Source organism: Malus domestica, chromosome 05 (assembly GCF_042453785.1).
Source record: "Malus domestica chromosome 05, GDT2T_hap1".
Taxonomy (NCBI): domain Eukaryota; kingdom Viridiplantae; phylum Streptophyta; class Magnoliopsida; order Rosales; family Rosaceae; genus Malus; species Malus domestica.
The window spans coordinates 36,047,851-36,115,973 of NC_091665.1; the positions used below are offsets into that span (position 1 = coordinate 36,047,851).

Below are 68,123 nucleotides of genomic sequence, written 5' to 3' on the forward strand. Positions count from 1 at the left end.
CTTGTTTGGCATGGTAGAGCCATTCCCAAGCATGCTTTCATGACTTGCTTGGTAATTAAGGATTTATTAACCACCACAGATTAACTTGCTACATAGGATGTCCGAGAAAACACCGAGTCATGTTTTCCGTCACCACACTATGGAAGGGATCATCCCTACAAAGATTGGAGTCTTACCAGAGGGGTTTCATGTCAGCTGCTGCATGATTCCTTCTGCACTAGTTCAATGTTGATAGGCAAGTGGAAGAGACCGGCAGACTGAGCTTTATCGGCTGATCAACAAACTGAAGTTAAACCTTTCATCTACCATGTTTGAATTGGAAGAATAAATTCATCCTGAGGTCAGAACTGAGAAAGCAAATACATGTCATTGTAATCCTCAAGTTAGTAACTTGCCGAAAACTTACAGCCTTCAATAATATCTGTCATATTGAGATAAATACACCCAAAGCTTGTGCAAGGGGTTATTCGAGTCACAGTACAGGGGATAAATCACATAACCATAAAATATCAGAAGATAGTATCCTGTAGTGCTTTTTCTCTTTCAAACTCTGATATGCCCTTTGCACTTAAGCCGATGCTAATTTCTAAACTTCACTTTTTCTTCAACATAAATGCATCAGATTCTTTTGAGTGAGGCTTTCAGATGTGGTTGAAGACTGGTGAGATTTGTGGCCATCTGAACCTCATAAGACAATTCTTCATCTACCAACTTAAAAACTCGGGTTATCTCTCTCACCTATGCCCAAAACAGAAAAGCATCATAATTTATTCAAATTTCATTTTTAAGGACAGATAAATCATTTTTGTTATTGAAACCATCAAGATTGGTTTATAATTCATAGAACAAAATATCTAAAATCAGACATCTTAGAAACTAACTCATATTTCTTTTCAACTTGTGGTCGCCTCCACGGATAAGATACTAGATTTCATAAATCTCTAAACCAAAAGAATAACTAGTATACTAAAAAAACATCAAGGGAAAGGACTCCAAGCGAATCTAGATATGATATTCTGTCACCTATTCTGTAGATATACTTCGGTTTTGTCTTTCCCTATTTTAAGGCCCTGACCTCATCCGATTCTTATACTTTCTATTTTGCTTTTGTTCATACTAAACCCCCACCCATTTTGCAAATTTTCGACACATTGCACCAGGCAAATTCATATTGAACAGATCTTGAAAGGTTCGAAAGAAAAAAAGTTGTAAAATGTTCATCTCTCTTTGTAATATCTCAAGATCCTTGTGGCACCTCATCGGCCATGATTCTAGCAGCAAAATCATCATACTTGTCAAAGAAGCTCTCAACTGTGCCAATATAGCTTATATGTTATACCTATAAACTCTACAGCACCAATATCCTGCCAGCACAATCTTACTGCCAACTGTAGTACTCAATATATATATATATCAATTTATTTCTTCTACAGAAGATTACTTGTAGCAGGAAAATAAACAGCATGCATTTTTTGAGCCAGTTCTATGGAACTTCGACATGAATAATGGTAATTATTGTATCCAAAGATCAGCTTAAATTACCTTAGAAGCATTGCCCACAAGCTCGCTCTGAAGCTTTATTACTTTCTCTTCTGCATCATACGTCCCTTTCTAAAGGAATTATATGAACAAAAAATTCAGCAGATCAAATAAAGCACCAAGTAGGAGACATGAAAACTTGTTGAAAAAATTTCATACAATTGTTTTCAGAGTCATGCAGATAGAAGCCATAATTATCAGCTAAACTTGCATTCACTTTTTACAAAAGTAAGCATTCCAAAATTAGGAACTGTAAATTCCATATCAAGTAAATTTCTTTTGCAAATGGGGAAACCAAATCAAATCAAATCAACTCCTTGGTAGCAAATACCTAAAGAAATCTCAAATATACCTGATTTCCAGAAGAGACAACAAAAATTAGAAGCTCTGAAGAAAGAAAAAGAATAACCCCACTATTTTCAATAGGGTAGTGCTAACCACACACCCATTTTTACTTCCCACACACCCCTCTCAATGTTTGGCCGTCGAAGCGAATGAATTGGAGAAGATAAATAGTAAAAAATTAACAACGGTGTGTGAGAGAGGTAAAAATAGATGTGTGAATAGCACTTCTCTTTTCAATACACCTTGAATATAGTAAGTTATCCATTCCAATCCAATCCTACGAAACCGAAAGTTGCATTGGAAATGGCCCACATGGGTATGTACATTAGTGAATCTGGGTCATCAAAAGACTCGATCTTTATTTGAATGGAGTTGTTTGTAAATGCTAAAGCATGTAAATTTTCAATTCCTTTCAAAAATAACAGAAGAAATGAGAAGAAAAAACAAAAGGGCAGCGACATATTGGTCAAAATTAACAAAAGAAAGTTTGAGAGGGGCAATTCAATAGAGTTAGAGGAAGCAGTCACCTGAACTTCGACAAGGCCGGTGCTTTGAGAAATGACAACTTCAATGGAACCATCTGGTTTGGGCCTCCAAAACCCACTCTCAGCGTGCATTGGCTCCCCAGAATTCAATTTCCATGTCTTCTGAGTGTAAGCTATGAAGGGCTGCGATGAAATTGTAACCAGATCGTCAGAGGCAAGCAAAGAAGATAAGATAATCAGAGAGCGAGTTTACTGTTTACTCGCTGACCGAGTCAACTCGCTGACTCAGTTGCTGAAAAGAGAAAGTGGGAGGGCCGGGCGTACGTACCTTGCCGGAATGAGAGAAATTGAGGTGCTCGACGTAAGAGAAGGAGTTGATGGTGGGAAACCCACCTTCTCCTTGTCCTTTCCATGTACCCAGCAGATACGAGATTGGTGCTATTGCTGGGTGCATGGGTATGTCCGGTGATGCTGTAGCAGTGACACCCTCCATCTTCTTATCTCCGGCAGCAGGCTGAGGCTAACAGTAAAAAATGGCTTTGCTATTCTCGTCTTCTTTTGCCTCTGCTCTGCCGCGCGTGCCTAGTGCTCGTCCAATTACCAAAGTTTTAATCTTCATCGTCGGCTAAGTCCTTTATTAATTTATTTCTTAATTTACCAAAAAACAATGAGAGAAATGTTTAGATTATGCGCCAAGTCTAAAACGTTATTAGGTTCGGTTTTGCGCAAAATTTTTAACACTCTATATCTTTTTATAATCTCTTTCAAAATTTTATTAGATCTTCATTTACCATTTTAACCCTGAATATCTGTCTCATAAACTTATTTTCCAAACAAACATGAATTAAGAGACAAAAATAAATGATTTAGACTCATTGACAAGATGTGGCTCCGACAATAAAATATTGTATCTTTATATCATAGAAATTAAGAATTAGACTGCTTACGAAAGTAATTGTTCTGGGTCTATTTTTTTCATCATTTTTTTTATTTGGAAAGTGATCATTGGATTTCTTCCACAAAATTCACCTAATCAAGGGATTCGAGACTTTAAAATTTGATCCAACAGTTAAAAATTAGGACTCCTTTACAAAGTTATAATAACTTTAGTTGTTGGATTAAATTTTAAGGATCTGAATCTCCATAGATTTGATGGAAATGATCCCTTTCCTTTTTTCCTCTAATTTTACCGATTGCAAATTAGTAAACATGCAAGGTATTTTGGCTCCCCATATCTAACAAAGAGCTCATGATCACGAGAGATTTTTTAGTGTGACCGATACACAGGATGATACATTACGTATCATTATGCAAATGGTAGGATATGTATGCTAAAAAGTTAATAACTTAAAAAATAAAATTTCACACCACTGCTATTAAAACACGTCACAACTAAAAATTGGTCGATGATCACAATTAACTTGGAAAATTTTGTATCCGACGTGTCCACCAGCCACTGGAGTATGAGAGGCCAGCTCACAGAAGGCAGTCCGACCACTATTTCACAGAGGATTAAACGGCGAACCATCCATCCCCATAGCCATGACCGTTTCCCTCCCTCCCTCTCTTTGCTGAAGTTAACTAAAACACAATCCCAAAATTCCCAAAATCTTTGATTTCTCTCACATTTATATAATGGAAAATGGAAAATTGGGGTTTCCTAATTCTAGTTTGGTTCTGTTCCACAAATTTCTCTCCCATTTCTCCTCACACCTCCTCCTCCTCCTGATTCCGGGCTTGTGTGGTGGTCCACTCAAGAGTCAAGAACCAGCGCATTCCCCTTCTCAATTCCCACCAATTCCCATTCCCTTTCCAACCCATGATTCCTTCTTTCGTTTTCTCCCCACTTTTCAAGAAAGATTTCGTCTTCCTTTGACAATTGCTTGGGAAACAAACAATCACTGCTTCAAAGGGGAAAAGATTGCAGCTTTGTTGGTTTTCATTGCCGCATTGAATTTCTGGTGGGTTCTGCATTCCCTGCAATCTTTTGTTTCAGCTGGGTTTCTTTTATTTCAGATGGGTTTCTTTTATTTTAGCTGGGTTTACATTGTATTTCTGGTTGGTCCAGCATTCTCTGCAATCTTTTATTTTGCTGGGTTTCTTTTCTTGCAGACGGGTTTCTTTTTTGTTTTTGCGTTTGCATTTGATTTCTTTGCTTAGTTTATCTGTGTAGATTTGACTAGTTCTAATTTGATTTATTTCATGCAGTATTATTTTCTGTACGTTGACTTTGGTTTTTGTGTCTCTGTCTCATACGTGCCAGCCGCATACTGTTTTTATTTGTATATGCATACAAAGGGTATGTTATTTGACTATAAATAAGTATGTTATATTGTTGCTTGTAGCAGAGGAATGTTATTTTTTAATGGTGATTGTTACAAATATATGTATATAAAACATGATAAAAAATGAGGAGTTTGGGCTCCTTTCTTCTCCTGATGATATTAGTTTAAAGGGTTTTGTAATTGGCTGGTAGAGGATGTTTTGATGAGTATAGTATACTTTTGCGTGCTAAAGACCTCCGATTATCTTCTTGTGTGAGTACAGGTTAAATCGACATTATCTTGTGCTAGAAGTAATGGATTTTTGTGATGATATGATCAGGAATTACCTTTGAGGGGTGTTGTGTCATTGTTACCCCAATTTCATGTCTTCAAATCCAGCCAATTTTTCTGACTCTTCTGAGGTAAGCGCTCCATATCAATTCTTGGTTATGCATTTTTGTTCTGTAAAGGTGTTAATCTAGCAATTTTTATGTCTTGGAATATTTTCTTGCTCTAATGCAGATGAGTTATAGCTCGTCAGAAGAAACAAAATACGGAACCAAGATCAAATCTCAGGTCAAGAGTGGTGCCAATTCATCGAATGATAAGGTTTACGACCCAAAAAACGTAGATAGAACAGGTAAATCTAATGCCAGGTCAACCAATAATCCATCAGGTGGACCTCAGCAAGTGGATCAAGTTTCCAAAGGAACAGAACTCAGTACTAAGGCTACAGCTGAGACAATCACCAACAATCGTCCATCTCCAAGCCCAATGGCACCTGCAAATTCTGAACTTCTAACCAATTCAACAGGAATGGCTACAGGAGGTATGAAAAGTAACAATTCTGTCACCAAACTTACCCAAATGAGCGGCACTAGCTCCCGCTCTGACAGCTTAGAGAGCTCCTCCAGTGCACCCCTCAGGCCTCATACTGGTGGCGACGTGCGGTGGGATGCCATTAACATGGTCTCTAAAGGTTCCCCACTTAATCTTAGCCATTTTCGGCTTCTCAAGCGCCTAGGATATGGAGATATTGGCAGTGTGTATCTTGTTGAACTCAGAGGAACAAACACATTTTTTGCCATGAAAGTCATGGACAAGGCGTCTCTTGCTAGTAGAAACAAGCTGTTGCGAGCACAGACAGAAAGAGAGATACTTGGACTTCTTGACCACCCATTCTTGCCCACTCTCTATTCTTACTTTGAAACTGATAAGTTCTATTGCTTGGTCATGGAGTACTGTAGTGGAGGTAATCTACATTCTCTTCGGCAGAAGCAACCAAACAAGCATTTTACAGAGGAAGCTTCACGGTTAGTACCTTTCCAGTTCTTCTGATTGCATAATTTTTAGTTAATTGTTGATTGCGATTAATTTTTAATATATTTGATCTATGATCCGTACTATTAAATTTCCTTACAAGCATAATCAATGAGGTTTGTCTTGGAAATACTAGTTTGACGCTTCAATTCACTGCTTGAAGTTGCACAGTTAAAGTACCTTTCTTGCATTGTAAGGGATGTAGATGTCATGAAATTACGTTTATAGATGCAAGAGTTACTTCGTTGATAGTTGGATACATAATGTAGATTATAGGTCTCTATCCTTGCCGTGTTTATGGACAGTGGCACGGGAAGAATGGTTCTTGCCAGCTGCAGAGCTGCATATGTTATATGCTGACTGATAGAATTCTTTTATTAAAGCTTGATGAAAGTTTAGACGTTTAGATTGCTGTTCTTACTTTGTATCTTTTGGCAGGTTTTATGCATCACAGATTTTGTTAGCACTTGAGTATCTGCACATGCTAGGAATTGTGTACAGGGATTTAAAACCAGAAAATGTTCTAGTAAGAGACGAGGGTCATATCATGCTCTCAGACTTTGATCTCTCACTCCGTTGTTCTGTCAATCCTACGCTAGTCAAGTCTTCATCTGCCCATGTAAGCAATGGTGGTGCTGCCGGTGGTGGTGGTGGGGGCATTGTAGACGATGACCTTGCTGTGCAGGGTTGTATGCAGCCATCCCATTTCTTTCCACGCATTTTACCTACCAAGAAAAACAGGAAATCCAAATCAGATTTTGGCCTTTCTGCTAATGGTTCCCTCCCTGAACTGATGGCAGAGCCTACAAATGTGCGTTCCATGTCATTTGTTGGAACACATGAATACCTAGCCCCAGAGATTATTCGTGGAGAGGGCCATGGTAGTGCAGTGGACTGGTGGACATTTGGTATCTTCTTATACGAGCTCTTACATGGGACAACCCCCTTCAAGGGTCATGGAAATCGTGCCACACTCTTCAACGTTGTAGGCCAGTCTTTGAAATTCCCAGAAACACCACAAGTGAGCGTTGTGGCGCGTAATCTCATACGAGGACTCTTGGTGAAAGAACCACATAAGCGAATTGCATACAAAAGGGGTGCCACAGAAATAAAGCAACACCCATTTTTCGAGGGAGTGAACTGGGCTCTGGTGAGATGTGCCATGCCTCCCCACATTCCTGAACCGGTAGACTTTTCACAATATGCCAGCAAGGAGGTGAACTCTGCAGACAAAAAGATGACAGACGTGGGAGTTGATAAGAAGAACGGTAGCAATGATTCATCTTATGTAGAGTTTGAGTACTTCTAGCACTCCTTTCGGATGATATGTTACATCTCGGGAGGAAAACTACACTGTACAAAGAGCAAAACGTTGCAACCCAATGAGATAAATACTAATAGCATTACATGTTGAGGGTTTCACAGGGAAAACTTTTGTTGACAGAATATTATTGATTTCTTTCTAGGCAAGGGGAAATAAAAACTCATATATAGGGATGGAAATTGCATCCGAAGTTTTGCATGTCATTCTTTCATGTGTGTATATACGTAGATTTGTGTGTTAAGGATTTGTCGATATGTACTACATTGTATGATTTGTATTTGGTCTGGTGTAACATACTCTCAAATGATTCAGTAGGACTAATATTTGTTCCATTGATTCTGAATTTCGTGTTTGATTACACAACTCCTCCTGGATATTGTGTCTCTAACCCTTGACTTGTTTAGGCATCTCCTTCTTGCACTTGGTAAAGATGCCTACTCAAGCAGGCCTTTGGGACTGCAAAAAAAGGGCATATGCCGAAAACCAAAGTGAATATTCAAAAGACTGAATACAAGGAATGTTTGAGAAAAGGGGTTGGGATGAAAACTATAAGGCGGCTGTTTGGTCCTGTTCAAGCCTTCAAGTGTGATTAATAAATACCAAACTCTTATAACTAAAACGCTAACCATGAAGTTGAAGTTCAATAAAAAAACTAATTGGCGAAATTTCTAGCATTCGTCCATTCACATGAGGTTTCAAGCTCAATTTTTCCTCTCCTATATCACATGAATGAAAAAAAACATGTACAACTCCAATACAACATAAGAAATTGGGGTCTCATCCTAAAAACACTTTACATTGATAAGGTACAAAAAAAAAAAAAAAAAAAAAAAAAAAACTAATGAAAAAAATTTGATTTTTTAATGTAAAAATATGGTTTTTTTTATTAAAATGAACAGTAACGAGAGCTTTTCGTTAAAGTTTCAAAAAAAAAAAAGCTAAAACAAACGTGCAATCATCGTGGATACAAAAATAAATGCTGAAAAGATCAACCATGTATGATTACTTGTGGCACAACTCAAATGTAAACAAATATCAACTAGTTATTTCTCTTCTAAATATTAAGAAACGTCTCGGGTTCAAATACTCGCATTACGTTATACAAAAACAATGCAAACCATGAATTTGGGTGGATTTTGATGAAATAATAAAAATAGTTGGACAAGAAATCCAAATATTCGAAAAGGAATGCACGTGGAATAAATGGGAAATTAGTTTGAGTCAAACAGGGAAGAAAGATGGCAGAGTTTCTCCTCGTAAATACAATCCAACCGAGCAATTATCAACACGGCGCGGACTTGCACTTTCAATCTGATCGAGAAATACAACGTTTTTGTCATCACTCAACTCTCATTTCTCAATTCCCAATTCGTCCACCGACCTTTCAATTTCCATAACTAACAACAAATTTACACACTTTTCAGTTTTGACTGCTTCTGATTTCTCTCTCGCCAAAGACCAAAGCTTGCGAGGCAAAAAGCACGAAACTTTCACCTCTTTTGGTGTCGGGGGAGAAATGGAGGCCTTCGATAAGATCAAGGTGACCAACCCAATCGTCGAAATGGACGGTATGAGATTCTCTGATTTCTACTTTCCGCCATTGTTTTGCTGTGAACTCTTGTTTAAGCTGCTCAAAAACGGCATGTTTCTCTGCTTTTTTGAATGCTTGAATTAATCTGGAAAATATGGATTTGATTGGCATAATACAAATTATCAAAGTAAAGTTGTGTTTTTGGATTGATCCCATTGATCAGAGCATGCCCTTCAATACAGGTTTGAAGGACAACCCAATTAATATGTTCCATAAAAGTAGATGATCATCGTAGAATTACAAGATTTGGTGAATTTTTTAGGGCTACTATGATGTTTCTGAGCTGAGATTTTTTCAAATAGACTTAAATGATCAATGTTCTATTTTGTTGATTTAAGCCGAATTGCGTGCAAACTACCTTATTAAAATCATAGGACATAGATGCAATGCTACATCTGAATTGAGACGTATAAGTATTTTCCGGAGGCTCGGAGCTGTACGAGAAAGATTTATTCAGCATCTTGTTAGCTGTGTTTAGTTATGATGTCTAATTTCCGTGATGCAGGAGATGAAATGACTCGGGTGTTCTGGAAATGGATTAAAGACAAGGTAATTTTGTTATCATGGCGTTCCCGTTGATTTCATGTTCTTGATGAATCTGTAACTTGTTTTTCGTGTTCCACAGCTTATCTTTCCCTTTCTGGAGTTGGATATCAAGTACTTTGATCTCGGGATCCTTAATCGTGATGCCACCAGTGATAGAGTCACAATTGAAAGTGCAGAAGCTACTCTTAAGTATGTCCAATTATTCTTCCTTTACTGCTCTTTTGCTATACTGGAGTACCCTTGAAGAACATTACTACTTTTATCTTCATTTTATCTTTATTACTATTTTTAAATATTACTGGAACGAGTTTGACATGTTTAAATGGGCTCACACAATCTAGTTTTTGTCATAATTTGAATGGAATGACGATTCAAATGGTTCGTACTAGGCATGATTTTCCGTATTCTGTTGGTACCATTATCATATTTGTTAAACCTATTTCTTTTTCATGAAGACAACTTTATCACATATTGATGCTTCTTTACTTTCTTTTTGTAATTTACCGTTTCTGTTCTTGTCATTGTAGGTACAATGTTGCAATAAAGTGTGCAACCATAACTCCTGGTATATAGATGGACTACTTGGCTTTTTTGATGGACATAATTTGGATAATGTACTATTGTGATGATCTGAATCATTTATTTGGATATAATAGATGAAACTCGTGTGAAGGAGTTCAACTTGAAACAGATGTGGAGGAGTCCAAACGGGACAATACGGAACATTTTAAATGGTCAGTTGAATAATCCCTCGATATTTAGTATTTACCATTGTATATTCTGTGTTTGATCGATTGTAAGCAGCCAATGCATTTCCGTGTTCTGCAGGTACTGTTTTTAGAGAACCTATTATCTGCAGAAATGTTCCCCGTCTTGTTCCAGGTTGGCTATTATTATGTCATCTAAATTTGTCCTCGTATCAACATCAAAAGAGCTATAAGTTAGTGTTCATTTCAGGTTGGACAATGCCAATATGTATCGGGAGACATGCTTTTGGTGATCAGTACCGAGCAACTGATGCAATCATAGAAGGACCTGGAAAACTTAAAATGGTTTTTGGTAAATTGCTTGTAGAGAAGTTGAAATCTAGTGCGCTTGTGTAAATTGCTTATCTGCACACACACATCATAAAGGTACATTTTTACCTTATCTATTGCTTTGCAGTACCTGATGGGTCCAATGAGAAGACAGAGTGGGAGGTTTACAAATTTACTGGCGCAGGAGGCATAGCTTTGTCCATGTATAACACAGATGAGGTTCAAATTTCGTTTGAGCAAAATATTAAAAATTCTGGTAACATTGTTACCAATGTAAATGAGCTGCTAACAGCTATTTTTATTATGTTTAAATGTGAGAGCAGTCTATCCGAGCTTTTGCTGAGGCTTCCATGAACACTGCCTACCAGAAAAAGTGGCCACTTTATCTTAGCACTAAAAATACTATTCTGAAGAAATATGATGGAAGGTTTGCTGTTATTCTTTTGCCTTTCATCTTTGTCCGTTTAATCTTTTCTTTTCTTTTCTAAGTATTCGTTATTGGGGAAAAAATTAAACCATTAAATTCCCTCATAAACCTTAGAGCGTGAGTGTATCTGTGCGTGCTCATGCAAAAGAGTGAGAGACAGAGAAAGGTATGGGACGCTCTGTGCTCATAATTACCCATGTTACATTATCGGTTGGTATGTCTAGATGTAACGTTTCACTATTGGATATTTATTGCCATTTTCTTACTCTTGAATTTGATGAAGATTCAAGGACATCTTCCAGGAAGTTTATGAAGCTCATTGGAGATCAAGATATGAGGCTGCAGGGATTTGGTGAGATACCTTGTCAAGCACACAGATTAGTTTGCGTAGCTTCGGTGATTTTCAACTAATTAATACTCTGATTTGAAGGTATGAACACCGTCTTATTGACGATATGGTTGCCTATGCTCTCAAAAGTGAGGGAGGTTATGTTTGGGCATGCAAAAACTATGATGGGGATGTGCAAAGTGACTTCTTGGCCCAAGGTCTGTATTTACTTTTGTTAAAGCCTGTGAGTTAGTATTCAACTATTTGTCCATTTTAACGTTTGGTGCTGCTTTTGTTGGAAGCAAATGGAAATGTACTATTTCGTTGATGGTTCCGGCAAATGTGTTTGCTAATGTTTTGTTACCTTTCAATAAACTTCGATACAGGTTTTGGATCTCTGGGGCTGATGACATCTATACTGGTATTCGTTTCTGTCTTGTATTTCCGTTCTGCTTGTGGGGGTACGTTTATGACTTTGGATGTATGAAAACTTGGATTTGGTTCCAGGTGTGCCCAGATGGAAAGACCATTGAAGCTGAAGCAGCCCATGGTACAGTAACCCGCCATTACCGGGTCCACCAGAAGGGAGGCGAAACAAGCACAAACAGCATAGCTTCGATCTTTGCATGGTCACGAGGTCTTGCACACAGGTATTAGCCAGCATGGTCCGGTGGTTGAAAGTATTTGGATTTTGTGTCTGTTCAGAAATTGTTTGAAATATGAGATAAAGAGTTTGAATAAACCTGTGTTATCGTATCAGGGCAAAGTTAGATGGCAATGCCAGACTCTTGGATTTTACAGAGAAACTTGAAGCATCTTGCGTAGGAACTGTCGAATCTGGGAAGATGACCAAGGATCTTGCACTCCTCATCCATGGGCCTAAGTAAGTGCTGTCAAGAGTCGTATTTTGTTGGTTACTTTCAACTGCGTTTTCTGCTCCTGTATGATAAAAAGTTTCATGTTTTGTGCAGGGTCACTAGGTCTCAGTATCTGAATACCGAAGAATTTATAGACGCCGTGGCTGATGAGTTGAGAGTTAGATTGTCTAGCAGAGCAAAGTTGTAATCTCGGCATTAGCTTCAAAATAAATAGGTGGAGCATACTCGTTGGTAAAGCTTTGAAATCTCTCTTTACAAATCAACACTTGCGCAAATAAGTTTTTCTCCGATGTGGGTGGGACTCTTGATAAATTTTATAGTTGTATTGGGAAATCAATTTTCCTTGAGAATTTGTACGGTTTGCAGTTACAATGATCATGTCACACTTGATTGAAGAAGATTGCTCCTTCCTCCGATTTTTACCTCTTCTCTCTAAAAAAGGGGCTGTAGGGTGAGGAGTTCGGCCAAGCAGCACGCCGAGGCTAGGTATTTTTCGTCTGCGAAAGCCCATGGGAATTCCAGTTGATTCCAAATGCGTGTTTATTTGTTTGCTACCCCTCATTGTGGGTGGAGTGTCCTCCTAACCCGAGTAACTTAAGACGTGCTTAAAGTGACCTCACAACACCGTATAGTAGTGAATAGATTTCAATCACCATGATTCACTTAACCTAAGCTCCATTATTCATCAATCGCTTTAATGCCTGCTTAGTTACAAGCCTACGCTACTAGGTTCGGCAATACCTAAATTTAGTGCGCTTCCTTGTAAATAATTACCCGATGTGGGACTCAAAAGTTGTTTTTCATCTAGTTTCAATTGTGTGTATTGTTTCTGTACTATAAAGTGTCATGTTTGGTCTCAGAATCTTTTCGTTAATTGGAAGCTAAAATTTGCACCCCTACTCACTCGTGGTATATAAAACAAAAGGCAAATAAAGATTCCTCAACTTCTTTCAGGTCATGATTTTTCAGTCACAGTAGCCACTCTCTCCACTGTTTCGGCACTTAATGTATCCCATGACTTGCGTATAGCTTATGCAGAAACTGACCTGCAAACAAGTATACCTCAAAGCTCAGATTTATTTCGATTATTCTTTCTTGACAACAACAATAACAAAGCCTTCTCCCAATAAGTGGGGGATTATTCTTTCTTGACGTTTTAAAAAATAGATAAAGAGACCAGAAACAGTGAGTTAGGCATTGCAATGGACATAAAACAAAAGGCAAATCCCGATAAGGATCACAGAAAATATCTATGATTCATTATATAGTGAGTATATGCTGAGAGAACAGGACGGAAATAACTTCAAGCCCATAAAGAGGTTTACTGAACTTTGTTAAAATGGTTCTGGCGGTAGAGCACTTACCGCCACACTCATGACTAGTGTTCAACTCTCGCGTTCCCCTTCTAAATATTTAAAATGAAAAAGGGGAAAGCAGAATTGTAGTCATGCAATCAAGTGCTTTTGATGGATAAGATGAAGGCAGAAGACAAGCTAGCATATATAATGACAGGAAAGATTCTCTTGTGTTGATACCGAAGACATTATAGAAACAAATATGCAATATTTATGTATGAAACTAGACATGTATATATGACTACTTTGCAACTCTCAAACGATGTAGTTTGATCATACGCAAATATGTATTATACCTATACACAAGGTTGACCTCCAGCTGACTGACCAACAAAGCTTTCTTCTCCTCTAGCTGACTTCGAGTGCACAGGGCTCCTACCAATGGGGCCTGGGATGCCTAGATGTATGCATATCCCTATTTCCACGACTTAAGTCACTTCGAGCACCGCATATCACCCATCATAATGAAACAACAAAGCTGTTCAGTATGCAATATCAAAAGTTGGAAGGGTGACACGAATAATAGAAACAAATATGACAGTTAAAGTACAAGTATCTTATATGCTGTAAATTAATCATATGCAAAGCTATAGTGTTACCTAGGCATAATCGACTTCCAGGTCGCCTACAAACAAAGTTTTCTTCTTGGTTGCCGCTGTGGGATCTGCGGAGGGCTAAATGTATACATATCCTTGTTGCCGTGACCGCCAAGTCATTTTGGGCAAGCCATATCGTTTTTCCAGGACACCACTCCAGCTGCAGAATAATTGCCATCCATCAAAATAGAACAACAAAAAGCTGTGCATTATGCATATCAATACAAATTATCCACATTATTTAATAGAAAACTTACCATGCTATGCCGTTGGGGCTTCATTGATTCACAGATCATGGGTCTATCCAGGCACAGATAATCAACAAAAGTTCCTACTTCCGATACTGCACTTTCGTGGCTTTTAGGATTCCACGTTGTAGAATTCAGAGTATACGGGCATTTGGCAGCATTCCCTTAGAGGACATCTCATTAGCGAGTGTTACAGCCCTATCCACATCTCCCCTCCTACAACAGCCAGCCAGAAGAGCTGTGTATGTCACTATATCAGGCTCTAGTCCTCTGTTCATCATTTCATCAAAAAGTGCAATAGCATCCTGAAAGTTGTCTGTTTTACACTGCCTGTCTATCAAAACAGTATAACTAATTACATCGGGTCTTATTTCCATTTCCTTCATCTCAGTCCAAACAGTACATGCATCAAAAGTTTCATCCTTATCTCCACTTGCATCTCGAGAGGAATTAACCCTTCTTACATTTTGTTTGGGAAAACCTTCGAGCAAAACTGTGTAAGTGATGACATCAGGTTGAATCCCTCTCATTTTCATATCATGGAAGAGATCATGGGCTTCTTGCAAACAATTCACCTTGCAGTAGCTATTCATCATCATTGTGTAGGTAATGACATCAGGAGTTAACCCTCTCTCAACCAAAGAATTAAAAACCCAACGGGCCTTTTTCACCTCTCCAGCCTGGCAGAGAGAAGCTATGACTTTGTTGTACATAATTCTTTTAGGATCCACATTTAACGCCAACATTGCCTCAAGCAACAAAATAGCTCTGTCATTATCACCTTCTATACAAAGTTTACTGAGTACTTTAAAGCAAGCCCTTGTTTAACTAAAGTTCCTTGCTTTGCTAATCTAATAAGAAGTTCATAGGCCTCTTTTGTATGGTTGGCTTCACAGTACCCGTTGACCATGGCAGAATAGGTATCCGCATTCTTATATTCCAAACTGTATAGAAACGCTTCAGCTTCCTTGACTTTTCCTCCTACACATAAATTTTCAATTATCATGTTGTGTGTAACAGAGTCTGGTTTAAAACCATGTGCCCCCATATAATCCAAAAGGTCAAGTACATTGTACGTAGTGATGTCTGGCTTCAGACCCTTTTCCTTCATTTCCTTCAAAAAACTTGCAGCCTCGACAACATGCCCTTGGAGAAAGTAGCCTTTGATCAATGTCGTGTAATGCATAATATCTAAAACCATATGCTTACACTTCATCTCTTCAAGCAATTCTAAGGCTTGTTCCATTTTCCCCAGCTTGCAAAAGGCATCTACCGCGATATTGTAGGAAACCTCATCAAGATAGATTCCCAAGCTCTTATATTCTCTAAACTGATCCACCGCTTCAGAAGGCATGCCCATGTTACACATGCATTGAAGAATCAAACTAACAATCACACAATTTGTTTTTATACCCTTTGACTCCATGTCATTATGAAGAGCCAAAGCTTTCAACAACTTGGAACTCTTGCAGTAGCCACAGATCATCACACTGTAGGTATATGAATCAGGGACCAGCCCTCGCTTTTCCATGTCAAGAAGGATGCTTTCAGCTTCATCAAACTTCATCTCGTTGCAGAACCCACGAATGACAGCGTTATAAGCATACACATCGATAAGAACATTTTCCCCATGGCATGCTTGGAGCACTTGGTACCCTAAATCCGGCCTGTGATTGGTGCAAAGCCCTTCAATATACGCTGTGTAAGCAAAGGCGCTAGGGGTTACCCCGGCTTCCTGCATCTCCTGAAACACTTCCACAGCCTCTTCCAAGCTACCTTTCTTGCAGAGTCCCTTGATGACAATTGCGTAAGTGTAATCATTAGGGTTCATACCAATCCGCTTCAACTGCTTGTATATAGCCACAGCCATATCCACTTTACTATGCTCAACCAAGCGGTTCATTAGAAAATTACTCGTAAAGATATGGGGCACAAACCCACGTCTTTTTGTCTGGAATAAAACATCAATAGCCTCATCGAACATGTTCAAACTGACAAAAGACTTGAGCAATGCATCATAGGCTCGGATCATCGATGGGGAAACCTCAATTCCCTCCTCAATCGCTTCCATCAAATCCGAAATCTCGAATTCAAGGTCTTCACAGCAATTAATAAGGTTCACAAAGAGAGAATCCAACTTCCTATCCAGACCCCAACAGCACAAAATTCTAATAAGCGCGGAATACGTGTAGACATTGTGTCGAAAGCCATCTCCCTTCACCCGGTGAAAGAACGAAATCGCCAAATTGGGTTCGTTTCTTAGACAGTTGAGCTTGCTAACAACCCCAGAAGTATCTAATTCGGAGAAGCAATGGGTTCTATTGGCGCCATTGGTAGCGACGTTTGTGGTACAAACAGTGACAGAATTATCATCAGATGATTCATCAGAGTGGGAGGAACTGGAGTTCCAGAGGGCAAGTGCCGCCTGGGAAGATGCCCACTTGAAAGAACCGCCGCCACTGCCGCCATGGGCGAAGATCAAACGGTTGTGATTGTTTTGGGTGGGGTGAATGCATTTTCTGGGAAAACCCAGTCTAATGGACGAAAGCCACATATACATGGAGGATTTTCAGACTCATTGCAGCAACGACGCCTTCATGGATTTCCAATTGCAGAAGAACCAAAAGGGGAAGAGAGAGAGAGAGAGAGAGAGAGAACTTACTTGGGATTCACCGTTGAAGCTTCTCCAAGTTTTGTTTTTGCTCATGGAGGCTGAGTCACCGATTCACCAATAAAAAATGGAGACTGAGTCACTGACTCGGAGGTTTGGACGATTTCTAATTTTCAAGTGAGCAGATTAAACCTGGTTTGGTACTGAGATGATTCTGAAAAAAAACAAGCTGCTATAAAAAAAAGCTGACAGCTTTTTTATGTTTAGCAAACATTCAGCTTCAACTTTTTTTCACAGTTTTAGGTGAAAAAAAAACTAAAACCAGGAAGCTGCAAAACCCAGCTTTGAAAAACCGATTTTTTTCACATCTGTTTTACATAAAAGTTTATTACACTTTTTTTCAAAAGCACTTTTACAAAAAAATTTACTAAACACTCTACTGCTTTATTTCACATATGCTTATTCTCACAACACAAAAAAAACAGTTTTTTTTCAAAGCACATTAATACCAAACCATTCCTAAAGGCCTCGTTTGGCAGCTCGGACTGTACTGACTATTTCTGTCGGATAGGATAAATAGCCACCGGATAGTACTGACTAAATTAGTCGGACGTTTGGTGCAGGATCGGACTAATGACCGTATTATTTATACTGTGTTTGGTATTGAACCGTATAGGACAAGGGAAAAAAAAATTGACAAATCTTTGTTTGTTTGTTGAACTTTTCTCATATTTATACCTATTGAAAACCACACAAATCTTCAAATAACAAAAAAATAAAATAAAAAAGTAAATTCCATACATCAAATTCAAAATATTTTCCAGGAACATAAAAGATACACAAAAAACAACTACAATCTTTGACAATTCTAAAGCAATCTCAAGTTTTGGATCCACTCCTTCCCAAAAGCAGCTTGTAAAACTTCACCCAACTTATCAACTGATTCAGAAAGCATTTCTTTAAATGTCACAGCAAGATCATTGTCATTAGCAGCTCTCTTCATTGAAAACTTTGGTGAAATGATAACTAGGAAACTCAGCGGACAGAAGAAAACCACACCAGCTAATTAAAAATTGCACCAACAGCAAGAAAAAACAGTAGCAGGAAGGATAAGAACAAGCAAAGAAACACAGTCAAACGAGTCAGGATAACATCTTCACTTGACGAAACCAGAACAATTCTATTCAACACCCAATCAACAGAGCAATACTTCAACATCCAATCAACAATTCTATTCAGTAAACCACAACTGCTAACGAAATCAAAACAAAGCAGTACTTCAACACCCAACCAACAGAATGCCAGACAAAAGGAAATCATAACAAAGCAATACTTCAACACATAATCAAATAGGCACAGGAAGCACACTCCCACTCCCACTCTACCCAATCACAAGCAAGATATGCATTCCTCATTCTTCAAGTTCAATTAAAAATTAACACGAAATACTATCAAATTTCATACCTCTGAGCTACTAAGACAGAACAAATAGGCACAGGAAGTACTTCACCTAAAAGCACTTAAATCGTAAGAAAGTTGGAGAAAAAACAGATTAACCGCACAACCCAGTTAGCTAAACCCAGCAAAAATTAAAAAAAACGCATGCAGCCACACAAGTCCAACTATTGAAATATCAAAACATCACTGACAACCCATTTCTCTAAAAGCATCAGAAATCGATTCCCAATTCACAAAACCCACCAAAATTTGATCCCAGTAGGTGCAAAATTAGAGAGAAAATAATAGCGAAGAGAAATTGGCTTACCGTCCGTATGGTTGCGTTGTAGCTGCGAGACAACAAGTGAAACGAGAACTGCGCCAGAGACAACCAATAACAAATCCTAAATTCGACCCCAATAGCAAACCCTAAAATTAAAAAAATTTAATTAAAACACAAAATTACATAATCAATTGCATAATTAGAGAGAATAATAACTAGCTTCAATCAATTGAAAGAAAATTGCAAGAAAAATAGGAGGGGGAAAAATAGAGGGAGGGGTGGAATCCCATAAGAAGAAAACTGAAAAGACGAACTGTGATTCAAACGAAGAAGAAGAATTTGAGAAGACAAACCTGGGATGAGAGCAAGAGTGCGTCTGGAGAGGAAGAGAGAGCGCCTGGAGTGGAAGAGTGCGTCTGGAGAGGAAGCGAGAGCGCCTGGAGAGGAAGCGAGAGCGAGAGCGAACGGAGAGGAAGCGAGAGCGAGCGGAGAGGAAACGAGAGCGAGAGCGACAGCGAGAGCCAGAGAGAGCGGAGAGGAATCGAGACGAGGCCGACTAAGTTATACCGTGAATATGGACGGTATAAGCAAGCGGGTGAACGCCGTGTAAAAAAGGTGGGCCCGGATTATTTAATCCGGTGCCTATTTAATCCAAACGACCACCAAACATCGTACATCGTATTATTAGTACTATCCGGTGCCTTATACGGTGTGCCAAACAGGGCCAAAGGTTGTTATGCTAAAACCTAAAACCCTACGCCAACGGACCAAGTTACCAACTTCCAGTTCCGCTTCCGGTTAAACCCCGCCCCCATAATCCGGGTCGGTTCAAAGGGGCCCGTTAACCTGCTTTTTCCAATTCGGATTTTTACAAATTTGGTTTTGTGGAACCTTGTTTCTGAGAGCAATTCCTATGACCTGGATATATAATTATTCCGGCGTCTCGTGTTAAACATATAATGTCAAAAAAACTTATATGTAATTTTATGATTAATACAAGATGCCACAGTAATGATGTACTAGGTAAAAGATCGACAAAAAACGCCACAATTAAAAGATCTAATTTCACCTGCTGAACTCAAATTAAGCACTCATTAAGCTCTCATGTGGAGAGTTTTGTGTGCAGAACCCGGCACAGGGATATGTGAGAGGGGGCGGGCTATGGGGTGTTGTTTGTCTCTTCATCAGTAGGAAACAACACCGGGTTCCGGACCACAAAATGTCTCCATGTAAGGTAACCGCACCCTCAACAGTTGAGTAGCAAAGTGCACAGACAAAAAGTAGTGCAAAAGGTGCGTCAGCTTTCAGGACTCATTCCCTCAGCTTGTTTTGGGTCATGAGATTCAATTCAGTAATCCAATGTGCATACAAAAAGTAGTGCAAAGTTGCTAAATTTCTCCACGTGGTGGCACGTAACGAGGAGAGATAGGGAAAAGCCGTCTGACATGTGACATGTAAGTTGCTCTCTTCGACCTACCTACAATTCAATTGAGAAAACTGTAATCTTGCCCTGACGATGCATTTTCTCAGTAGTTCATAAAGATGGCTTGTCCTAGGTATACATTTATCACATACATGCCGATTCAGCAAGCAATTGTCCTGAGCATGCTTCAGTATTCCTCTGTTTTCTTTACTTGATGAGCTTCAGCCTTCACGAATTATGAAACCGAATCTTACAAGGATTGTCAACAAAACATGGAACCTACAACAGAAATAGAAGATCAAAGTTGAGATTAACCTTCAACAAATCATTAATCCACTGTTCAACCTCTAATCTGACGATAATAACAGAACCTTCTACCAAGATACCGAAACAAATGATTCTTGAGTCTTGACCACACAAAGCATGTCGAAAAAAAGTGCAAAACTTACTCGCCCTTGTAGCTTGGTTCGCAGCTGGGCTTCTTCTGGCAAAACTAACACCCTCCTATCTACAAAAGTTCACTGCTAACAGACTTCCTGCCAAGTTTCTTGGTGTCCTGCACATCCATGATAACTTGCTAGAATTGCTGGAATAGCTGTCGTTTGCCAACATTTTCCCTGTGGCAAAAAATCAATCCTTGTCCGGAAACTCTCCTGGGTGAAGACATCTTCCTTAGCATGACGCTGCCGTTGAAATAAGACTTAGTGACTGCTGCTTTGTTGTTCTTCACCATTCATTTATCCAATATAGCAAGGGGCTGCTCTTGTGTGATCCTGTCAAAATTGGTAGTGGGCAAAATACTTTTAAGGAGAAAAGATGCTTTTCACGGCATGACAAAGGAAAACTCGATTTGAACTCTGGGAAGTTGCAGCTTATAATCAACCTTCCAACCTAGGCAATAAAAGAACCCCAAGTAGAAACTTGGGTGCAAAAAGAGAGATTCGAAAGAGAAGCATGCCAGCGAGGAGCAAACCTGAGATAAGCAATAGATATAAAGAAAATTAGTAGAAAACTGTCCATGGAAATAAATGAGAAAAGAATATTTAATTACACATCAATACGTCCATTTAATTACAATTAAATTGCACCTACAATGGTTACAGAAACTCAAAGATGCTTTAACAAGTCTCTTTAACACACTAAACATACTGCTGCTGCACCACTTAGGACAATTAGTGTAGCAAGGCAATGCATTCTGTCCAACCCGAGAACATAACTGAAAAATGAGAAATTCCATACCAGAAGCAGTGCATATCCATAAGTTGACAATCAATGCAATGTAGAAAGCAATGGTTTGCCAAAAAATTATGCTTCCATAAGCTCAGAACAAGAGGGATGTAATTGAAATTCATAGGTTCCAGAAAAGTCATACTTGAACTAAATAAACTCCATACTACATACCCAGATATATCAAGTCACTTGGCAAGTCAATCGTAGAGAACCACTGAGAACAAGTCAAGTTACCATGCATAATTCTAGTCTAAAAATGAGAAACTGAAAACCCGGCAATACTCTTGTTGATGGCATGACTATCAGCAAATAAACTTGCTCCTTGGTTTATCTGGAAAACAAAAAATAACACAAGTTCCTGAGAAATCATAGAATGATCAGGTGAAATGTTTCCTTGGCTTTTTCGGACTGCTGAAACAAAAATCACCAATCATATCAGGGAAGTAACTTGAAAAATGCCAAAGAGAAACTATGTCTAAGCAGACAGAAAGAAGGGAAAACCAAAACGATCAAATTTCTGTTGACTTCCTTGTTAAGCAGAACAATTATGCCTATGTAAACATATAGATGGGATCAACACAATATCATGCTCACCATGTTGCAAAAAGAATAAAAATAAAACAGAGCAACATATACTAAAGGTCGTGCCCAGTGCACAAGGCTCCCGCTTTACGCAGGGTCTGGGAGAGGTGAATGTCGGCTAGCCTTACCCCCATTTATGGAGAGGCTGCTCAGGCCTTCTCAGCCTGCTACCTTTCACACCAAGTCCACAGGATTGTGACAACTCAGGTTAAACAAGTGGAACACACAGTCCTCCCATAACACAGACATATCTGCAAACACATAACTACACACATACATACAAGTATGCTTAGGTTAATTAAATAGACTAAAACAGCATGAAGAAAGAGAAAAAAAAAAAAGCCTTTATTCATGAATAGGGCGCTTGGTGAAAGCTTAAGTATTTAAAAGTATACGCATTAAACAATTGTGCCGGTCTCTCAAGTAATTATCTATTTGCCACATCAAATAATGATCAATAAATTCAATATAGCACTTGAAACGATACATAAGGTGTTACATCTGTAGACATAAGCGAAAGGAATATATCAATAACACGAAAAATGCTGCTTGTTTATTTGTTTTTATATTTGTAGTTTACCCTTTTCTCCACAGACGGGAGCTACAATTGAACAACTCCAGAAGCTTGAAAAGATACATGTGGTACATCTGCAGACATAAGGGAAAGGAAGAAATATCAACAACATGATAATTACTGGTTACTTATTTGTTTTTGTATTTGTATTTTGTAGTTTATCCTTTTCTTCGAAGATAAGAACTACAATGAAACAAATCCACAAGCTAATTGAAACCAAAAATTAAAAGGCACAGTTCCAATGTTTTCCTTATAAGCAACAATAATTCACATATACCCAGTAACAAATACAAAAACAAGGATAAGAAGTCCAATGTAGTTAAAAATTCAGCTCTTCTAGCAGAATCTAGAAACATAAACGCTAGAATTTCATGATAAGTAGAAAACTGTCAACGCTAGAAGTTCTTATACATATAGAACAAATACTACATTGCCAGCTTGCAAAACCAATGCTAATCATTATCATAACAAAGAAACAACACCACAACATGTAAAACAAAGACCGGACAGACAAATTAAAATTGAGTGAAAAGGAGAAAAGAGATGTTACCTTGTCAGTAAAAATCAAACCCATAAGCAATTGCAGGCTCAGGACCAAAGTAGCTCCTCAGTGCTAGACATCAGCAAAAATTATCCGAGAGACAGTTTCCATTTCTTTTTAGTTCCCGTGACATTGTAGAAGAAATTTTGTAGTTTGCTGAAGATAAGAATCGAGATCATATCCTAAAGATCTCATCCTGCTAACGAGGTCAAGGGCATGATCCTTTTTGTCTTGGGAACGAAGAAGACATTTGAGCAGCGTGTTGCATATTTCTGGCATTAACATAAAACCCTTCTCCAGAGTATAAATGAAAACACCTATTGCCAGGTCCAAATTCCCTTCTTTGCAGAGACCACTGATCAAGTGCACACAACTTGGTGGAGTGACAGTGACTTTGTACTCATCAAGAACAGAAAATATTCTCAAAGCTTCATGTACTCTTCTCACCTGACACATACCAATAAGCAAAATGGTGCATGGTGCTAAATTAAACTCTTTGAACTTTATATCCATTTCAAGCAAGCCTCTGATTGCCTTCTCAATTTTTCCTTCCTTAAAGTTCTCCTCTATTTCTTTAATTTCTTCCTCTTCTCTGCTAGGAAGGTTTCTCAGATACTTCAACCAAAGACTAAAAGCCAAAGAAACCTTCTGTTTTCTGCAAGACCAAGTCATCAGTGCTTTGTAAACTGCAGAGCTAGGCATGCACCCATTCTTCACCATTTGGTCAAAGACCACGAAGGCATCCTCTTCTCTGTCAACCCTTTGAAGTCCATCTATAAGCGTTCCATATGTAACAGAATCTGGGGAGAGCCCTTTCAGTTGCATATCCTTGAAGAGCTTAAAAGCACCATTTATGTTACCATCCTTGCAAAACCCATTGATTAGAATGTTGTAAGTGATGATGTCAGGCGTAACCCCACTATTAGCTAGCTTCATTAGAAGTTTGTAGGCCTGAAGAATCAATCCTGACTCACACAATTGCTCAACTTTTGTTTGAAGACTGGTACTATCGGTAACCCGATCAACTCCTTGAGAAAGACGAAGAAATAATGAAGGGTTTCGTCCTATCTCCATCTTGTAGAATAGTAAGTGTGCTTCGTCAAGCAGAGAAGCCTTACAAAGTCCATCAATAAGAGCATTGAAGGTTGCAACAGTAGGAACACATCCAAGCTTCTCCATCTCATTGAATATTTGTTGCGCCTCCCCTACCAGCCCGTTCTTGCACATACCACAAATGAGAATGGTGTATGTGCAGGCATTAGGGAAGCAATCTTGCTTTGAGACCTCAAGATGGAGAGACCGAGCTTCGTCCAAAAGACCCAAATCACAGAACCCCTTAATGACAGCATTATAACAGTAGGCATCTGGAACCAAACCTTTCTCGCTCATCTCACTCAAGAAACTCAAAGCATCATTAACTCTGCCAGCATCTGATAATCCCTGAATTATTATGGTACACAAGACGTTATCAAGCTCAATGCCCTCCTTGATCATTTTTCTATACCACCCATGTGCTTCATCAAATCTCCTAGCTTTAAATAAACCTTGAATCAAACAAGTATATCCATTGAGTCCAAGAACATAACCATCCCTCTCAAATGACCTGAGGAGTGCATAAGCATCACCAATTCTACCTGTCTTACAATAACCATCAAGTAAAGCATGGTAAGTAATCAAATCTGGAGAGCACCCACTTCCCTTCATCATATTAACCAACCTATGAGCCTCATCGGTCCTCTTTGCCTGGCACAAGCCAGAAACAACAATAGTATAAGTTACGGTATTGGGTGCCATGCCTCTCTGGGTCATTTCGTCAAACATTCGGAGCGCGTCCTGGGTTTGCATTGTCTTGCAAAACCCATCAATCAAAATTGCATATGTATTTCTAGTAGGCCTATTATTCGACTTCAACATCTGGTTATATACAGCTAAAGCTAACAAAAACACTTCTTTTCGCACCAAAACATGCAGTATCGAATTGTAAGTAGAGACATTAGGCTTACAATCGAAATCTTTCATCCGGGCGAACGTCTCCACAGCCTTTTCGACCCTGTCCAGTTTGTCATAGCCATTGATCAGCACAGCAAAGGCATCAGAACCAATCGGAAACCCGTATTCTCGTATCTGCTCCAGCGTTCTCCAATAGAGTTCAAAGGCATCGTCCCTGACAAGCATGTCAATCACCGAATTCTGAGACATTCGGCTGCAAAGCTTCATTCTATTGGTTGCCCAGATGAAGAAACGAAAAGCCAGTTGTGGGTTCACCCGTTCTCGAATCACAGATCTCACTACGTCACTGGAGAGCTTGGGGGCCAAGGGTTCCAGGGCGTCCTCAATACCGTTGGCTGTTTCAAGGATTGTGAAGAGCTCATTAGCAGTGACGGAGGCCTCCGAGCAGGTGCTAAAATGGCGCCGCCACGGGGGCTTGAGAGTGAAGTAGCAGATGGGTCGAAGTATAGGAGGTAAGAGATTCATTCTCTCATTGTGTTTTAATCTCTGCAAGTAAATTCTCAAGCTTTTCGTTTCTGGGTTTTGCGCTTTGCAATCTAGTCGGGATTATTCGCTGTAAAACCCTCAATCCGTTTCGGATCGATGAGAAAATTTGAACTTTGAAAACCAATCAGGGAGGAGTTTCAGTTCAACATTTTGATTCTGCAAGGGAGCCAATTGCAGCTTATGCATGGAGCTTTTCGAAATGGAGGAGACGGGGTTGGAGGCTTTGAAAAATGTGGAGGCTGAGTGGGATGAGAGGCTTAGAAGATGTGGGTTTTTGAAATCTATTGCACCAATTGGGAGTATTTTGCTGTATCAGGAGATTTGTTAGGGTTTTAAGGATTTAATCATTTAGACCAAAGGGAAAATTCAGAAGAATTATAAATAAAAAAAACAAGGATTTAGGGTTTTACTTCCAGAAAAAAAAAATAAAAAAATAAAAAAATAAAAAAAAGAAGAAGATGAGTATTTAGGGTTTTATTTGAGAAAAAAAAAGATTTAGTATTTGGGGTATTTATTTTTTTCAGGTCAATATTCATTTATTTGAGATAAAATACAAAAATTGATATTCACACATGTATTTATATTTTATATATTCTAATTAATTTTTTTAATTTATTCAATTTAATTGTGAAAAATTTAGACGAACATTACAAATATTCATGGTTGCCAAAGGCAATATAAATAGAATATAAAGTATGATAAAAATACCTGTAAAAAAACTTAGTATGCATTGTTCAAAATAAAAAAAACTTCGTAAGTAGAGATAAAAAAGTTACTTAATACGTACAAAGACTTAGTAAGTAGGGATGAAAAAGTTACTTAATACTACTTTGTACCCCTAGTTTTGCTTCTTCTGTACTTTTATTAGATAGTTCTGAATACGGTTGTATTTATGGATTTTTTATTTAATGAATAGCTCTTTATTAAAAAATTAAAAAGAAAATAACAAAATGTCCAAAAAAAAACTTTAATTTTAATGAAAAATGACAAATAAATGTGTAATAAATAATATAAAATAAAAGTAAAAATGTAATTTTTCTTTAAAATTAAACAGTACATAAAGTATTTCGTCAAACTTTTATTTAATAAATAAAAATAAAAGGAGATATATACAAAGATGCAAACATCGTTCGAGGTTTTCTTTTTTTTTTTTTTTTTTTTTAAGTTATTCACGTGGACAGGGGGACGGAGAGGTAGAGAGACGCCGAGAAAGTCGGAGACAATGTTGCTGCTGCAGCCTTGGAGCGTTTCGAGCTCCACCGCGCTTCACAATTCTCTGGCTTTTTCCCACTCGGAAACCCAGCACAAAGCCATTTATAAACGACGCCGTTCAGCAGCACCCTTTTGCCTCAGAGCTCAGTTGCTGGACGGAATCGATCAGCTCGCGCATAACAAGGTGGAATTCGATTCCGGGCATCTCTAAATTTTCTTGCTTTTTACCATCTTCTGCTTGGAATTACTGAATTTTTGCATTTTTTTGGGGATTTTTTTGGTGGTGGAGTTAGTTACTGAGATAAAGTTTTGGACTTTGTGTTTGTTTTGGTTTGGGAAGGTTTTGATTGCGGCTGGAGTTTCAATGGCAGTTGGGCAGCTCACGAAGCCGGTGACTTCTGTGATTTTGTATGGGAAAGAGTTTGATTTCAAGGCGGTCGTTCAGGCTGGGGGATTCCCTTCTTCCCATTCCTCTGTAAGCCCCCTTTTACTGTACTTTTACTACTGTTTTGCTCAATGTTCAATCAGTAAACGATGTAATTAAGTTAGGGTCGGTTTCGAAGTGCTTATCTAGAAAGCACTTTTGCTGGAAGAACGTATAAATGTTTACTAAGAATTTAAGTTATTTTTAACCGTCAAACGTTGTTAGAAGCGCTATTGGCACAAAAAGCACTTTCAAACAGGCCCTTGATTCATTTTACTCAGATGAGTTTTGGATACTGATTAGCTGACGCTGATGAACTCGATTTTTGTTACCATTTTTGGATAGGCAATGGTGGCTACTGCAACAACCCTTGGCCTCGAAAGGTATGCATGGCTCGTCTTCTTGGGCCTCAATTTGATGTATATAAGCAAACATCTTTGTGGGATATCTTACTCGTAACTGTATTGTTTCGTTCCAGGGGCCTTTCGGATTCAATATTTGGCCTTACTGTTGTTTATGCAGGCATTGTGATGTATGATGCTCAGGTATATAAATATTCATTAAAGTTTTACACCACTGATCCATGTCTTCTCTCATTGTTCCTTCCTTAATCCTATTAGTTTCGAAAGTTAATTGGTACATTTTGAATAATGTAAATTTAAATTGGGATTGTTCGCTTGTCATGATTGGTGGTTTAAAAGTACCAGTTACTTTTGCTTCATGAGGTGTTTTTTTTTTTTTTTTTTTTTTTTTTTTTTTTTTTTGGGTGTGGAAACTTGCTTCATGAGGTTTTATTAAAGAAGAATGTGGTGCAGCGCATTACTGGTTTACCTTGCTGACTGCATCCGATTTTTCTGGTTGATATATTGCAAAAAACTACCGCACTGCTGCATTGAGAAGCATTCTGATAGTTTACCTATGAATCAGATTGCAAGGCGCTGTAATGTATTGCACATAATTAGTTCGGAAATATCAGTGTGAGGTTGGCTAGTGATAGATTTGTGCATTCAACTTATAGGGGCTGCATGATATCTTTAAGTTCCATCTTGGTCAATACGCAAGGGAGAAAAACACAGATGGATGCCTCTCTTTGTGAGATTAGTGAACGTATTGCAATTCTTCATCTACGGTGGATTGGAAAATGACAAATGACAGTAGTTTTTTTTTCTGCATTGACTTCTTCCCGCCACATGAGTTCGTCTACGTGCATTTTTTCAACATCATGATCAAAACTAAAGGCAAATCCTTACTTTTGCAGGGGGTGCGAAGAGAAGTTGGCAATCATGCAAAAGTACTCAACAAAATGCTGCCCCTGAACACAACGGTGAACTCAGTCCCCACCCAGGACAGAGGTAGAATTAACTCTCAACCTCAAAAACCATTGTTGAAGTCGGAAAGCGTTGAGTCTCTGTTGTCTGAGGAAGCAAACATTCTCTCACCAAAAGCAACAAATGGCCCTTTAGCGTCTCAGTCCAAGGAGATAACAATGCAAGCTACTCAGACGCAGGTTTCTTCGGGCTTAGGAAGTAATGCCGAGGAAGGTTTAGAAAGAGCTGCCAATACTTCAACTCGGCTAAAAGAATCGATCGGCCATACTGAAGTAGAAGTCGCGGCCGGCGCTTTGTTGGGTTTCTTGGTAGGATTGGCGGTGTATGCGATAATGTGATGCCTCGGTTTCTCACATTATTTCTGTACTGTGTATTGTTACATAGAGCATTGTTTGCTAAATAATTTATTTTTTTTCCTCTTTTGAGAAAAAAAGGAAGTATTAATTGAGTTGATACGTGTAAATTTTTATTTTTTTAAACGAAAAAGGAATAAGACTAATCGAGGTTTTTTTTTTTGGGGAGGTAAGTATTAATTGAGCAAATTTTTTCTCTGTGTTTGGAATTAAAAATAACTGAGAGTGTTTTTTATAAAAGTATTTTTGAAATTAATTCTTATTATAAATACAAATGAATCTTGAAAAAACATTTTAAATACATTTTAAAAGAAACAAATACAGTGCGTTTCGGAAAAAACACCACTTGTCAAACTTTGATTTCTAAAGAGCCAAAGTATTTTCTATTTTCCTTGGAATGTGTTGAGATTTTAAAAAAGACAAGACAGCTGCTACTAATGATATTGATAATGTCACCAAACTTGTATATCACTTCTTGAGACAGTTACTACTAATGACATTGGTAATGTTACTAAACTTGTATATTACTTCACCTTGTGTTGAATTTTATTACACAAAGTCTCAGCATCATTAACCCTAAGTCCAATACATTTGTGCAAAACGTTACACAACTCACGCCAACATAAAGTTGCACCAATAGACCGAGGTAAAAGGTAAAACAGACGACTCGCGCCAACATCATGTCCGTAAATATTTGATGTTTCGCTACGTAAAATTCTACCAGACAGGAGATATAGACCCGTAATTATCCACGTTTGATAAGCATGCATGCTTTGATAACAAGTCTTCCGTGTTATCCTTATGAAATGCATGGCAGCAGCGTGCATGAGACACGTACAGGCTCACCGGCAGAAAGGCATGCATGGTCGCCACGCAGGCTCACAGGTGTCGTACAAACAACTCATTCAGGCTTCATCAGCTGAATCAGTAAGACTTGATCCTCCACCAGTCTCACACACTATATGAAGATTAAATCATCTTCTTCAATATTTACTCAAATCAGTCAATCATCAGAGGCTCAGAGCTAAGCAGATATACAGAAATCGACATCTTTGTCATAGTTATGTCAGGAGCACAGGGAGCTCAGCCGCCGGGGTCACAGACGGCGACAACGTACGAGTCGGTTCAAGGAGGAGAGAACAAGAGCAGGACTGAGCTGCGATCCAAGCAGGACCAAGGTGGCGTTCAGATTCACAAACTACAGGACAAGGTTGAAGACGCTGCCGGCAAAGGTGGCCCTGTCTTTGGTGCCGGTAAAGATCCAAAGAAAGACGACCTCGGTGTCACCGGCACTGGCTAGTTAGCTTAGGCTCTGTGTGTTTTAATCAAAGTACGTACATGTACTTGTTTATGTAGCCCAATCTCATCATGTAATTAATATCCCCCGTTTTCTAACTTATTTCTTTGCTTTTTATTTTGTTCTAACGATGGTCTAGTCGAAATTAATCTAAAAGAATTACGACTTGAAGTTTCATCAATCTACTTTATTTGCTCATCAATCAGAAATCATAGTGGATGTGGATTTTTTTGACACCCTCCTGCTTTTATTCAAGAGATGGCGTTAGTTGGTTGGTTAAATGTTAGGGTGAGGTGAATTGGTGGGAATCAAAGCGGCCCAGCCTAATGTTTGGGTTTTCATGCTCGAGTTTGCGCTTCATCAAGACCAAAGCTTAAATCTTGGGTAAAAAAAATTGAGTTTTGAGTCGATAGAGATTTGTATTCTCAAATGATGTCGGAGGGATTTGCAGTCAATGTGGAAATTCCGAAATTCCGTTTTCTCTACGATTAGTATCTTCCTTAGAGGCGATAGAAATCGTATCAATAGGGCCTCATTGGTAAGTGACACAAGATCTCGTACATTGGAACCCATGGTTATGGATGATAAGTCTCAAGATATGCCGGTGGATGATAAGTCTCAAGATATGCCGGTGAAGAACAAGGAAGAAGAAAGAGAGAGGGGGAAAACTTAGAGAGAAAGTAATGTGAAAGATTTGTTATTGCAAGATAAGATTTTATGAGTTGTACAAGGGTTTATATTAGGATCCTTACATTGACTTATTACATAACTATCCTTAGCAACTTTTAACCAACTAAACTAATACAATTGTGACATGTGTATATAGCTATTACTCCTCCCTCAAATGAAGCTGGGAATTTAACTGCGGAGTTTGCAGTCATGCACAGAGAAACCATGGAAAACTGCTCCTCGGAAGCTTCATAAAGCTGGAGCAATAGCCGGAGAAACAATGTCAACTTTTGATGATGAAGACTGAGAACCGGATCCCAAATCAAGAGCATGACAATGCTTGACAAACACAGGACTGTGCAATTCTTTAGTAAACACATTAGCAACTTGTTCATCTGTTGAAATGTACTGAATTTTTATATCACATTTTTGAACTTTCTCCCTAATAAAATGATAGTCAGTGTCTAAATGTTTAATCTTGGAATGAAACACCGGATTTGAACAAATTGCAAGAGCATAGATATTATCACATTGCAAGCAAGAAGGAGAAGACAAAAATGGATGAAAATGTCTTTAAGTGTGATCTAATCCAGAACACATCAGCTGCACAATGAGCTAAGGCTTTATATTCTGCTTCAATGGAGCTTCTGGACACAGTAGACTATTTCTTAGATTGCCACGATGTTAGATTTGTCTCTAAAAACACCACATAGCCTGTAATAGACCTCTTTGTGTTAATATCAGCCGCCCAATCAGAATCTGAGAAACCATTAATAGATATATCTTCATTTTTTGTATACCTCTTACCATAATTTAGAGTCCCCTTCAAGTATCTCAGTATTCGCTTTACTAAGTGAAAATGTAAATCAGTAGGATTTGTCATAAATTGGCATACCATATTGACTGAATGAGCAATATCTGGACAAGTAAATGTCAAATATTGTAAAGCAGCTACTAGACTTATGGCCAGCTCCCATAGTGTGACGGGCGGTGTGTACAAAATGGTGTTCTTTCTGCAACAAAAAGTTGAGTATATGGTTTAGATGGTGTTGAAGTAGGATTACAATGCTCCATTCCTGCTGTAACCAACAGCTCTTTAGCATATTTAGATTGACTAATGAACAGAGAACCATCTTGTTGGTATTGAATATGGAGAACTAAGAAATAGGTAAGTTTACCCATGTCTTTGAGTTCAAAAAGCTCAGCAAGAGTATTCATAATAGCTTGAATCTTTGATATAGATGAACCAGTCAATATAATGTCATCAAAATACAATGACAGAATGATCACATCACCATCATCTGAATTGACAAACAAACTGGTATCTGATAATGAGGTTTTGAATACAAGGGAAGGTAGCTAACTGGTAAATTTCGAATTCCAGGCTCTTAGTGCCTGTTTTAAGCCATAAAGAGACATAACCAATTTACATACATGATTAGGATGTGTAGCATTAACAAAACCTTGTGGTTGTTTCATATACACCTTTTATGCCAAATCACCATGCAAAAATGCATTCTTGACATCAAGCTGCCTTAATATCCAACCACACTGAGCTGCAATAGCAAGAATCATCCAAACTGTAGTATGCCTAACCATTGGACTAAAGGTCTCAGAAAAATCCAAACTAGGTTGTTGACTATAACCTTGAGCTACTAACCTAGCTTTATACTTCGAGATTGACCCATATGAATTCTTTTTAATCTTGTAAACCCATTTACTACCAATCAATGTCCTATTTGGAGGAAGATGAAATAAACACCAAGTCTCTTGCATTTTCAAAGCATCAAACTCATCTTGCATAGCAACTTGCCACTAGTGCATACTACTAGCAGTTTTAAAACTCTTAGGTTCTTCAATATCAGACACATCATCAATAAAGGAAAAACCACCAGTGAAATCATCAACTAATTGTAAAGAATATAACTCAAGTAAGGTACCAAGATAGGCAGTATAGTCATTCCTAGTAATAGCTCCAATTTGAAGTCATGTTTGTATTCCACCATATCTATTAGCTGAAACAGAAGAAACTAGAACAGTTGTATTATGTGATTGAGAAAGGTAATATTACTTGTAACTATGCAGGATCTAAGACATAAAGGAAAGGGTAAATTACATAGTAGCCTCTCAGGTTTGAGGTCTATTACAATCTCATACAACGTTTTTAAAACATTTCACTTTCATACATCATGTACCATTTTATTTCAAAATAATACATCCGTTAGATTTTCCGTCCATTAATCTGTTAAATGCTAACGTGGCTGCCACATTTGTGCTGATGTGGCTGCCAAATGTGTGCCATGTGGCAAAAATAATAATTTTTTAATTTTAAAAAAAAAACCTAAATCTTCTAAATTAAAAAAAAATAAAAACCCAGAAGCTGAACAAAACCCACCCCCGTGAACCCTCCTCAGCCTTCTTCTTCCCTGCTCCCATCTTCCCACACCCCATACCTGCACCAGAGAACAACTCAGATCCCATATCCCCGCGAAACCCATACCCCATACGACCACCCCCCCAACCCAGATCCTATTACCACGCCCCCCCCCCGGCACGAAACCTAACCCATATCCCATTACCACCCCTCCGGTGCGAAACCCATATCCCCCCCGAACTACAAGGACGACATCCTCACCCGCATCATCATCATCGTCGAAGACGACAACGAGCAGGAGCAGCAGGGCGACGATGAGAAATCCCGGTCGACGGCGAGATCAGGTGGTGACGAAGGACCTCCATGAGGAGCAGAGGGAGCAGAGGGATCAGAGAGAGAGCTATGCAGTACAGGCCGCGATGCAGCGCAGGACCCAAATTCACCGCCACGGAGACGACCAGAACGTTGAGCCCATTCCGACCCAACCCCTCATCCTCAATCTCTTTTGGTTTATAAAGATATTGACGACGAGGATCGTAGTTTTGGGATTATTGAGTCGAATTGCAATGTGGGTATGGAGGGTTTGGACCTCGATTTGAGTTTAGGGTTAGGGTCGGGATTGTTGTTTGGATGGGGACCTCGATCTGATGTGGGTCGTCGCGGGGGGGGGGAGGTAGTAGGTCGTGTGGGTTTTCAGGTAGGTCGTACAAAGAAGGGGATCTGGGTTGCGGGGAGGTGAGGGGGTAAAGGTGGGGTGTGGGTTTTCATGTGGGTTGCAGAGAGGTGAGGGGGTGGGGGTGGGGGTGGGATGTGGGGTTGTGGGGGGAAGAGAGGAGGATGAGGGAAGGTTTCATTTTTTTTTTTTAATTTTTTTATTAATTTTAATATTTAGAAGATTTAGGTTTTTTTTTTAAATTAAAAAATTATTATTTTTTCCACTTGGCAGCCACATCAGCACAAATGTGGCAGCCACGTCAGCATTTAACAGACTAATGGATGAAAAATCTAATGGAGGTGTTATTTTGAAATAAAATGATATTGGATGTATGAAAGTGAAATTTTTTAAAGTTATTGTATGAGGTTGTAATAGACCTCAAACCTGAGGGGTTACTATGTAATTTATCCTAAAGGAAATGAGTTGTATTGTTGAAGTGGAAAGAGTAGGACGTATTGAGACTAAATTGTCAGATTCCTGATGTAAAGAAATTCCATTGTTACTAGACTGCACAATAGAACCAGAATTAGCAAGATGTGTTGTAAAACTTGAATTCCCAAAATGAATGGAAGTGGATTGTGAAGAGATAACATTAACATGAGATGGAGAAAACAAGGAAGCATCTGTATGTTCTTGTACTCCAGAACCACTTCCATTTGTAGTCTGAGTAAACGAAACAGGTATAGGTACCACCATTGAAGAACTAGTAGAAGATCCTGTTATATCTGGGAATTGTGATTGCAATTTGTGTTTATATGGGAACATAGATTCATCATGAATGACATGTCTAAACATAATGTATCTCTTAGACTTCAATTCATAACAAATAACACCTTTATATCCCAAATAATATTCCAGAAATACATATAACAAAGATCTAGGCTGCAACTTGTTTGCATTATATGACCTTAACCAAGGATAGATTGCAATGCCAAAAATCTTCATTGTTTTCAATTCAGGATGTTTCTTATACAACACACTATATGGAGAAGACATCATCAAAGACTTACAAGGCATTCGATTAATGAGAAACACAAAATGGGCACATGCAAAGTACCAGAAATCCAAAGATAAACGAGCTTCAGTTAACAAAGTGATAGTAGTTTCAACAATATGTTTATGCTTCCTCTCAGCAATTCCATTTTGTTGAGGAGTGTAAGGACATGACAAAATTTGTACAATTCCTTTAGCAGCAAGAAATTCTTTAACCACTTTACTGACATATTCTCCTCCACCATCAGTTTCTAAGCACTTTATGAATATCCCAAATTGATTCAGTATATATTGATAGAATTTGACAAAAATAGCAAACATATCAAATTTATTGCACATTGGAAATACCCAAGTGTATCTTGTATATTCATCCACAAAGAGTACATAATACCTAAATCCGTCTAAAGACTTTACAGGAGAAGGTCCCTAAACATATGAGTGGACCTTATCAAATTGAGACAAACAATTATCAATCTTAGTTGGACATGGTATTCTTGACATTTTTCCTTGAATACAAGAACTACACATACTATGCAAAATCGTCTATACTACTGGAAATACTAGACTGTTGAAGCATTGAAGACAAAATCTTATTGGAATGGTGCCCCAACCTTTGATGCCACAGATTAGACTTCACCATTTTTCCTAGCAAAGCAACAGAACTAGATGTAGTTGACTAGATTCCTTCAACTTAATGAAACACATGAATTTGAAATAACTCTTTTGGCCTACTATTTCCTTGATACAATATCTTATTTGTCTTCTTATCCTGCACAAAGAAATTACACTCATCACATATAAACCAACTCTTGTTATCTGCATAGAGTTGTTTAAGCTTCTAGCAATACGAGGCACATAAAGAGTATTATTAAGAAATAGAGAATGATCCCTTGTCTGGAGTGTAGTACACCTAACACTCTTGATTGGTAAATGTGTATAATTGCCAATAGTAATCTTGTCATTGCCTTCAAATGGTGTCACTTGTGTAAGGCCACTAACATTAGCAGTCATATGGTGTGATGCTTTATAATCTACAACCCAAGCATCAATAGGAAATAGCTGAGAACTTTGTTGAGCAGTTATAGCATTCATTGATGGTGATGGTTGTTGACCCTAATACACATAGTTCCCTTGATGATAGCAATTAAGAGCCGAGTGACCTCTCTTTCCACAGATTTGACATTCTAACAGAAATCCTGAACCAGAGTTAGAACTATTTCTATGAAAACAATTAGCAGCAGTATGTCCTCTTTTGTTACAGATCTAACACTCAATGACAGTATTCACCCTTGTATCAGTGTTACCAGACTAGCCAGCATTATTTGGAGTTTGTCTAAACCTACTGGAATTAAAATTTCTACCTTTAAAACCACCATGTTCTTGAAACTACTTGATCCTTTGAAATTGTTACCATTTGGAGGCCTATAACCATTATTGAACCCAGAATTAGAAGACTGATTTCGAGGACCAAAGTTAGGACCAACATTGCCAACAAAACCATATCCATATAAAGGCAAAGGAAAATATGGAGATTGTGCATAAGGCATTGGGAAAAATGGTGGTGAAACAATAGGATAATCTTGCTGAAAAGTAGATGTTCCAAGGTTTTGTTGTGTTAGTGGAAACTATTGAGGTGTACCATATGAAATTTGAGTTAACACTCCCTTAGTTGTTGCAGGAAGATAACTATGATTCTGTGGATTTGAAGAAGAACCATACACCATAGAAGAACAAGAACTAGACCCCTAAACATACACTACAGACATGCTTTGTGGACAGTGTATTAATCGCCTCTTTTATCTCTTTCTCAGCCCCAAGTAGCTGTGCTCGAATTCTTTCAAAGTAATTGAAGATTCCCTAGCTAGAATCATAATTCTTATAATGGCATACTTTTTTAGCAGACCAGCTAAACCAACAATCATCACATCATTTCCCCTGCAGCACTCAACTGATCCCTTATATTCTTGAGTCAAAGCAAATACTTATCAATTGAATTTGTACCCTTTTGAATTGTATGTAACTCAATTTTAAGATGATTGACTCTGGATTTATAAACATAAGCAAATCTATCTACCAAATTAGCCCAGGCCTCACTAGCAGTTCTACATCAAATAATAGATTCCATTGCTTCATCAGATAATGTAGCAAGTAACAAACTAAGCAAAGCCATATCTGTAGACTCTTATTCAATATAGGCAGTAGTTAATTCTTTGGTAATACCTAAATCTGTAGTGATAGTAATCATCCCTAACAAACCATCCACCTTCACAATTGAAGAACTCATTATATAATCTACAAATCAACACTTCAATACAAGAAATAGAAATTGACACTTTGAACAAACTGTGGCATATAACTAAACAATTCACAAGTACAGAAAGACTAACACTTTCGTACCCCAGAAGAAATAATGACACTTTCTTATCTGGCAAGAAAGAATGACACTTAATGAATATGATTTCACTTCTCTGTGAGAATGACACTCACAACTAACTGAACCAATACAATTGTGACATGTTTATGGACCCTGAATCTTTTAGTATGGAACATTTTCTTTTCCAAGTAACCGGCCTATGAGAAAATTAAGATCTCACGTTTGGAGTTTATAGCTTATGTTATGGGCTTTTATGCCTGAATAACTAGTGCAAGAAATGATTGGCACTGAATTTCTAGTGCAAGAAAATGATTGGCACTGAATTTCTAGAGCAAGAAAATGATTGGCACCCAAACTTCTAGTTTGCTTTTTGTGAAAGATACCAACACAGAAAAATCTTTGGAGCCTAAAACTAAAACGCACAAAGCAAATAAACTTAGCAGCACGTACCCCCACCCCCTAAAGACATCTGAAATCCAATTGCAGAGAGCCCCAAAAACTAACCAGGAGAAAGCTCCCTCATCCTCAAACAAGAATCACACAAATCTGAACCCACCATTCTCAAACAAGTAGCACACAAATCTAAACCACAAAGCAAAGGAAATTTGTGGGAATAAACATCTCAAGCAACAGTGCCTAAAATGGCATACACAGGTGGTGTTAACACGGAACTAGGTCCTAACAATATTGTAATGGTTGTTCAGAGTTATCCACTAAAGTCTAAACAACATAAAAAAACATGGAGGCAGTTATCCACCGAACGGGACCAAATAACCAACATTTAGATAAATATTCGGACCTTGAGAGCTAAACGCATCGGAATGGAACCCAAGCCAACTCGACAATGGTTCATTTTTTATAATCTTTTATCATTTATTTTTTCACTTTATAGCTAAAATGATCTTTGAGATTGACATAACTCGTCACTTTGATAGCTGAGATTCAAATAGATAAAAGAAGTTATTGAATATGTCCACTATCAATCATTTTGGTTTTCTTGGTACTCATTTTAACTATAGGATTGTTTGAACCCAAAATGTTGGGCCTAAGCTGAATAAGGTCACAACTCTAATACAGGATGACCAATGAGATGTACAGTCATATTTTTGAAACATAACTCGTAGACCAATAAAGTGGGATGATGTTCTCATTACTCGTATTAATTCGAAAATCTGTATTTCGGGCTCTTTTCTTTCAATTTAAGAGTCTAAAAGTTTCGTATTCTTTGTATTATTGGCAAAGATAATCTTTAAGGGATGACCGATGAGATGTACAGTTGAATTTGTGAAACATAACTCGTAGACCCATAAAGTAGGATGATGTTCTCATTACCCGTATTAATTCGAAAATTTGTATTTCGGGCTCTTTTCTTTCAATTCAAGGGTCTAAAAGTTTCGTATTCTTTTTATTTTTGGTAGAGAAGATCTTTTAGGGATGACCCATGAGATGTACAGTCGGATTTTTGAAACATAACTCGTAGACCCATAAAGTGGGAAGATGTTCTCATTACTCGTATTAATTCAAAAATATGTATTTCGGTTTCTATTCTTTCAATTCAAGAGTCTAAAAGTTTTGTATTCCTTTTATTATTTGCAGAGATGATCTTTAAGGGATAACCTATGTGGTGTACAGTTGGATTTTTGAAACATAACTCATAGACCCATAAAGTGGGATGATGTTCTCATTACCCGTATTAATTCAAAAATCTGTATTTCGAACACTTTTCTTTCAATTCAAGGTTTAAAAGTTTGTATTCTTTTAATTTTTGGCAGAGATGATCTTTAAGGGATGACCTATGAGATGGATAGTCGGATTTTTGAAACATAACTTGTAGACCCATAAAGTGGGATGATGTTCTCATTACCCATATTAATTCGAAAATCTGTATTTTGGGCTCTTTTATTTCAATTCAAGGGACTAAAAGTTTCATATTCTTTTTCTTTTTGGCAAAGATGATCTTTAAGGGATGACATTTGAGATGTACATTCGGATTTTTGAAACATAACTCGTAGACTCTTAAAGTGGGATGATGTTCTCATTACTCGTATTAATTCGAAAATCTGTATTTCAGGCTCTTTTCTTTCCATTCAAGAGTCTAAGTTTCATATTCTTTTTATTTTTGGCAGAGAAGATCTTTAAGGGATGACCAATGACATGTACAGTCGGATTTTTGAAACATAACCAAGGTTCTAAAAACGCTATGCACTGGTCGGGCGGCGAGCTAGCGCCTAGATCCTAGGCGACCTAGGCGGATTTAGGTAAATTTCTTGTATATCTTGTAAATAAGTGCATATTGACACTTACAAAAAAATATATTTGTATGAAATCCATGGATAAGATAATAAAAGAATGATAAAATGCAAAAAGAGTATCTAACAAGTCCAAAATTTAAAAACACATTAAGCATATATGCCATATAACCATAGTGAGAAGTATTGTAGGATGACACATGTACAACAAGTTCACAATTTAAAACCACATAAAATGCAAAATAGGAGGAAAATAAGGAAATATAGTAATGTAAGATACTTATCTTTAGCATCCCAGATTTCAATTAAGAGGTTTTGTTGCAATCCTCCTTGATTTCAATTAAATAAATTTACCATATATATATAAGTGCTTATGCACACTTAAAAATAGAAAGAAAAAAAAAACACAATTATTAATTAAATAATTATAAGTATGAATATATGGATTTATGTATAAAATTTTAGGGTAAATGTTGGTTTTGTAATATTTTTAAACTCATATGTTATAAATAATTGGTAGGCCTCGTTTTCAAATAAATAAAGGAAGGCTGGGCTTTGTTTCTTGTGAAACCATATTTGCTTGTTCTTCTGTCAGAACCATATTTGTTAGGTTTTTACTAATTAGGATATTAGGTGGCGCTTCCTTATTCCGCAGCAATTAAAAACTAAAATTGAAAAAAATGAGGCTTTGTCACGTGGGTGTGGCTCAGGGTATTTTTCTTCCTTGGAAAAGCAGCTTTCTTTATGGAGTTGCAAAGTTAAAACAGAGTCTTAATGTTGCTTCTTTCTCACCCATGCCCAGACCACCTAATTCTACGGTGCCCGCCTAGGCGCCCCAGTTGCCGCCCAGCACTCTTAGGCGCCCGCCCAAGCCCCTTAGGTGCCCATCTTATCTCTTCCCCGATTTGAGCTTAATCTAGGCTAATGACCACCGTGTAGCGCCTAGGCGGCTTCATAGGCCGATTTTTAGAACATTGAACATAACTCGTAGGCCCATAAAGTAGGATGATGTTCTCATTACCCGTATTAATTCGAAAATCTGTATTTCAGGCTCTTTTCTTTCAATTCAAAAGTCTAAACGATTCGTATTCTTTTTATTTTTGGCAAAGACGATATATAAGGGATGACCTTTGAGTGGTACAGTCGGATTTTTGAAACATAACTCGTAGACTTATAAAGTGGGATGATGTTCTCATTACCAATATTAAATTGAAAATCTGTATTTTAAGCTCTTTTCTTTCAATTCAAGAGTCTAAAAGTTTCGTATTCTTTTTATTTTTTGCAGAGATGATATTTAAGGGATGACCTATGAGTTGTACTGTTGGATTTTTAAAACATAACTCGTAGACCCATAAAGTGAGATGATGTTCTCATTACCTGTATTAATTCAAAAATCTGTATTTCGGACACTTTTCTTTAAATTCAAGAGCCTAAAAGTTTCGTATTCTGTTTATTTTTGGCAGAGATGATCTTTAAGGATGACTTATCAGTTGTATAGTCAGATTTTTGAAACATAACTCATAGACCCATAAAGTGGGATGATGTTCTCATTACCCGTATTAATTCAAAAATTTGTATTTCGGGCTCTTTTCTTTCAATTCAAAGGTCTAAAAGTTTCGTATTTGTTTTATTTTTTGCAGAGATGATCTTTAAGAGATGACCCAAGAGAAGTACAGTCAGATTTTTGAAACATAACGCGTAGACCCATAAAGTGAGATGATGTTTTCATCACCCCGTATTAATTCAAAAATCTGTATTTCGGGTTTTTTTTTCTTTCAATTCATGTGTCTAAAAGTTTCGTATTTTTTGTATTTTAGGCAGAGATGATCTTTAATGGATGACCTATGAGTTGTATAGATGGATTTTTGAAACATAACTCGTAGACCCATGAAGTGTGATGATGTTCTCATTACTCGTATTAATTCGAAAATATGTATTTTGGGATCTTTTCTTTCAATTCAAAAGGCTAAAACTTTTGTATTCTTTTTATTTTTGGCAAAGATGATCTTTAAGGGATGACCTATGAGATGTACGGTCGGATTTTTGAAACATAACTCGTAGACCCGTAAAGTGGGATGATGTTCTCATTACCCGTGTTAATTCGAAAATCTGTATTTCAGACTCTTTTCCTTCAATTCAAGAGTCTAAAAGTTTCGTATTCTTTTTAATTTTAGCAGAGATGATCTTTAATGGATGACCTATGAGTTGTACAGATGAATTTTTGAAACATAACTCAAAGACCCATAAAGTGGTATGATGTTCTCATTACCCGTATAAATTCAAAAATCTATAATTCAGGCTCCTTTCTTTCAATTCAAGAGTCTAAAAATTTCTTATTCTTTTTATTTTGGCAAAGATGATCTTTAAGGGATGATATATGAAATGTACGGTTGAAGTTTTTAAACATAACTCATAGACCCATAAAATGGGAAGATGTTCTCATTACTCGTATTAATTCGAAAATCTGTATTTCGGTCTCTATTCTTTCAATTCAAGAGTCTAAAAGCTTCATATTCTTTTTATTATTTGCAAAGATGATCTTTAAGTGATGACCTATGAGATGTATAGTCGGATTTTTGAAACATAACTTGTAGACCCATAAAGCGGGATGATGTTCTCATTACCCGTATTAATTCGAAAATCTGTATTTCGGGTTCTTTTCTTTCAATTCAAGGGACTAAAAGTTTTGTATTCTTTTTATTTTTGGCAGAGATGATCTTTAAGGGATGACATATGAGATATACAATCGAATTTTTGAAACATAACTCGTAGACCCTTAAAGTGGGATGATGTTCTCATTACTCATATTAATTCGAAAATATGTATTTTGGGCTCTTTTCTTTCAATTCAAAAGTCTAAAAGTTTCATATTATTTCATTTTTTGGCAGAGAAGATCTTTAAGGGATGACCTATGACATGTATGGTCGGATTTTTGAAACATAACTCGCAGACCCATAAAGTGAGATAATGTTTTCATTACCCATATTAATGCGAAAATCTGTATTTCGGACTATTTTCTTTTAATTCAAGAGTCTAAAAGTATCATATTCTTTTTATTATTTGCAAAGATGATCTTTAGGGGATGACATATGAGTTGTACAGTCGAATTTTTGAAATATAACTCGTAGACCCATAAAGTGTGATAATGTTCTCATTACTTGTATTAATTCGAAAATCTGTATTTTGGGCTCTTTTATTTCAATTCAAGGGACTAAAAGTTTCATATTCTTTTTCTTTTTGGCAAAGATGATCTTTAAGGGATGACATATGAGATGTACATTCGGATTTTTGAAACATAACTCGTAGACCCTTAAAGTGGGACGATGTTCTCATTACCTGTATTAATTCAAAAATCTATATTTCAAGCTCTTTTCCTTCAAATCAAGGGTCTAAAAGTTTCGTATTCTGTTTATTTTTGGTAGAGATTATATCTAAGGGATAACCTATGAGATATACTGTCGGATTTTTTGAAACATAACTCGTAGACCTATAAAGTGGGATAATGTTTTTATTACCCGTATTAATTCAAAAATCTGTATTTCGGGCTCTTTTCTTTCAATTCAAGGGTCTAAAAGTTTCGTATTCTTTTTATTTTTGGCAGCAATGATCTTTAATGGATGACCTATGAGATGTACAGTTGGATTTTTGAAACATAACTCGTAGACCCATAAAGTGTGATGATGTTCTCATCACCCCTATTACTTCGAAAATCTGTATTTTGGGCTATTTTCTTTCAATTCAAGTGTCTAAAAAAATTGTATTTTTTGTATTTTTGGCAGAGATGATCTTTAATGGATGACCTATAAGTTGTACAGACGGATTTTTGAAACATAACTCGTAGACCCATACAGTGTGATGATGTTCTCATTACCTGTATTAATTCGAAAATATGTATTTAGGGCTCTTTTCTTTCAATTCAAGAGGCTAAAACTTTCGTATTCCTTTTATTTTTGGCAGAGATGATCTTTAAGGGATGAACTATGAGTGGCACAGTCGGATTTTTGAAACATAACTCGTAGACCTATAAAGTAGGATGATATTCTAATTACCCGTATTAAATCGAAATTTTTTATTTCGATCTCTTTTCTTTCAATTTAAGAGTCTAAAAGTTTCGTATTCTTTTTACTTTTGCCAGAGGTGATATTTAAGGGATGACCTATGAGTGGTACAATTGGATTTTTGAAACATAACTCGTAGACCCATAAAGTGGGATGATGTTCTCATTACCCGTATTAATTCAAAAATCTGTATTTCAGGTTCTTTTCTTTCAATTCAAGAGTCTAAAAGTTTCATATTTTTTTTTTGGTCAGAGATGATCTTTAAGGGATGACCTATTAGTTATATTGTCGAATTTTTGAAACCTAACTCGTAGACCTATAAAGTGGGATGATGTTCTCTTTACCCGTATTAATTTGAAAATCTGTATTTTGAGCTCTTTTCTTTCAATTGAAGGGTCTAAAAGTTTCGTATTCGTTTTATTTTTGGCAGATATGTTCTTTAAGGGATGACCTACGAGATGTACGGTCGGATTTTTGAAACATAACTCGTTGACCCATAAAGTGGATGGTGTTCTCATTACCCATATTAATTTGAAAATCTGTATTTCGGACTCTTTTCTTTCAATTCAGGAGTCTAAAAGCTTCGTATTCTTTTTTATTGTTTGCAGACATGATCTTTATAGGATGACTTATGAGTTGTACAGTTGGATTTTTGAAATATAACTCGTAGACCCATAAAGTGGGATAATATTCTCATTACCCGTATTAATTTGAAAATCTGTATTTCAAGCTCTATGCTTTCAAGTCAAGGGTCTACAAATTTTGTATTCTTTTTGTTTTTGGCAGAGATGATCTTTAAGGGATGACCTATGAGTTATCTTGTCGGATTTTTGAAACATAACTCATAGACCCATAAAGTGGGATAATATTCTCATTACCCGTATTAATTAAAAAAAATGCATTTCAAGCTCTTTTCTTTCAATTCAAGAGTCTAAAAGTTTTGTATTTTTTTATTATTGGCAGAGATGATCTTTAGGGGATAACCTATGAGATGTACAGTCAGATTTTTGAAACATAAATCGTAGACCCATAAAGTGGGATAATTTTCTCATTACCCGTATTAATTCAAAAAACTATATTTCGGGCTATTTTCTTTCAATCCAAGGGTCTAACAGTTTCATATTCTTTTTATTTTTGGTAGATATGATCTTTAAAGGATGACCTATGAGATATACATTTGGATTTTTGAAACATAACTCGTAGACCCATAAAGTGGGAAGATGTTCTCATTACCCTTATTAATTCGAAAATCTGTATTTTGGGCTCTTTTCTTTCAATTGAAGGGTCTAAAAATTTCGTATTATTTTTATTTTTGGCAAAGATGATCTTGAAGGGATGACCTATGTGATTTACAATTAGATTTTTGAAAAATAACTCGTAGACCCATAAAGTGGGATAATGTTCTTATTACCCGTATTAATTCAAAAATCTGTATTTTGTGCTCTTTTCTTTCAATTTAAAGGTCTAAAAATTTCGTATTCTTTTTATCTTTGGCACAGATGATCTTTAAGGGATGACCTATCAGATATTCAATCAGAGTTTTGAAACATTACTCGTAGACCCATAAAGTGGGATGATGTTCTCATTACCCATATTAATTCGAAAATCTGTATTTTGGGCTCTTTTCTTTCTATCAAGTATCTAAAAGTTTCGTATTCTTTTTTTTTTTTTTTGGCAAAGATGATCTTTTAATGGATGATCTATGAGTTGCAGTCGGATTTTTGAAACATAACTCGTAGAACGATAAAGTGTGATGATGTTCTCATTACTCATATTAATTCAAAAATTTGTATTTTAAACTCTTTTCTTTCAATTCAAGAGTCTAAAAGTTGTGTATTCTTTTTATTTTTGGCTGAGATGATCTTTAAGGGATGACCTATGAGATGTACAGTTGGATTTTTTAAACATAACTCATAGACTCATAAAGTGGGATAATGTACTCATTACCCGTATTAATTCGAAAATCTGTATTTCAGGCTCTTTTCTTTCAATTCAAGGGTTATGTAGTTTCCTATTCTTTTTGTTTTTGTAGAGGTGATCTTTAAGTGATGACCTATAAGATGTACTGTTGATGCACAAAATCAGCGAAGACTTTGGTACAACAGAAAGTGTCAGGTTTTGTGACCTTCGCTTGGTTGCTTGGTTGCTTCAGTCACTAGTGAGGATAAGTACGTAAATGAATAGAGACAGAGAAGCAAACACAGGATGTACGTGGTTCACCCAGATTGGCTACGTCCACGGAGTAGAGGAGTTCTTATTAGTAGTGAAGGGCTTACACAAGTAGAAAGGATCAAGCTCTCAATTTAGTGAGTTCTTGTGAATGATTTAACACAAAATGGCATTAGGCAATATTGTGGGGGAATGACCCCTATTTATAGAAAAACTTGTAGCTTTGTCACATTGACATGTGTCATGTTATGATTGGTTCTTGATGTCGACACGTGCTGCGCTCTGATTGGCTTTTAATCTTGACACGTGTCGAGTAGTGATTGGCCTCCTGGTCGGAGGGGAACTCTTCTGGGTCCTTGACAGTATAGCGTTGGCCGGTGCTCGGTAGTTTCGGGATTGGTCAAGTATGGTACAAACAGTGCTCCCCTAAGTTCCCGAGTGAGGGAAACTCCTCGGTTGGGGACTTGCAAGATCCAATCCCTTGAGTAATCACGAAACTTCTAAGTACCGAAGTGTGGTCTGATCTTCATCTGCCCTTCTCTGGAAGTACCTTTCCTCCATCCGGGAATGGTGTATTTAGCTGATGTTGACGCACAAGGTAATGTATCAATTTCACTTGAAGCTTAGTTGTAGTTTCGGGCTTAGTCAAGTGTGATACAAACCCTATAGTAGGAGTCCCCCAAGTCGCCGAGCTAAGAGATCTGCCGAAAGAGGTGACAGACAAGGTAAGCAGTCAAACTTCCAAGTAAGCAACCCAGGATCAGAGGTTTGACTTCGGCTTCCGGTTGATTGTTCTCCTTCTCCTTGTCTCTCATTCAACTGCCAGGATAAGGAGAAGCAAATGGATAAGAGATGATATGAGATACTTTTGCTTTTGAAGAAGTAACTTTCCACAGGCTTATTCTTGAACTGTGCTGGAGGGTTTTCTGGTGCCCTTCAGAGTATAAGGCCGACTCAAAAATTTGAGGGTCAAAACAAGTCCATCAAATCTAGAGTACGTTCGACCTTGACGATATGGGATACTTTTGCTGTTGACGGAATAATGAATGTGGTATGGAAAGGTGTCGTGCTGTAGTGATCTGTTTCAGCTCACCGTTGAACCTTCTGCTTCAATCTTTTGCATGGCAGAAGTAGTGTGCAACCTTTGCATTTAAATGGTACTTCAGAACATTCCTTCATAGTGACTCATCCACGCTTGGCAGCTTCAGTGTAAAGAGCCAATATCTGATCAGCTGTCATGAGGTATTTGCCGGTGGAATTCGTGACCTTGACAGCAGTTGAGGATGAGTACTCGAGAGCAATGCTAAGTAAGCAACCAGGCAAAGGCTCCAGGCAGTCAGTTCCAAATTGGAGGTTTGATTTCAGGTTCCGACTGACTGCTCTCTTTCTCCTTGTCCTGCAGGTGTGGACAAGGACAAAGACAAAGATAGGGAGAAAGCATGATATGGGATACTCTTGCTTTCGACCCTGATGATATGAGATACTCTTGTTCTTGGTGTGGCTTATTTGCTGAGGTATTATCGGGGGGAAATAAAGCTGAGTATTTCGAGAGGTTATGTTGAGGGTGCCTTTTCGAATGCGAGAAAGGGTTGAGCATTTTTGCAGGTTTGCCTGTCCGTTGAGGAGGGAGGTCAATGTATATAGGGATTTCCCAATAACAAGTAGTAATGCTATTCCTTTACCCTTCTTGCCAGCTTCACGTGTTTTAATTTTGTCAGAGCACTTTGAAAAAGTGGTATGTGGTATCTGGAAAGCTGATATTACGTGTGAAGATTACAGACGAGCTTTATCTAAGGAAATCTGGCTCTCGAAGTTCTGAGAGTTGTGCCTCTTCGGTTTTCGAACAAGCAATCCCGTCGAGGATCTGACTCTCGAGATTCGGAAAGCGGTGCTACTCCGGTTTTTGAGAAAGTAATTATGTTGGGAGTCTTTTCTCGAATGTGAGTAAAGGTTGGACGTTCTTGCCAACCTGTCTTGCCGCAAAACACGGAGGTCGACACACATAGGGACTTTCCAGTTGTCAAGCAGTGGTGCTGTTCCTTTACCCTTATGGGTAATAGTAGGGTAGCTGGAACTTCGAAATTCTCGTGCCTAAACTTTGTCAGAGATCTTTGACAAAGTTATATGTGGTACCCGAGGAGTTGATGGTGCATATGGAGAGCGGTGATTGAACAATAAGATTCACGTGCTTTTTACTTCACCAGAAATCTTCGACAGATTGCCCGTAATTTTCGCAAAGCTGATTGTGCATGTGACAGGTGCTGACGAGGCTGAAAAAGCAGGTGCTTCTTCGATTTCTGAGATCGGCCCTCGTGGTCTCTGAGCAGCCCAGCTTTTGAGAAAGCAAACGCCTCTTCGATTTCTGAGATCGGCCCTCGTGGTCTCTGAGCAGCCCAGCTTTTGAGAAAGCAAACGCCTCTTCGATTTCTGAGATCGGCCCTCGTGGTCTCTGAGCAGCCCAGCTTTTGAGAAAGCAAACGCCTCTTCGATTTCTGAAGCTCCGTCGAGTGCAGATTTTTATAGAGGCTGGCATTAAGTTCCACAGCACACCTGAATCTCTACCAGTAGAAGCTCATTTCTTGCACTTCTAAGATCTTGATTTGTCTGACCTCTTCCTTCTTCAACACATTTGAAAATGTCTGGACTCTCCGACCGTCGTTTTGACCTGAACCTTGGAGAAGAGACAGCCACGCCTTCTCCAGACAACATATGGCGCCCATCCTTCATATCCCCTACTGGTCCTCTTACCGTTGGGGATTCTGTGATGAAGAATGATATGACCGCTGCAGTGGTGGCCAGGAACCTTCTCACTCCCAAAGATAACAGACTACTTTCCAAACGGTCTGATGAGTTGGCTGTTAAGGACTCTCTGGCTCTTAGTGTTCAGTGTGCAGGTTCTGTGTCTAATATGGCCCAACGCCTATTTGCTAGAACCCGCCAAGTTGAATCATTGGCTGCTGAAGTGATGAGTCTCAAACAGGAGATTAGAGGGCTCAAGCATGAGAATAAGCAGTTGCACCGGCTCGCCCATGACTATGCTACAAACATGAAGAGGAAGCTTGACCAGATGAAGGAATCTGATGGTAAGGTTTTACTTGATCATCAGCGGTTTGTGGGTTTGTTCCAAAGGCATTTATTGCCTTCGTCCTCTGGGGCTGTACCTGGTAATGAAGCTTCAAATGATGAACCTCCAATGCCTCCTCCTTCTGGGGTTTTGTCAAGTACTGAGGCTCCGGATAACCACCCTCCGGTGCTTTCTCTTTCTGGGGCTCTACCGACTGCTGAGACTTCCCATAAGCAACCTTTGTGAAGGCTCCCTTTTGTTTGTTTATTTTGACTCATGTATATGTACATATTTGTGGCTTATCGAAAATATTAATAAATAAGCTTTGCTTCATTTCAATATATTGTGTTAAATACACCAAAGCCTTCTTCATAAAGTTCTTTGAATTTTTGCTTTTGTTGAAACCTGTATTGTTGAAGCTTTGTGAGTGAAGCATGTAGTTTGAGGTAGTGTTCCCTTAATTTCCCGAGTGAGGAAAACTTCTCGGTTGGAGACTTGAAAAATCCAAGTCACTGAGTAGTCATGAACTTTTGAGTACCAAGGCGTAGTAGCATATGGTGGGAGTCCCCCAAGTCTCTAGTCGAGGGAGTTGACGAATGAGGTGTCTTGCTAATAGTCCATGTCGTAAGTACCAAAACTTCATTCTTTTGTTTTCTAAGTGGTAGCCCCGGACTTTTTCTTCATAGATTTTGTTGATGAAGGTTGCTAGGCCCGAATAAGTGGAATTGCAGAAGGTGTAACCGTTGGTGCATTAACATCATAATGGAAGCATCACAATGATGGAAGCATCACAATGATGAAAGCATCATAATGATGAAAACACCATAATGATGAAACATCATAATGATGAAAACACCATAATGATGAAACATCATAATGATGTTTCTTTGGTGGAATTGTTTTTCATTTCCCCTAACAACCGGAATTGTTTTTCAACATAACACCATCATCTGTAGGTCGAATCACAAAGTTGTCTTCATGAAAGTTGTTCGTTAATTCCTTAACTACAACATATCCAAATTGGAGAGCCATCGGAGCAGTACAACTCCAGAAATCCAGGTATGATGAGTGACTGGTTATTATTTTTCTGTCAACCCGTCAGATTTGTTGTGAGCTTAGAAACTCCATTTTCTCTTGTTCAGATCGGTATGCTTTCTTCATTGAAGTTGTTCCTCAGCTTGTGAACTACAACATATCCAAATTTGAGATCCCTCGGAGCTGTATAACTCAAGAAATTCAGGTATGATGAATGACTGGTTATTATTTTTCTGTCAACCCGTCAGATTTGTTGTGAGCTTCGAAACTCCATTTTCTCTTGTTCAGATCGGTATGCTTTCTTCATTGAAGTTGTTCCTCAGCTTGTGAACTACAACATATCCAAATTTGAGATCCCTCGGAGCTGTATAACTCAAGAAACTCAGGTATGATGAATGACTGGTTATTATTTTTCTGTCAACCCGTCAGATTTGTTGTGAGCTTCGAAACTCCATTTTCTCTTGTTCAGATCGGTATGCTTTCTTCATTGAAGTTGTTCCTCAGCTTGTGAACTACAACATATCCAAATTTGAGATCCCTCGGAGCTGTATAACTCAAGAAATTCAGGTATGATGAATGACTGGTTATTATTTGTCTGTCAACCCGTCAGATTTGTTGTGAGCTTCGAAACTCCATTTTCTCTTGTTCAGATCGGTATGCTTTCTTCATTGAAGTTGTTCCTCATCGACTCTTTCATAACATATCAAAAATTCAGGATGAACTAACGGTTAAATATTTCCAGATCTTCGAAACATCACAACAGCTTCGAAATCTGCAAGAAGCCGACTATCATGTTTGGAGCTTCAACACTTTAATTTCCGTCGCTCAAACAGAAATGGTTCCTTCTTGAAAGTTGTTCATATGCTCAAGAACTATAGGGTGTCCAAAATTCAGCTCCATTGGAGAAGAGCAGAGGTTGCAGAAATTTGATAGATGAAAGGAGGCGGAAGAGGGAGAGAGAGAAAAAGTCTCTTGGGTTGGATTTCTATTTTGGGGCAGATTCCAATTTTTGTAGCACCTTCATTATTGATGAATTGCTTGTACTTTTGTCCATTATGAAATTTGGGACTTTGGCTTGTTGTTGGATCTATTATAATATGTTTGGGAACATATATAAGTGAATAAATAAGAAGGAAAATTTTGGGCCCTTGTGGGTGTAAAACAAAAAATGTTTATGTTTACCCAAGTGTTTTTGTACAAGTTCAAGGGCATCTTGGGTTTTGTGAACAAAATTTGTTTATTTGGAGCAAGGTTTTGTGTTGAAGCTTTGTAGGTGAAGCTTTGGTGTTGAAGCTTTGTGGGTGAAGCTTTGGAGGTGAAGCTTTTCGGGTGAAGCTTGTTGGGTGAAGCTTTTTAGGTGAAGCTTTGTGGGTGAAGCTTTTTAGGTGAAGCTTTTCGGGTGAAGCTTTTTGGGTGAAGCTTTTTAGGTGAAGCTTTTCGGGTGAAGCTTTTTGGGTGAAGCTTTTTTAGGTGAAGCTTTGATGGTGAAGCTTTTTGGGTGAAGCTTTTTAGGTGAAGCTTTTTGGGTGAAGCTTTTTAGGTGAAGCTTTGATGGTGAAGTTGTTTTTTTTTTTTTTTTTTTTTTTTTTTTTTTTTTTTGGCGCTTGACACGGTCTTCATTTGCTTGTTTTGTAGTGACTGTGGAAGACAGATTGCTTTCTGATTGAGAAGGGTTCCGGCATCGCTTGCTATGAATGTAAAAGAGTGAGGGCTGAGTTGGCTAAATTACCTCTTTATTGAATTCATTGCCAAATGGCCTTCATTACATAGGATGCCGAACGGCTATAGCTCAACACTTGTACATCGTGAGTCTATTTGTAGTAGTACTTCAAGTGATCAGCGTTCCATGGATGGCCAAGGGTCTTGCCATCGGAGCTTCTAAGTGTGTAAGAGCCAGGGCGACTGATGCCAATGACTTCATACGGTCCATCCCAGTTTGGACTAAGTGTGCCTTCACTCGGGACTCTGTCGCAGAGTAATCTTTTCTTTAAGACCCAGTCTCCTATTTTGAAAGAACGAGGCTTGACCCTAGAGTCATAATAGTTGGAGATGCGCTGCTTGTAGGCGACATTCCTCAAGTGAGCTTGGTTTCTGTGTTCCTCGACTAAATCCAAGTTGAGGGTGAGTTGTTTGTCATTTTCACTTTGAATGTAGTTCTGGACTCGGAATGTTGCTTGCTCGAGCTCAACAGGGACAACCGCCTCTGTGCCAAAGGCAAGTGAGAATGGAGTTTCTCCTGTTGAAGTCCGATATGAAGTGCGATATGACCAAAGAACTTGGGGTACAAATTCTGGCCAACAGCCTTTAGCTTTGTCCAAGCTGGTTTTCAAAGTGCGCTTGATTATTTTGTTGATGGCCTCAACTTGTCCATTAGACTGGGGATGAGCTGGAGAGGCAAAGCATAAGTTGATGTTAAACTTAGAGCAGAACAACCTGAACTTCTTGTTGTCAAACTGTCGCCCATTGTCAGTGACTATCGCATTGGGAATGCCGAATCTACAAAGGATGTTCTTCCACACGAAGTCTTCTATCTTTGCCTCAGTAATGGTTGCCAAGGGTTCTACTTCGGCCCACTTTGTGAAGTAGTCCACTGCAACGACTGCGTAACAGACTTTGCCCTTCCCTGCCGGCATTGGGCCGATCAAATCAAGTCCCCACTGGGCGAAGGGCCAAGGGCTGATCATAGGAGTAAGAGGCTCTGGAGGGGAATGAGGAATAGCCGCATATCGTTGACATTTGTCACATGAGCGGGATACTTTGATGGCATCCTGGTGGAGTGTTGGCCAGTAATATCCTTGGCGAAAAGTCTTGTGTGCTAGGGACCGAGATCCAGCATGATCTCCACAGACTCCCTCATGTATTTCCCGAAGGACGATTTCCGCCTCGGCAGGCGTAAGACACCTTAAGTATGGCAGGCTAAAACCTCGCTTATAGAGTTGATCATTGATGATCAGGTAGCGGGTAGACTTGTATCGAATTTGCTTAGCCTGGACTTTATCATTTGGGAGGGTGCCATGAGCAAGGAAATTATAGATCGGGGTGATCCAACTATCCCCCCGTTGTAAGTTGCATACTTCTGCGGCCATGGTGCTTGGTGTTGCCAACAGTTCGACATGAATTTTTCTTCCAATCTTGTCTTCCACAGCTGAGGCGAGGCGAGCCAGGGCGTCTGCATGACTGTTTGCCGCTCGAGGAACTTGGGTGATCTGGTAGTGGAAGTGCTTGAGCAAAAGTTGTGTTTGCGCAAGATATGCTGCCATGGAGCTGTCCTTAGCATCAAAGTTGTTGGTAACCTGGTTGACCACTAATTGGGAGTCACTGAAAATATCAATTTGTTTAACCCCGAGGTGTTTGGCCAAACGTAATCCTGCTAGAAGGGCTTCATACTCGGCCTCATTGTTTGATGCCTTGAATTTGAAACGAAGAGCATACTCCATTGCTACTTTGTCGGGCGTAGTCAAGACTAGTCCCGCTCCACAGCCCTGTTGGTTGGATGAGCCATCAACATACAGACTCCATGCTGAGGTCGTTGATTCTACTTTCTGAGCTTCCGATGGTAATGAAGCTACTGCTTCAGGTGTAGAAGCAATGTCAACAGGATATGTGAAGTCGGCGATGAAATCTGCTACTGCTTGGCCCTTCTCAGCTGGCTTTGGTTGGTAGGAGATGTCAAACTCACCCAACGCTATTGCCCATTTGATCATTCGCCCTGAAGTGTCAGGACTTTGGAGTATCTGTCGAAGAGGATAATTGGTAAGCACGATGATGGAGTGCGCTTGGAAGTAAGGGCGGAGTTTTCGAGCAGACATGACCAATGCCAGAGCCAATTTCTCAATGTTAGAGTACCGTGTCTCCGCATCTTGTAAGGCTTTGCTAGCGTAGTAGACAGGTCGCTCAATATTCCCATCCTTTCGAATGAGAACGGAACTTACGGCTGAAGCTGATACCGATAGGTAGATAATGAGAATGTCTCCTACCTCGGGCTTGGAGAGTAGAGGGGCTTTACTCATGTACTCCTTGAGGTTTTTGAATGCCTCGGCACATTCATCAGTCCATGTAATGTACTTCCTACTTCCCTTAAGTGCTTTAAAAAAGGGAGCACATTTGTCTGTGGCCTTAGAAATGAACCTGGTTAAGGCTGCCACCTTGCCAGTAAGGCTCTGGATGTCCTTTGAAGTTACCGGTTCCTTCATGTCGAGGATTGCTTTGATCTTCTCGGGATTAGCTTCAATGCCTCGTTGGCTAATCATGAAACCTAAGAATTTGCCAGAGCCTACGCCGAAGGCACATTTGTTGGGGTTTAACCTCATTCGATACCTCTTCAAAATAGTGAAAGTTTCAGATAGGTTGGTGATGTGTTGGTCAGCATGTTTGCTCTTGACTAACATATCATCAACGTAAACTTCCATGCTCTTCCCAATCTGCTCGGCGAACATTGAGTTGACTAGTCTCTGATAAGTCGCTCCTGCATTCTTTAGGCCGAAAGGCATGACTTTGTAGCAGTATAGTCCTCTGTCGGTAGTGAAGGCTGTGTGTTCTTGATCCGAAGGGTTCATGAGGATTTGGTTGTATCCTGAGTAAGCATCCATGAAGCTCAGGAGTTCACACCCGGCCGTAGAGTCTATAAGTCTGTCAATAAGAGGAAGAGGGAAGCTATCTTTCGGACACCCTTTGTTTAGGTCGGTGTAGTCAACACACATTCTCCACAAGACCTTTTGAAGCAAAAGACTTTCTTTGGTCGGATTTTTCTTAACAAGGACCACATTTGCTACCCATGTCGGGTAATTGACTTCGCGGACAAAGCCTATGCCTTTGAGTTTTTCAACTTCTGCTTTCATTGCCTCGTATCGTTCAGCGTCATAAGATCTTCGCTTCTGTCTCACCGGCTTGATCTTGGGGTCAATACTCAAACGATGACAGATGACATCGGGAGAGATGCCTGGCATGTCCTCGTATGACCAGGCGAAGACTTCAGTGTTCTCTTTCAAAAAAGATATCAATGCTAACCGAAGGGGTGGTGACAATGTGGTGCCAATCTTCACCATGCGATCTGGATAATCTCTTGAGATAGGTACCTTCTCCAACTCTTCAGCAGGTTGGGCTTGCTGGGTGAAAGAGTCATCTCGAGGATCATCGGGTTGATTGTTGCTATCAGGAAGATCCAAGTTCGCTTCATCTAGGCTGGTCTTTGTGACTTGGTCATGTACAGACAGGGTTTCCTTGGGTCCGGGCAAGTGTTGTTGCTTAACTGAAGTGTTGTAACATGATCGTGCACTAAGCTGATCTCCTCTGATGTAGCCGTTGCCATGGGGGGTTGGAAATTTCATCAACAGCATATGCGTGGATACCATAGCCTTGAGATCATTGATGCCTGTGCGCCCAAAGATGACATTGTATGCCGTTGGGCAGTCAACCACTAGGAAGTTAGTGGTAATGGTAGCCGTGTAAGGGCCTGTACCAATAGTAAAGGGTAAATGTATGCTCCCTAAGGGTTGCACGATATCACCGGAGAAGCTTATCAGAGGAGAAATCGAGCGATCGAGCAAGTGTTCAGCTACACTGAGTGCCCTGAAAGCTTCGGCAAACATGATATTGACCGAAGCCCCTGTGTCTACGAGGATTCGTCGAACATCAAAGTTGGCTATGTGAGCCTCCACGATCAATGGGTCGTTATGAGGGTAGATGATGCCTCTTTCTTCCTCAGGGTAGAAACATATCGGATCCCAGTTAGGCTTTTGATACTTCCCTCCCCTGATGTCTTCCACGTGAAACACTTGGTGACCAGGCCTCAGACTTCGTTCACTGTTTTTCATGGCCCTATTGGAAGATTCAGATATGGGTGTGCCGCCGCTTATGGAATATATGACATTCACCTGGCGTTGGTTACGGTTATCCCTTTGAGGGTGAAGAAGGAATTGATCAATTTTTCCTTCTCGTGCCAAAGCTTCAATACGATCACGGAGGATGATACATTTCTCGCTATCATGGCCGTTATGCTCATGGTAGCAACAAAACGTGCCCGCGTTATTCGGGGGCGTGTAATCTGGGTGCCTCGGCTTTGGCTTTGGTATCAGGTGAGCTATGCTGGGGTAAATGGCCGCGCATGTGGCATTCAAGGGCGTGTATGTCTCATACCTTGGGGTAGGGGGTATCTTGACGCGGGTTTGACCCACTGCATTGACTGCCTGGGGGCGAGCGTTATTGTGGCGATACCCTTGGTTATCGGGATAGTGTCCCTTACTCTTTTTACTGAAATGAGAGTGGTGAGGATGGAAATCCTTCCTCTTGCCTTGAAATTGATATGTCTGTTGATTCGGCGAAGCATTATGCAAGGCATGGGGAGGTGCCACTGCTGTTTGGAAAGTCGAGGTCTTCTCATTTAGGTGAGTCTGGCTTCCACCTCCCACTTGTTGATAAAGGATGGTTGTAGGGGGTTTCTCCTGATATGTCTTTGCCTCGGCGGAGGCATGGTTATAAGCCTGCGCCATCACCTCAGAGTAAGTCTTCCAAGTATTGGCATTGATCATGTATTTAAAGAAACAATCACGTAGGCCTGCCGTGAAGGCTTTGAGGGCAGTCTTGTCGTCTGCCTCGGCACACCGGGAGTATTCATGGCTGAAGCGACCAGCATACATACGTAATGACTCGTCTGGCTTCTGGCGGATAGTGTACAGGTCATCTGCAGAGTGCAAGCGATCGGTTTGGAAAATGTGTTGGGAAACAAATAGTTTCCTCAATTCCTCAAATGAGTCTACCGTCTCAGGTGTAAGACGACAATACCAATTTAGAGCTCCGCCAGAGAGGGTGGAGGGGAAGAGAAGACATCGCTCTTCGTCGGTATGCATCCGGTATGCCATGGTGGACTCAAAGAGGTTAAGGTGCTCAATCGGGTCCTCTTTTCCAGTATAAAGTTGCAAGCCAAGCTTTTGCTTTGTCTTTGCTTGAAGGGGGGTGTTGAGGATCCTCCTTGTAAGAGGGCCAGGCCTGGGTTGGTTCCAGTCAGGTATTTCAGCCTGACGTTCAGCCTTCAACTTGTTTACTTCCTCAATAAGTTGTAGGACAAGGGGGTCTTGAGCGGAGTTATGTGCCACTGGAGCTTTCTTTCGTAAATCTCCATCTCCTCTTGGAATTAGGAAGGTTTGATCAAGGGCATGTGATTTTTCCCTGGACTCGTTGTACTGGCTTCCAGGGTATGTCTGTCGGAACACCTCTGAGTCCCCTGTACCCTCATGTCTCTCTAGGACTTGTTGCCCCTTCCCCAAATTGGTGGCCGGCTCGGGCCGTGGCAGGGGACCGAGTCTCTCAGAAATCCTTGGGTCATTGATCTTTGAGCTTATATGGATGGAATTCTCTCGACGTTGCTTCAGGAAATCCCGACAATCGCGAAAGACGGCTTTCGATCCTTCTGCCCCTTCAGCAAAGAGGTGTCTCCCTCCACTTCTCATGGTTCGGGTCGAAGCAACTGGGTTAAGAGAAGCCTCATGTTGATTATCAAGTCGAGGGGTAATCTGTTCCCTATCAGGGATATCTATGTCGAATGCATGTGACCCTCCATGTTGGAGGGCACCCAGTTGATGGTTGACTTCCACGGGGGCAACAAGCTCGCGTGTCTGAGCTTGCCTAGCTTCGTGGAGTGTCTCGAAGAGCTTCTCATATTGCTCCTGGAGGACCTCATTCCTCATTGCTATCTTGTTGTTCTGAGCTTCCAACTCATCGACTTTAGCTTGAAGAAGAACTCGTTTTCCTTCCTTCTTTCGTTGTTTCGCACTATGTGCAATGGGGGTGTCATTCTGTGTGCTGTGGCTTCCTTCGCTTCCCATGCTGGAGAGGGATGCCTGATCAAAAGAAAGTGTACGAATGATAGAAACCAGCTTGACACAGCTGAAGAGAGTAGGAATAAGTGTCGTTTCCCACAGACGGCGCCAAATGTTGATGCACAAAATCAGCGAAGACTTTGGTACAACAGAAAGTGTCAGGTTTTGTGACCTTCGCTTGGTTGCTTGGTTGCTTCAGTCACTAGTGAGGATAAGTACGTAAATGAATAGAGACAGAGAAGCAAACACAGGATGTACGTGGTTCACCCAGATTGGCTACGTCCACGGAGTAGAGGAGTTCTTATTAGTAGTGAAGGGCTTACACAAGTAGAAAGGATCAAGCTCTCAATTTAGTGAGTTCTTGTGAATGATTTAACACAAAATGGCATTAGGCAATATTGTGGGGGAATGACCCCTATTTATAGAAAAACTTGTAGCTTTGTCACATTGACATGTGTCATGTTATGATTGGTTCTTGATGTCGACACGTGCTGCGCTCTGATTGGCTTTTAATCTTGACACGTGTCGAGTAGTGATTGGCCTCCTGGTCGGAGGGGAACTCTTCTGGGTCCTTGACAGTATAGCGTTGGCCGGTGCTCGGTAGTTTCGGGATTGGTCGGAGGGGAACTCATAAAGTGGGATAATGTACTCATTACCCGTATTAATTCGAAAATCTGTATTTCAGGCTCTTTTCTTTCAATTCAAGGGTTATGTAGTTTCCTATTCTTTTTGTTTTTGTAGAGGTGATCTTTAAGTGATGACCTATAAGATGTACAGTAGGAAAATTTTGAGCTCCATACCAAACTTTTCGGTGCGGAAATCGGGATTACATATTCAATGCTTCAGGAATTCCTAACCGATCCGCACATATATATATATATATATTTTTTTTTTTTTTTGGTTACATGCATATTGAACGGTGAATTTAAGTAATTTGATAGTAGACTATATTAGAAATAGAAGTATGAAATTAAGTAGTTTGGAATTTTGAAACGTCAATTTGACTTGGTATGAATAAATTGGAATTTCAATTGATATGGAATTTCAAATTGGTAAGAGGTAAAAAGCCTAAGTTTCAATTGATATGAAACTGGGCAACAAAATTTCAAGCCAAATGCCAAAATTTTAGCCCACAACCAAAAAATCTCAAATTTCAACCCAAAAGCCTAAAACTCAAAATCTAATCCCGATCCATCTCGAAATAGCGAAAACATTTCAGAAGTCCCGAAAATTAGGAATATCGAAATTTCAGTTTTGGGATTGGTCTTCAAATTCCCGTCCCAAAAATTTTCGATTTGGGATTCGAGATTCCATTTTCGATTCGTGATCCTATAACAAACCATCCTTAGGAGTAACAGTACTACTTGGAGTTCAGTTGACTATCTATTCAAGTTTCTATTAGTGAGGAGTCTTGGGTCTTCTTATTGGAAGATGTCATCTCATTAGCCTTCTCGCGAAATGAGGTGTTAGCAGGTTACTCAGTTTTCGACACATTGAAAATTGAAACCTTATTTGAACTTCACAGTGACTAGCGACCTTGTCTTCATGATCTAGAACCCAAAGGCCGAGATGTGTTCTTTCCTCAATCATGATTGCTCAGATACAAGAGTCAGTAATGCGTTCAACACCACCACCACATTCATTTTACTCGCCGATGGAGCTCGGTTGTGGGTTGGCATACTCACATTCACTAGAAGGATGTAGTTAGTTCATTAGCTATTCGGCTTATGCGCCGGTAGACTTGGTAGCTTTAGGGTCAACATTTTGGCACGTGCTAATAGAGTTGGCATGCACTGCAAATATTCACATTTCTAAAAGGAAGCATCTATCTCTAGATATCATTTAAGATTCTCCTGCTTTAGTACGGTTCCATATCTTAAAAGATCTCTCTCCCGGCTAGTCTAAATACCCTCATTTAGGGCAAAACTCTGGTAACATTGAAGACTTGGAACACATTCTCTACTCTTTGCTAATTCTCTCCACTGCTTCAGTCTTAATATGGTTATTAACTTGATCGTCGAAAAGCCTTTGGCAGGTACCCCACCAATGCTCAATGTTCAAGATCGTTTGTTCTTTTACTGGTAGTCAGAGTTTGTGCATCTCCTCCAAACATGTTAATGCGCGAATTTAGTTCCAACACTACTCATAAAATTTAGGACCTTCCTTTCACTTCAAAATCTAGAGACTTTCAATCCCACTCCACAAGCATTAATTGTATAATGTATATTAACATGTAAAGTTGTGAAGTAGTAAATTTTCGATTTTCAAACTACCAAGTACGATAATAACAGATGAGTTCACACAGGAACAACAATGGGGTCCCTAGCACAAAGAACTTAGGGAGTTATTTATCGATCTCTATTGCCACGCTCTGTCGAATTATGCTTTTCGAGCCATTGTTGACACAGTGTACTTGTATGAATCGTTCAATTAGCTATTCTTTGTGTTCCGTTTGCCTCTAGTTTGTGCAGCAGTTCGAGCTTCCATAACTCTTCCCCGCATCCTTTTTCTTCGCTACACGTTCATTTTCCCTTGTAAAAGGATTTTTGGTAGATGCTTGCACCCTAGTATCAATACGCATAAACAACTCTATGATCAAGGTATTGAAGTTAGGGTTTGAACATTTATAAGCAAGCGATAACAACTCTATACGAAAGGTGACTACATAGAGGTAAAGATTTGAACTTCAAGCAATGAAACCTCTTATGTTCGATCGAAATATGATTTTCCTATCATAATCCATGGTTTTAGCCGCCATTGATGTTCAAAATTAGGGGAGTTGTATGATTCATCAATACCAAGATAAAAAATATCTCATCTTCATGGATCTATCTACATATTTATAGTTTTCAAATTCTCATTTTTTTTAACATTTATAAGCAAGCGATAACAACTCTATAGAGGTAAAGATTTGAACTTCAAGTAATGAAACCCTCTGATATTCGATCGAAATATGATTTTCCTATATCATAATCCATGGTTTTAGCCGCCATTGATGTTCAAAATTATGGGAGTTGTATGATTCATCGATACCAAGATAAAAAATATCTCATCTTCATGGATCTATCTACATATTTATAGTTTTCAAATTCTCATTTTTTTGTATGTAATATATTCAACGGAGTTGTAATTTGAAAAACTATTACATGTTTGAGTACATTGTATTATAAATTCAAAGTCAATAAGTACATAACCAAGTACACGTAATAGAGTAATATAACCACCTTGTCAAGGCAGAAGCTACTGGGTCGAGTCTTGTCAATCCTAATTTAAAATCCGATAAATCAACCAATTCATTAGAAATATTAAATACATTCCAATTTCAATTTTTTATATTTTTGGATTATTTTGGATTTCAGAGTTTCAACTTCATTTGAATTGAACGGAATATTTTAGAATATTTTAAATCGAAATCTATTTCTAGCAAAATTGCACCCTAGATAAATAAAACAGAACTTTAACGAAAAGCTACAGATACTGTTCACTTTAACGAAAAACCACATTTTACCCTAAAAAGTCAATCTTGATACTATTTACTATACATTTTATTTTATACTTATCGTTAAAATTCAAAATTTTCAAATCTTTTTTATTAATTTTTCATAAATAAAACACAAGCACCCTAGATAAAATAAATAAAAATGGAAATGCGAGGGAGGGGTGGCGTGATGGCGTGGCAGAACTGGGATCATTCGTACGATGAAAACTTGCTGAAATGGATAATCCATATTTTCTGAGAATCTGCACTGTAACTATACACTCATTTGATATTTGCACGTAATCAAATTATCACAAGAAAACCTGTTTGGATGGAAGGAAAATCCCTAGGAAAATCAATCACTGGAGAATAAAAGGAAAGTTAGTTAGAAATGGAAAAAATGATAATACAGGCACAACAAACACACTCTTTCTCACTCTGCTCTTCTTCCGCCTATAACTCCGCCAACCGCCGCCGAATTGGAGAGAGAGGGAGCGTCGGAGTCGAAAGAGGACCAACGCCGTCGTATGCTAATTGGATCCTCTTCTCCAGATTTCCATCATTGTCCACCATGTCCAGCGCTGGTAGAAGCAGCAATTGGATGATGAGGAGGAGAAAGAGGAGCCACGACGTCGTATCATCACCTTCTTCTTCGAGATCTTCTGGCCGCTGCGCAGCCGCCTCGGGCTCTGCACCGCCGCCGCCCGTTACACCAGTTCCGCCACCTGCAGAAAAGGTCCGTTCTTTCTCTCTCTCTCTCTCTCTACTTTTCTCTTTGATTTGATTCTCCTTCTTCTTCTTCCTCATGAGCTGGTCGCATTACTGCAGCAAAGAGAGGTGCCTGAACTGCAGACGCTCCTCCGAAGATTTTGGAAGGTGGCGGCTCCCTATTGGTCCTCCGACGACAAGGCGCAAGCGAGGATGCAGCTCGGCGCAGTCTTCGCTCTCACTCTCGCCACTACCGGCATCAGCGTCGGCTTCAATTTCCTCGGCCGTGACTTCTATAACGCCCTTGCCAGTCTCTCTCTCTCTCTCTCTCTCTCTCTCTCTCTAATCTGTTAAAATCTTATTGGTGATTAATTAAGTTAAAATTTTTACTGAATTTTGTTCCATTTTGCTTGAACAATTGGATTTTGATGATGATTTGAAGACAAGGATCAAGAACAATTCACGAAGCAGTTGTTTTACTACTTGGGTGCCTTTGCTGGTGGAATTCCGGTGAGCACCAATTGCTTGCTGCACTTTCACTTAGGTATCCCTCCCTCTGCTTTGTTTGTTTCCCAATTTTTCGGGTCTTCGTCTTTGCCCCCATCCTTCTGTAATCACCAGAAAGGAGAATACAAAATGCAGCTTCTTGCAATTTGTAATAACATTTGTTCAAAAAGAAAACAACATGAGAATAATGAACGGTGAAATTATTACCAGAGATTTGTGTCAGTAAATTGCAACCCACACTGGAAAAAATAAATTAAAAGCTGTTAGATGCATATTAGTTTTTTCGGGTATTTCTGTTTGCAAGTTTCCACTTCTTTGCATTTTGATCGTCACCAATGGGTTTGTATTCGTATGAATGTTGTTGATCGTTTGCATGTGCAGTTACATGGAAGTTGGAACGATGACCTGGTCTTGCTGATATATTTGTTTCCTGTGTTGACAACTTTTTGTGCAGATTTTTGTGTTGCGAGATTATGCAAGAGAAACACTTTCTTTGAGGTGGAGATCTTGGATGACAAAATATTACATGGATCGTTACCTAAGCAACCAAACCTTTTACAAAATTCAATCCCAATCAATCATTGATAATCCGGATCAGCGCATTGTTGACGATCTAAGTTCGTTCACAGGGACTGCCCTATCCTTCGCCTTAACACTTTTCAATGCTGTGATAGATCTCATCTCATTCAGTAACATCTTATTCGGTATCTATCCTCCGCTGTTTGTTGTTCTACTTGTATATTCGATTGGTGGAACAGCTATAAGTGTCTTTCTTGGAAAGGTAGTTTTTTTCCCTGTTTAACATAAAAAATATTTCCCATGCATGCAATTGAAACTCGGTTTATTGAGAATGCTGTATCTGTATTTTCAGGATTTGGTTTCTTTAAACTTCATGCAAGAGAAAAAGGAAGCTGATTTTCGTTATGGGCTCGTTCGCGTCAGAGAAAATGCTGAATCCATTGCTTTCTACAGTGGTGAAGCAAATGAAATGCAACTTTTGCTACAACGCTTCACAAGTGCTTTTGATAATCTGAGTGTATGAATAACTTTTATCTTCTTCTGTTTTCACTTCTCTGCATGCAATCATCAGCCTTTACTCTGAGGACTCCTTTTCCTCTCACAAATTTAAGTTGATGCAATGCATTATTGTTTTTGTGTGTGTACTGTGTACTTAATCACAACAAAGCATCCTACACAACTTCAACTTATATTACTCTCTGTTGATGTCACCTCTACCTCTATCCCTTTGGTAATCAACAAAAACAAAATTTTCCGGTGATATCTGTGGCTCATTCCCGAGGCTGAGCTGCATCATTAGGCCTAAGAATTATACTGTTATGCTTAGGACTTCCTGTTAAAGTTAATTTTGGTACACAAATGCCTGTGAGGTTTGATCTAGAGCATGATGTTCTGTTTGCATTTAGTAGTTTTACTGCTTTATAATCTGTGCATGTAGATTGTTATGCCATGTACATCCAATTGGTTGTGTTTTAACTCATATTCCGACCTTGCAGAAATTGTTGATATCTTCAAGAAATCTCGAGTTTTTCACCAACGGATACCGCTATATTATTCAGATTCTTCCCGCTGCTGTTGTTGCCCCTATGTATTTCTCAGGCAAAATTGAGTTTGGTGTCATTAATCAGTCAGTATCTGCTTTCAGTCATATTCTTGGAGACTTCTCCCTTATTGTCTACCAATTTCAGGCTATCAGTGCATTTTCAGCTGTAATTGATCGACTTGGTATTGTTTCTGTATCTTTATTTATATATCTGCTATAACAAGGATCTGTTATGTTACTTTGATCTGACCAGATAGAACTTTATAAGGAAGCTGTCTAATTTGCATGATACAACGGGGTCTTAAAATTGAACGAATGTGGATTAGAGTCTCACTAGAAAGAAATTGACAGAATAATGACACGTTTTCTTATCGATGTTCTAATCTCTATTCAGGGTTAATGTCTTCCTTGGTTCAGTCAGATAGTTACAGACATCATTTGACCACATGGTTATAACTTTTTGTATTTGTTCAGGGCATTTGAAGCCATCTTCAATAATATTTGTTATGACTAGGGATGCAAAAACTACTAGAATGTGACCAAAATTTCATCTCAACTTTTCTACTCTTCACCATAGCTTTTATGTTGTACTTACCACTTTTTTAAAACAAATCTTTTATACTTGAAGTTCTGAAGTTAACTCTTCAAGTTAATTAGATTATTCTATCGTTTACAGATTAGTAATAATATATATGTTATCATTCTGTCTGACCTTGTTAATAAATTTACTCATGATGTCCAATATGGCAATGCTTTCTCTTCTGGTTCCACGCAAGGAGATCTTTACTGGTGTAGATGTGTTTTAACTTTAAAAACTTATTTACCTAGTGATATTTGACACATACAGGTGAATTTGACGATGTGTTGGATAGCAGCAACTTGGAACGCCATTCAGACCCCTCAGAAGGGATACGTCTTATATATAGTAACGTCAAAAATTTATCTGAACTGGAGTCAAATGGATCCATTCCCATAGAAAAGCAACAGATGTTAGTGGATATACAGGACTTGACGGTGCAGACGCCAAGTGGTACTACATTGGTTAGGGATTTGTCATTGGTAATCAACAAGAATGAGCATTTATTGGTTAGTAACTCCATTGTTCTATTCAATTTTATCATTAGTTTCTAAATATATCTTGACTGGGTGCTGAACAGCTTTTCCGGTACATGATCATTTGAACAGGCAACAGGACCAAGTGGGAGCGGTAAAACATCTTTGTTGAGAGCTATGTCTGGTCTTTGGAGTACTGGAAAAGGAAAAATCATATTCTATGTGAAGGACGGAGAAGATAATCAACCGTCCATTTCTTCTGGTGTGGCACCTCTTGGGGTAGATACCGGTAATGATAAATATGGGGAACTTGGAAGGCCCTCAAATAGGAATTATAAAGGCATATTTTTCCTTCCTCAAAGACCATATATGGTATTGGGAACACTTCGCCAACAGTTACTTTATCCTACATGGGCTGAGGATGCGACTTCCACAGCGGGCGGTACTAAACCAACTGGTATGTACTTCAATTCCTTTTGCCACATGTATAGAAGTTTTTAAACGTGTAGATTTGTTATTTCATATTAATCTCAGTATATCATATATCATGGTATGTGTTCTGAGGAAGCTGTAATTCAGCTGTGACAATTGTTTTGTAATTCTTGCAGGGTCACTTCCTTTCTTGATGCAGGCACCAATTTCGGAACATACGAGTGAAAAGCCTAGTAAGCCCACAACGGAGGACCTGATACAGGTTTTGGAGGATGTCCGACTTGGCTACATATTATCCCGATTCAGTAGTTTGGATACTTCATATGAATGGTCTAGTGTTCTCTCCCTTGGAGAGCAGCAACGCCTTGCTTTTGCACGTTTACTGCTTTCGAAACCACAGTTGGTTCTACTGGATGAATCTACCAGTGCTTTAGATGAAGCCAATGAGGTATTACCATGCTCTTTCCTAAGACTTTCAAGATTCATTTGGTTATCTTCCTAGTCCTTTCCACATGTATTGCACTCTTCAGGAAATATCTCTAACGCATTGGACGCCTTTACAGTTAAACCTCATTAACCGTTTACTGGCATGGAATGGATGCCATACATGCAACATTTAGTTAAATTTCACGCTATGCACACGAACACCTGAAATGAATGATCTGGTCTATAAAAAGTTGAAGTGTAGGGTACTGAACTTGTTCCAAGTCTGTTCGAAGTTTTGGTTTTGTACCACTCATTCGATATCATATGCATACGATGTCCACCTGCTTCAGTTTTTTCCCATGATACCTAGAAGCATAGTTGTTGAATCACTATGAAGATAACATGATATAATTCCAAGTTATAATGATGATCTCCCGGTTTGGCAGGCTCATTTATATCAGCAGATTGAAAAGGCAGGCATAACATATATAAGCGTTGGCCACCGGCGAACTCTATACGACTTCCACAAGAAGAACTTACGGATCTCCACCGCGGAACCCAGCAGCGCCGAACGGAATTGGAACGTTGAATCCATCATTCAAGAACGCTTGTACAACTTATCAAATCCGTAATTGTAGTTGCCTTCACATGGCATGATTTGCTGCCTGTCTGACATTTACGTCCCTCGTTTTCTCTTAAATGAGGAAGTTTCGTGCTTTTCATAAACTGCAGAAGGTGAAAATTTGTAAAACGCCAATTTCCATATCCGATGCTCAGTCATTAGATATTTATGCAATGAGGGCAGTTTGGCAAATGTGCTTCTCTGTCTTTGAATCGGGCTAATTTGAAAGTACTTTTGGTGAAAATATTTTTGCAACGAATCCATAGTAAAGGTGAAAAACACTTTGTCATTTTAAAAGCATTTGCAGACGACAAATCTTAGAACGAGTTTGAATAGAATGATGAATTGGCAGTTTGGCAGACTTGTCACATTTTTATAAAATTATGGTTGGGTTGTGCATGGTTTGAGCAGTTGGTAGGGCAGTGTATCTGTCTTCTTGTATTCGAGTTCAATCTCTCGATCAAATTAGTTTAATAAGATCGTTTTGTGAAAACAAAAAAAAATAAAAAATAAGTGCAACACCAAAAAGTGTTAAGATTGTAAATTTAGTAAAAATACCGATTAGTGGTGGGTAACACTCCTCTAAAGATAATTTTCAAACCACAAACCCCTTCATTTCCAATGTCCAAATATCCAAAAGATGTAAAACAAAAGGGAACAAAAGAAGCTACCACAGGGGCACACAGCTCTTCAGTCTTTGATAATTATTCAGACTAAAGAAAACATGTTAATTCTTTAAAAACATGCACTGAAAATGTTGCCTCTAATCTCTTTTGCCAAAGGCCAACACTGTCAAAAGTCCTCACATATATTAAAAGAAGCCAAAAAACCAAGACAGTTCAATGGAGCAACATCAAACTTCCAAGCCAAATCTTCCTTGGAGTTACCAGCTGTGTCGTTCAAAAACTCAAAATCCAGCTTCATCCCGAAGACAAGCCCTCTAGCGCTACGCCATCTACCCATACTCACCGTCTGTACACATAACCGACACCTACCAAAAGCAGTTCCGGAGAAAACAATACCACGATGCCATCACCAACTTTTCTCTCAAAAGTGGACGCCATTACCGTTGCTATACACACCATTTAGGGAGCCATTGGACGGCTTGAAAGCGTGTCCGTTTTGGTGGGGTTTCACCGTCACATGTCCATTACTTGTCCCATTTGCAACTGGCTTTGGTAGATGGCCATTGTTTTGTGGGATTGTATTCGGTTGCCTGCATGCTGCTGATATTAGTCCTGTGACAGAACAAGAAATTAATCCCGTTAGCCAAACTAGACGCAACTTAAAATCAAGCTTCCTCATCACAGAAAACAGATAGAACGGCCAATGCTATGCTACAACCATTGTCGTTCTCTGACAATGAACCACTCGCACACAAAAAACTGAAGTGATCCCTACACTTCATCCGCAGTGCATCCCCATGTGCTGAAGAGCCGGTATAAAGCACAATTGTCTTATTTGGTGCAACGTACCCTAAGTTAAGCATTCGGAGACTTTCACAAAGATGCAACCAAAATTTCATCCAGACCTTTGGATGTCTTACTAAATCATCCAGATAAGTTATTAACATAACAGAGTAACTAACACTTGACATAAGAATTTTCTCATAGCTGCAACCTTTATCGATAGCATCATTGTTTCATGAATGTAACATGGCCTGACCGAAATATTGTTCAGAGCAAAAAAGAGGAAAAAGAACAAAAAAGTACCTAAGAAAAGAGCAGAAGGTTTCCCAGGCCTCGACT

General features: G+C 38.9%; 10 protein-coding genes across 17 annotated transcripts in view; 5 read left to right on the forward strand and 5 right to left on the reverse strand.

Moving 5' to 3' along the window:
* Window positions 1-348: 348 nt before the first annotated feature.
* LOC103419796 (peroxynitrite isomerase Rv2717c) lies at window positions 349-3,065 on the reverse strand. Its single transcript, XM_008357889.4, has 4 exons — window positions 2,698-3,065; window positions 2,412-2,552; window positions 1,543-1,611; window positions 349-738 (listed from the first exon to the last, which is right to left on the reverse strand). The coding sequence occupies exons 1-4, from the start codon at window positions 2,860-2,862 to the stop codon at window positions 619-621; spliced, it is 495 nt and encodes a 164-aa protein (XP_008356111.1). The 5' UTR covers window positions 2,863-3,065; the 3' UTR covers window positions 349-618.
* An 829-nt stretch (window positions 3,066-3,894) lies between these two features.
* Window positions 3,895-7,620, forward strand: LOC103435341 (serine/threonine-protein kinase RHS3). Of its 2 annotated transcripts, none has more exons than XM_070821250.1 (4): window positions 3,895-4,330; window positions 4,974-5,055; window positions 5,156-5,946; window positions 6,392-7,620. In XM_070821250.1, the coding sequence occupies exons 2-4, from the start codon at window positions 5,017-5,019 to the stop codon at window positions 7,260-7,262; spliced, it is 1,701 nt and encodes a 566-aa protein (XP_070677351.1). In that variant the 5' UTR covers window positions 3,895-4,330; window positions 4,974-5,016; the 3' UTR covers window positions 7,263-7,620. The 2 variants fall into 2 exon arrangements, with proteins under 2 accessions (XP_070677351.1, XP_008371953.4); XM_008373731.4 differs by having other exon boundaries at window positions 3,900-4,330; window positions 4,917-5,055.
* Window positions 7,621-8,462: 842 nt separating this feature from the next.
* Window positions 8,463-12,500, forward strand: LOC103435343 (isocitrate dehydrogenase [NADP]-like). Of its 2 annotated transcripts, none has more exons than XM_008373733.4 (16): window positions 8,463-8,606; window positions 8,702-8,845; window positions 9,374-9,417; window positions 9,494-9,603; window positions 9,942-9,979; window positions 10,071-10,148; window positions 10,243-10,296; window positions 10,372-10,473; window positions 10,579-10,670; window positions 10,775-10,878; window positions 11,162-11,230; window positions 11,309-11,424; window positions 11,593-11,627; window positions 11,714-11,856; window positions 11,967-12,089; window positions 12,178-12,500. In XM_008373733.4, the coding sequence occupies exons 1-16, from the start codon at window positions 8,516-8,518 to the stop codon at window positions 12,269-12,271; spliced, it is 1,437 nt and encodes a 478-aa protein (XP_008371955.2). In that variant the 5' UTR covers window positions 8,463-8,515; the 3' UTR covers window positions 12,272-12,500. The 2 variants fall into 2 exon arrangements, with proteins under 2 accessions (XP_008371955.2, XP_070677356.1); XM_070821255.1 differs by having other exon boundaries at window positions 8,511-8,612.
* Window positions 12,501-12,864: 364 nt separating this feature from the next.
* LOC103409073 (pentatricopeptide repeat-containing protein At2g26790, mitochondrial-like) lies at window positions 12,865-19,168 on the reverse strand. Of its 2 annotated transcripts, none has more exons than XM_070821253.1 (6): window positions 18,968-19,168; window positions 18,660-18,760; window positions 14,293-17,108; window positions 14,039-14,195; window positions 13,736-13,875; window positions 12,865-13,130 (listed from the first exon to the last, which is right to left on the reverse strand). In XM_070821253.1, exon 3 carries the CDS (start codon window positions 16,841-16,843, stop codon window positions 15,068-15,070), a length of 1,776 nt encoding a protein of 591 aa, XP_070677354.1. In that variant the 5' UTR covers window positions 16,844-17,108; window positions 18,660-18,760; window positions 18,968-19,168; the 3' UTR covers window positions 12,865-13,130; window positions 13,736-13,875; window positions 14,039-14,195; window positions 14,293-15,067. The 2 variants fall into 2 exon arrangements, with proteins under 2 accessions (XP_070677354.1, XP_070677355.1); XM_070821254.1 differs by having other exon boundaries at window positions 13,736-13,917.
* Window positions 14,418-15,029, reverse strand: LOC139196240 (pentatricopeptide repeat-containing protein At2g26790, mitochondrial-like). Its single transcript, XM_070821914.1, has one exon. The coding sequence runs from the start codon at window positions 15,027-15,029 to the stop codon at window positions 14,418-14,420; it is 612 nt and encodes a 203-aa protein (XP_070678015.1).
* A 727-nt stretch (window positions 19,169-19,895) lies between the features above and the next one.
* Window positions 19,896-25,856, reverse strand: LOC103435340 (pentatricopeptide repeat-containing protein At1g79540). Of its 4 annotated transcripts, none has more exons than XM_070821251.1 (5): window positions 22,974-25,856; window positions 22,430-22,497; window positions 21,439-21,598; window positions 20,487-21,010; window positions 19,896-20,316 (listed from the first exon to the last, which is right to left on the reverse strand). In XM_070821251.1, exon 1 carries the CDS (start codon window positions 25,437-25,439, stop codon window positions 23,082-23,084), a length of 2,358 nt encoding a protein of 785 aa, XP_070677352.1. In that variant the 5' UTR covers window positions 25,440-25,856; the 3' UTR covers window positions 19,896-20,316; window positions 20,487-21,010; window positions 21,439-21,598; window positions 22,430-22,497; window positions 22,974-23,081. The 4 variants fall into 4 exon arrangements, with proteins under 4 accessions (XP_070677352.1, XP_070677353.1, XP_028958723.1 ...); XM_070821252.1 differs by having other exon boundaries at window positions 20,487-20,810; window positions 20,921-21,598; XM_029102890.2 differs by having other exon boundaries at window positions 20,487-21,598.
* A 726-nt stretch (window positions 25,857-26,582) lies between these two features.
* LOC103435339 (uncharacterized) lies at window positions 26,583-28,872 on the forward strand. 2 transcript variants are annotated; one of them, XM_008373724.4, is made up of 5 exons: window positions 26,583-26,856; window positions 27,013-27,147; window positions 27,442-27,479; window positions 27,575-27,641; window positions 28,355-28,872. In XM_008373724.4, exons 1-5 carry the CDS (start codon window positions 26,683-26,685, stop codon window positions 28,760-28,762), a joined length of 822 nt encoding a protein of 273 aa, XP_008371946.2. In that variant the 5' UTR covers window positions 26,583-26,682; the 3' UTR covers window positions 28,763-28,872. The 2 variants fall into 2 exon arrangements, with proteins under 2 accessions (XP_008371946.2, XP_070677357.1); XM_070821256.1 differs by having other exon boundaries at window positions 26,664-26,873.
* An 860-nt stretch (window positions 28,873-29,732) lies between these two features.
* On the forward strand, window positions 29,733-30,176 carry LOC103435337 (uncharacterized). Its single transcript, XM_008373723.4, has one exon. The coding sequence runs from the start codon at window positions 29,841-29,843 to the stop codon at window positions 30,075-30,077; it is 237 nt and encodes a 78-aa protein (XP_008371945.2). The 5' UTR covers window positions 29,733-29,840; the 3' UTR covers window positions 30,078-30,176.
* Window positions 30,177-61,255: 31,079 nt separating this feature from the next.
* On the forward strand, window positions 61,256-66,567 carry LOC139195768 (ABC transporter D family member 2, chloroplastic-like). Its single transcript, XM_070821257.1, has 10 exons — window positions 61,256-61,802; window positions 61,895-62,084; window positions 62,217-62,284; window positions 62,736-63,062; window positions 63,153-63,317; window positions 63,796-64,024; window positions 64,690-64,928; window positions 65,028-65,352; window positions 65,504-65,775; window positions 66,200-66,567. The coding sequence occupies exons 1-10, from the start codon at window positions 61,458-61,460 to the stop codon at window positions 66,383-66,385; spliced, it is 2,346 nt and encodes a 781-aa protein (XP_070677358.1). The 5' UTR covers window positions 61,256-61,457; the 3' UTR covers window positions 66,386-66,567.
* Window positions 66,568-66,964: 397 nt separating this feature from the next.
* Window positions 66,965-68,123, reverse strand: part of LOC103445950 (uncharacterized) — a 6,239-nt gene continuing 5,080 nt past the window's right edge. Inside the window, exons 21-22 of the mRNA XM_008385003.4 lie at window positions 68,088-68,123; window positions 66,965-67,613 (exon numbers count right to left, since the gene is read on the reverse strand). The exon at window positions 68,088-68,123 is cut by the window's right edge and continues 58 nt beyond it. Coding sequence (XP_008383225.3) covers window positions 67,423-67,613; window positions 68,088-68,123 — 227 coding nt within the window. The 3' untranslated portion in view covers window positions 66,965-67,422. The remainder of the gene's footprint in view (window positions 67,614-68,087) is intronic.

Coding starts and splice junctions, on each gene's coding strand:
- LOC103435339 (XM_008373724.4), top strand. CDS start 26,683: ATGTTGCTGCTGCAGCCTTGGAGCGTTTCGAGCTCCACCGCGCTTCAC. Junction 26,857..27,012: donor ATCAGCTCGCGCATAACAAG/GTGGAATTCGAT, acceptor TGGTTTGGGAAG/GTTTTGATTGCGGCTGGAGT. Junction 27,642..28,354: donor TTGTGATGTATGATGCTCAG/GTATATAAATAT, acceptor TTACTTTTGCAG/GGGGTGCGAAGAGAAGTTGG.
- LOC103435340 (XM_070821251.1), bottom strand. CDS start 25,439: ATGAATCTCTTACCTCCTATACTTCGACCCATCTGCTACTTCACTCTC.
- LOC103435337 (XM_008373723.4), top strand. CDS start 29,841: ATGTCAGGAGCACAGGGAGCTCAGCCGCCGGGGTCACAGACGGCGACA.
- LOC139195768 (XM_070821257.1), top strand. CDS start 61,458: ATGGAAAAAATGATAATACAGGCACAACAAACACACTCTTTCTCACTC. Junction 62,285..62,735: donor CCTTTGCTGGTGGAATTCCG/GTGAGCACCAAT, acceptor CTTTTTGTGCAG/ATTTTTGTGTTGCGAGATTA. Junction 65,353..65,503: donor GGGCGGTACTAAACCAACTG/GTATGTACTTCA, acceptor TAATTCTTGCAG/GGTCACTTCCTTTCTTGATG.
- LOC103409073 (XM_070821253.1), bottom strand. CDS start 16,843: ATGTATATGTGGCTTTCGTCCATTAGACTGGGTTTTCCCAGAAAATGC.
- LOC103435341 (XM_070821250.1), top strand. CDS start 5,017: ATGTCTTCAAATCCAGCCAATTTTTCTGACTCTTCTGAG. Junction 5,056..5,155: donor ATTTTTCTGACTCTTCTGAG/GTAAGCGCTCCA, acceptor GCTCTAATGCAG/ATGAGTTATAGCTCGTCAGA. Junction 5,947..6,391: donor TTTACAGAGGAAGCTTCACG/GTTAGTACCTTT, acceptor ATCTTTTGGCAG/GTTTTATGCATCACAGATTT.
- LOC139196240 (XM_070821914.1), bottom strand. CDS start 15,029: ATGTTGGCGTTAAATGTGGATCCTAAAAGAATTATGTACAACAAAGTC.
- LOC103435343 (XM_070821255.1), top strand. CDS start 8,516: ATGGCAGAGTTTCTCCTCGTAAATACAATCCAACCGAGCAATTATCAA. Junction 10,671..10,774: donor CCATGTATAACACAGATGAG/GTTCAAATTTCG, acceptor ATGTGAGAGCAG/TCTATCCGAGCTTTTGCTGA. Junction 11,425..11,592: donor AAGTGACTTCTTGGCCCAAG/GTCTGTATTTAC, acceptor ACTTCGATACAG/GTTTTGGATCTCTGGGGCTG.
- LOC103419796 (XM_008357889.4), bottom strand. CDS start 2,862: ATGGAGGGTGTCACTGCTACAGCATCACCGGACATACCCATGCACCCA. Junction 2,553..2,697: donor ATTTCTCTCATTCCGGCAAG/GTACGTACGCCC, acceptor ATTTCATCGCAG/CCCTTCATAGCTTACACTCA. Junction 739..1,542: donor TTGTGGGCAATGCTTCTAAG/GTAATTTAAGCT, acceptor TTTTGGGCATAG/GTGAGAGAGATAACCCGAGT.